We start from the raw sequence: 71668 nt of genomic DNA on the forward strand, positions 1-71668 counted from the left end.
ATTTTTTACTATTGCATAATATAATACAAATGTAAATATAATAAAATATATATAAAAATTATAAACTATTTTCAAAAAACAACTGTACATGTAAAATTTACCAAATCTAAAATTTACCTAAAACAGAGACGTATTTTAAGTTTTTTGAAATATTTGAAAACATAATTTTTCATGTTATTCATAAGTTTTTAAGGAAATCACAGTTTATTCCTATTTTATTTTTGTATTTATATATTTGAAGTTAAACATGTAATTATGACTACTTGAGGTGAGGAAGCACACATTCAGAAAATATGTACACCTTAAAAAATATGACAATTTACATGACAAGTAATCATGAAAGCCCTTAACGTGACAATTAATCATCATAATCGCAATTATTTCTTTGATAATTAATCGTCAGCCAAATTTCATAATTGTGACAGCCATATTCATTATAATAATTGAAATGATAACTTTAATTTTCCCAACCCTATTTTATTTCCATAATCTGATGTATTTAGGGTACGACTTAATTTCATCCATCTGGAATTAATTGGAACGTGAAATGTGCATTTCATAAGAGTATGCATCCAGGTTTTGGAGGGGAGGGCTTGAAAAGAGGGATTGGTGACTTCAGCACAAAAGGAAAGTTGTTTCAGAGGCGGAGCAATTTATAACAATTTGATGAAAGATTACGAAGACAAACATTTTCCTTGTTCAGAATAACATGCACTGATGAATCGTGCACAATAAGACAAGGAACATGCATTAAGAAAGTAAATAGGGTCAAGTATTATATAAATAGGGTAATTTTTGGTTTCATTTCATGTTTAGTTAGCTGTTATGGAATAAGGTGTGAGCAGGATTCCTCTACCCACAATGAGTATGAGAAAACAAATAAGTAAACATAATAAATGTAAACAGCATATATAATATGTTCAAAGCCTATCTGCAATGTTTGCTGATGCTATCAGTTTAAATATCAATGGGTCTTTTCTACATTCTTGTTTGATGGCCTGGGGCACACTACGGAAGAGAGTTTCCATGGTAACACCACAACAGCATGATTTCTCCATGGCAACCACAGAACCACAGAGATACGATTGTGAGCATGCAGAAAACATCAAATGATTGAATGAATGATTTCTCTGTTTACTGTAGACAAATAATAGTTCAATAAATCACAATTATTTATACTTTCTCAAGAAATGAAGACACTGATTATTTAATTGAATTCAATTTTAATTAAACACATTAATCTGACTAGATTATGTAATAGAATTGACTGTATACTGTATACTGGTACTGATTATGTGCAAACTGCATCGTATCTCTACAAAGTAAAATTATTTGATTCAACTCCGATTGAAATATACACTGAGTAAATGCACTGGCAGGACTTAAGAAACCACAATCTTGCATAGTACCTGTCCATGCGGTAAGCGAAGTGTTAAGTGTATTGCCGAAATAAATACTGAACAATGGCAGACAGGGGGAGTGTTCCAAACTAGTTTGCTTTCAAGCAGATTTGAGAACGTTAGGCTTAAAATCACAAGTCAGAAATGGCACCATCAGCACAAACATTGTTGCATTAATGCATTTCTGAGGCCTCACTGAATGATCACAAAATTGAAATGACCACGACAGTTCCACACTGACTGTAGAAACAGGACTGCATAGTTACTGTGTAAACATCCAGTGCCACTTATCACTTACCGTGAGACCAGGAAGCAAAAGCAAACCCAAGCAAACAGGATACAGTACAGCACAAGATACAATACCAAGATTAACCACAGCTTAACTCACAATTCCCTCTCAAAATTAACAACCACTACCCTTAAATAAAGAAAAACGTGGTTAAGTCACATAGGACACTCAGTGTCTGAAGACACATCATTCAGACAGGCTGTTTTTACCCTACTGCAATTTATAGTCTCTAGTCTTGGCCCATGTCTTTGTGGATGGTACAAAAGACATTTTTTTAGCCCCTCAAATGGTTGCATAGCAAACGTCAAGAGGATCACAGCACCGATTATTTCTCCTTCAAACATGCAGTGGGGTTTCAAAAGTCCACTTGTGAAAATGTTTCTAGATTGAGATTTTATCTCTAATTTAAGGATTTCTTGTTGTGTGTGTGTGTGTGTGTGTGTGTGTGTGTGTGTGTGTGTGTGTGTGTGTGTGTGTGTGTGTGTGTGTGTGTGTGTGTGTGTGTGTAAATTATAGTGTAGGCAACATCCCAGCGTGATTTGAGCATCCTGTGTGCTTCAGCTAAAGAAATTAATTCTGACCTTCTCTATAAAGAAATGAACATGTTCAATGTCAAAAATGTGCTTATTTATTAGGAAGCCAGGAATATTGAATATATTCATTTAAATCACAAAATGTATATATATATATATATATATATATATATATATATATATATATATATATATATATATATATATATTCATCTGGAAACTTTCAATTCATTTTCAGGTTTAAATAAGATTTGGACACCCATATTTTCAATGTGGACTCCCAGTGTACCATCGTATATTGTACTTTCCCCAGAGATGTCGCCAAACCATAATGCAATTTGTTTCAAACCAAACTAAATGGTGCACAACAACTGAATCAACTTCAAAAACTCTAGTTCTTTAAAAAAAACACAGCAAAAGTGTTGTTAGATGCTTAATCTCTGACATTAATTCCAGGTAAGCTTTAATAAATGTATGTTATTCTCAATGAAAATTCAAATTACGATGAGTCGCAAAGTGAATGTCTCATCATCAAGTCATTGCGACATCACAACATTCCACACAAAACACAAATTGCTCCATTTAAACAAACAAAACATATGTCTAATTACTGCCAAGAATTACTGAAAGTAATTACTTGCTGAAACTCCCAAGAGAATACTTGGTGTTTCGAGTGCCGAGAGCTGTAGAGATCTACAGGCAAGATTACAGTAAAAGAAAAAAAAATATTGGCAGAGGCTATATATACCAAGTGTAAAAAGAAAAGTAGAGGTTTAAATATTAACATACACTATTCACATTTATGCACGCTCCCGTGAGCCTTGCGTCAGTGCCTCTCTTCCGCTATTCAACAGCAACAACAAACTGCAACACTAGGTAATGTTATCTTAGAGATGGAATCCAGCAAACGTCCGGCTCCGACACAAATTCAGAGTAAGCCAAAAACAAACAAACAAAACATTTATCTACCGAATCCCATCTGGCTAATCGTGAATGTGATCGTGTTCCAGTGAAAACTAGAGTAAACATCTGCAGGGCATTTGATTTGTTTGATTTGGGAGATCAAAACCAACCTTGAATTGGCATTCTTCTTATTGGACAGGTAAGCTTACATAACTGCAAAGCATGTGAAATATAGTGCCATAAGGATCACATCCTCGCTCTCTGCTACATTACAGCACGACGTGGAGGAAAAAACCCCTGACGTGAAGAGGGGGATTATCCCGCATATACCAAAGTCAACTGCAGCATTGATTAGTTACAGCTGTTATTTATTTTTCCAGTGCAAACAGATTAACAATAAGAGTTAACTTTATCAAAGGGAGATGAAGCTAGGGAAGAGCTAGATTTCTAAATTAGAAACAGTTTTTCTGGAAACCAAACACTCTTTAAAATCTGTGAATTTAAATCCACAATCCAGAAATAATAATAGCCCCATAGTGTAGTTGGTACGCCTCAGAACATGTAATATTTAATTTCTACTCTTTGTCATTTTCACCGAAAGACAAAGCATTGAAGGAAAAGCCAGCGTTGTAAAATTCACACTTACTCTTCATGATGAGGAGAAAATCATCCAAAACGCTCTAATCCTGCAGACTTTGACCTCTGAGACATCAATATGGTATCCATTAAGGCTGCATGAATTACTGAATTAAGAATAAAATTGCGATGTGGCCATGCATGATTACAAAACAGCAAAAGGCTGAGTGTTAATATGAAACAGTCTCCATATATTCAGTGCTTCAATCAGTGATATGTGATATGTGATATGTGATAGTGTAGTTCTACACTATCTCTAGCAGTTGTAAGCGGCACATGTTAGGAAGGGTGGAAATTTTAGATGATGTTTATCTTATTTCAATTTAAATCGCCTTGACTCGTCTTGCATCTAAAGACGCATTTGATGGGTCCTGGTTACCTTCTGTCCCCCGCCGTGTATATCAGATAAATGTCAATCCTCAAAATTGCTTTGGGTGAGAAATAAGGGGCTGATGAACACCGTTGTCTTTTCCATGTTTCCTGTAGCGCTTCACAGTCGATTTAAAGATGGCACTGAATGACTTGATGTTGTTTTGTGATTTGACTATTAATCCGGACTATATTTGCATCCAGAGGTCATTTAAACAGAGGCAATGTGTCATTACAGAGTACAGCAGAGTAGGTGCATTAACATGGAATGGTGATTAAAACTGACTGGAAGTGAGATTAATTATATTAATAAATGATGTGTTAACCTGTTGATACGCACCCCCTTTCTGAGCACAAACCATGTAAATGACATACCTGAACTTAAATGGTTGTATTTACAGGACACTTTGGAATATGGACACAGTTGTGGGCTTTATTTACCAAGTTTCAGAATTAATAGATGTTGTTATTTTTCTGAAGTTTGATGTTATGGAAATATTTTGTGCTGAACATGTTTTTATAATCTAAACAAACAATAATAAAAGTGCAGTCAACCAGAAACCCAGAAATACAATGTTCTCAAAGCCACAAGTCTAAAGAAGTTATGTTTCAAATTGGAAGGTGATCTAACAGAAAATGAGGTTCCTGCAGCTTTTTTCTAGTTTGTTGAAGAACGATGACGAACGGTAAATCTTTCAGACGAGATCTCATGTAAACAATGGAGAATATATCAATATTTCTCAGATTGATCACTTTTATGGACAAAAAGTGCTATTGGATGTTTTTCAATGAACGCTTGTCATGGACAATTGACCCAAGTGTGTTGAACTGGATTCATCTGGCGATCGTGTTTTCATAACAAAGGTATGAAGACCGTTTTGATATTGCATGTTTTCATTTGTACTCCTGGCACAAATAACTAAATTGCTGTTTCTGGAGCATTGCTATCGTAAAACAGAGATCGGATATCAATGTTGAACCCTTAGACCTTTGAAAAGATGAATAATTTGTTAACATTAATTACATTTATAAACTGTAAATTATATATTAAATGTAAGCAGCGTGATGTCACTACAACATGCGGGAGATTGCGTATCAACAGTAAACAAAATAACGCAATAAATCATATCTCCTGAAGTGTGCATTAATTTCCTTAATAAATTAAGGATTGTACATGTGTTTTTATGAGCCCCGTCAATTGGTGAAGGAGAACCGCCCACAGAGGAAGAAGCACAACAGAATACATGAATCTTGAGACGTGATTTCCACAACATTTAACTGCACACAGTGCGCTAAAAATGCAAGTTTATGATGCTGAATACCAGTGAGAAGCTCCAAGCATGACCATCTGAGGCACGCACGTGTACAAAGAGCCACTATTATATTTAATCACTAATGTCTTTCTGAGCAAACAAAAAATCCCTTAGCTCCATAAGCCCCATAAACTTTGATGGGTTCTTCCAAAATTATATCAACTATAAGCACATTCTCAGCCTTACACTTTTTGAAAAACACTACACACACTTCTCTACTCAAAGTATGGAAATCTAACATGATCTTCATGAAGAAGGTCACTTCTTTGCCATTTCAAGGCACTAACTTTCAAAATATCACACCTATAAACAGGGTTGGGAGTTAGGGTTGCAACGGTATGAGATTTTCACGGTATCACGGTATACGGTATTACACAGTTACTATTATTATTGAAAACAGAAGGGTTATTTTATTTATTTATTTATTTATGAGCAAAGACTTTATTATAATTGAAACTTGAAACCATTTATTTTATTGAAGTATGTGTTACACTTTTAAGAATGATGCGGCGTCCACTCTTGGTACATATGTGTAAAAAAAGTCTCCCTTTTGAAAATAAATAAATAGAAAAAATAAGAAAGCTAACAGAAATATGATACAAAATATAATGTAACTATACCATGTTATATAACTAAAGCATGTTAGCGTAGCATGTTAAATTAACTACTAAATGAATACATCAGCTGTGTGAGCTTTTAATGTCCTATGATTATTAACAGTTAACATATACTGTAGGTGCACGACAGCACAGCCAGACAGATCCTGTCTGTAACTTTAACTCAGTGGTGCTCAACTGGTTTTGCTTCAGGAAAGATTTTACATTGGACATCAAGTGTCGACCTGTCATAGATTAAACATAACCTGTATTTAATGTATCCTGGGTTGCATTTCCTTTTATGTTGCTTTGTTTTGTTCATGGTTTTCCAGTACAAGGTCATGTATCAAGTGACATTATTTTTGTTGTTGATGTCAAAACCTACAGGAAGTTTTCTCTCCCCCTTTTAAAAATGTAAGAGCATATTTACTTATATGAGCCCATTATTATCCCGTTTGTTACCTAATATTAAATATTTATACACATATTACACAGAAGGAAAGGATCCTCATTATCATGGTTAGGTCAGTGTGCTAGTCTTAAATAATACTAATAATAATAATAAATTAATGTATTTATGAAAAATAAATACTAGCTGAAACACATATTGAAACTTTAACTACAACTGCCACTGTTGATATAAAATGAGGTCTAATAGATTCTACCGATTATTTCATATGAAACAATAACATTTTGTCAAAATATAACAGTTACTTTTACTCATGTAAAATCCTGAAATTAATTGGTAAAGGTGATGTGTGTAATTATTAATATTTGTAACTATTTTGGTAAATGGGCCACATCGTGCTGTAAGTAGTTCATGGAGGCCACCTTTGAAATTCAATGTTCTGCATTGATTTGGTTTTTGACTTTTAAGCCCAGAAATAGTTGTGTACGCAACATTCTGAAGTGTGTCTGTGACTAGTGAGACTATTCTGCAATTGCCTAAAATATTGTATTGCTCTACATATGTAGATACTTTTCTAACAGGCATTAAAAAACTGAATAAAGGTGGAGATTATAAATTCATTTTGCCATCTCTACTTCCCTGTTAATTTATTATTCAGTTTTAATAATAATAATAAAAAATAAATTTATAGAACTTTTAAAGTTTGTCGCAAAGCGGGCGAGTTCACTTATTTTTTTTCTAAAACTTTACCCGTTTACATGCTAAAAGAGTCATGATGCGGGTCTCCTCAATGGATTGCCTTTCAGCACACAGCTGCATGAATATGATAAATGATTACTGCAAGAGTTAGTTTAACATACAGGTTTGAAGGGCCTTCAACGTTTCTCACATGTCAATGATTACTCCTCCGTGTGTCAATGATGGTGAGATCTACTTTTATATTTACTGAGAAGGTTTACCTACAAAATTAGTAGCACCAAACATCACAAGCAGCCTCAATAATGAACACAGAGTAGCCGTATAACACTTTTCCTTGAGCAGAATATTGCACTACAGATCGCTAAATTTGATCAAAGGGGAAAGTGAGACGTGTATGGTTGCCAGATTGCACAAAATAAGTATAACATTAGGCAGAATATTTCCAATTTGCGCAAGTATAAATCTCAAACTGGGGGTGTTTCGTATCTTATCTGGCAACCGTGAGCATGGTAAATGCTTGTAGAGATGCGTTAGGTCCCAATGCAAGTTAACTGAAATATCCAATGAAAAATAAAAACGCTTTTACGATAAATGAGGCTAATCCAGTCTGCGGGCCGTATGTTGCCCATGTCTGCTTTAGCTGTTTGCGAGATTATCATTAAATCTACATTGGCAGTCCAAGTCTATCACTTGGGCGGCCGCCGAAATATCTTCAATGGGAGAACCATGGCATTGTTCTTTCCCTGCTGTCCGCCAGTCCAAATAGACCAGTTGAGAAACACTGCTTTAACTCACACAAACACTCATGGCAGACCCCCTCGCCTCGCTTCTCTCAGACATTTTCACGTGTGCGTGCATGTGTGTGTGTGTGTGTGTGTCGCAAGTTGACGAGTCTGACAAGCAGACGAGGAGGAAAGGAGATGCGCACGCGCATGTGAGATTCTCCGTCTGGTTGCATTTTTTTCTCAATACAGTAGATAAGCAAATGTACATGGTATGATAACCGTCAATTTTCAAACCGTGGTATACCGGCTGTCATCCGCCTGAGTGTGGAGGAGTGTTTGAGGACCATGCGACGGTACATCAGAGAACCGGTGAGTGAGCTTTTTCTCTCTCTCCTCTCTCTCTCCCTTTCGCACCGTGTTGGCCTTTTCCCTCGCCTATTTTGTTGTTGTTTTTCCCCTCCTGTCTCCTCCCAGGGCGAGGAAGGCGGGGATGACCACGCGGGATGCGAGATACACCCCGCCCAAGGGATGGGGGGGTGTACGTCATGCCGGTGGCACCCCGGCCTGAGATAACGCCGGGAGGAATGTGGAGCGGAGGGGGGCGGGGCCGGGTCGGAATATCGCGCACCCGGTCCCCAATCGGCCTGATGAGGCGCACAAGGGATAAAGGTGGCCAGTGACGATTGTTCGAGAGAGAGAGAATTACGGACATGTCCGTCATGTGTGTTTATGTTTGTGTGTTTTGAGTTTTCATTAAATTATTATTTATATTGACAAGCCGGTTCTCGCCTATTCCTTGCCCATCCTTTAACTGTTTTACACCACAATTTTCACTTCAATACCTCCCACCATACTCTCCCTTCCTTAACCCCATTGAGGAGGGTTTTTTGGCATGGCGGTGGAAGGTTTACGATCTCCAGCCCTATGTCAGGATACCCCTCATTCAAGCCATGGAGGAGGCCTAAGACCTAATTGATGCATAGTCTGTGCAAGGATGGATTTGCCATTCTTCCCTCGCTGTCTTGCGAGAGAGGACATTGTCATGGCTCCGGTGAGTTTGTCGGTTTGCTCTGTGTGTTTTTTTATTTTCTCTCCCTTATGTCTCGCAGGCGCTGCCGGCATGCATGATCAGTGTTTCCATGGGAACATCGATGTTTTCCAGGGGAATGCTGATCATGCCACTAATTAGCATGCTAGCAGCACCTGATTCTCCACTGATTCACTCCCTACTCAAGCACTTCGTGTTCTCAGTATCTTTGCTAGATTGTTGTTTGATGTTAAGTACTTACCTTACGCTCTCTGCCTAGTTGGTCCTGTCTCATGTATATGTTTGTTTGCTGTATGTACTATATTATGTACAAATGCAACCTTTGGAAATCCATTGATGTATTGACTGATTTTACAATGTGGAGAGAAATAAATATTTTCATCAGTGTGCAGTACTGATCTTGTGTGTTGTGTTTGGTCAATATATTCATGTCATTCACTCTAATAATATCTCTGACTAGTAATATTGTGTGTAGTGTTTTTGCAATCGTAAAAAACTGTAATAGAGAAATTGAGAGTGGAGAAAGGGGCTCGGGGAGATGAGCAACTCCCAACAACTATTATTAACCAGCAATACAATGTGCATTTCACAGGAAATTAAATAAGTGTTGTAAGAACTTGGCTTTGCCCCTAATGCCACGAATTTGATATCTCCATCATTTCGTCATGAATATCTGCTGCCATGATTAATAGAAATGGCACTTGCACAAGCATATACTGCTTGCTTTTTAGATGGTAATAGTGCAGGCAATTTTTGTGCAATCTATAACAAGCCTACAATTTACATAGAACTGAGTTGTGTTTGTGTGGAAATGAATAACAATAAGTTAATTTAAATACCGAAGATGAAGCGCTATTTCACGGCTCATTGCACCTGGTTAATCTAGCTTTTTTCGCTAAAATATCATGTGCAAAAGTGGTGCAACCTTTCAGTGAATTAACTCCTCCGCATCTTGCAGGGCTGTGTCAGTTTGAGCACACTCCCTTGAATATCTTTCTGAGTAAACAAAAAGCCCTTAGCTCCATAAGCCCCATAAACCTTTATGGGTACTTCCACAATGACCAAATTTACCTAGATTTTTGAAGACACAATAGATTACCGGAGTCCAAAAATTAACCCAAGCTTTGATACAATGCTCAGCAAGACCTCTCTGAGCACTCTGGATCATTTTCTGTATACGTGTATGTTTAGACATGGACAAATTGAATTTGAGCCTGAGGCTGCTATTGTCTCACATTTCAAAAGCATACCGTTCAGCTTCAGATGCCCTGAGAATCACCTGTTCTTTGTCCATTTAAAATGTTAACATGTCCTGTTTGTAAAACAAAGGTTTTTTTTTACATTTCAAAATGTGTTGTTATGCCTTGACATTTAATATGCCTTCTTGAATGCACTCAGTAAATTGTGCCAAGAGATTATTGGTTTACACAGACTAAGATTCCAGATACTGGAATACTACCTGGCATATTGCATCATTCCTGCAGTATGGATATAGACTATAAGTTTTTCAGGGAATAAGAGTATTTCTTCTGTACCCTTGGGAAGAAGTTTAGTTCCCTTGGGAGTAAATTTAGTTCACAGTGCATTCAAAATCCCCTAGTTCCTCTATAAAGTTTTTCACCTATTCAATATACATCTTGTCAATACTAGCACAAACTTTGACAGTATTATCACAACTTTATAATCACAGTCCTAAAAGCTGAACATTTCCAGAGTATGTTTTATTACACATTAAAATGCCTCAGTCAATAAAGTCAAGTTAATAATGAGTAATGAGTTCTGTAATAATGTAAAAACAATATCAATTTGATGAGCTATGCATTTTATGAGTTATGCTTGGAATGGAAACGATATATTTTTTCTTAACAAGTCATGTAAATCAAGTCTCCTCCTCAACAACTTAATGAATGTTCTGCAGAACATGGGTTCAATACAAGTTAAGCTCTATTTATAGCATTTGTGGCACAATGTTGATTACTACAGAAAATAACAATCGCCATCACAGGCCTCTTGCCTAAAAATGCATAGCCACAAGACTATTTTCATGATTGTGCAATACACAGATCTACACGCAACGACCGTGCACTGCTACTTATCCAACTTTCGTGACAGCGCTATTTCTAAGTGCAAATTTCTAAGTGGTGTTTTCAGTGCAAAGTCCAAACTGCCAGCAGGCGCGACTGGAATGGCAATGCCTGAGGGGTTCCCAGGCCTGAGGCAAAGGAGGGAGGAGTGTGACGAGTAGGAGGGTGGGGCCGGCCAGTGAATGCGTACGGTCACTGAATGAGCCACTGCCGTATGTGTGTTTATGTCTTTTTGTTTTAGTTTTCATTAAATATTACTTTGATGGTTTGCCCGGTTCCCACCTCCTCCTTTCCCATTTCCCTCCTTTCCAGTTACACCACACATGCTGGATTTGGATCAAGCTTGTAGGACCGATAACCGATTCATCAAAACAATGTCAGTATCTGAGCAGATACCGATGCAGGTATCAGATCGGTGCATCCCTATAATAAACAAACCCAAAAAACACAGGTGACTCTTATTTTGAAATGTCTGTGCTACCAGCTGCTCAAACAAATAGTTTAGAAAAACATAATATTCACTCTTACATTCATTACAATGTATTACAATATAAACACTATAAATTTAACAGTATTTCATCAGCGTTAGATCATCATTCATCAACAGTTGCTCATCAGCGATCATCAGCGATCGTCATGGTGAAATGTCCGATCCTCACTGATTGCGAACCAATCTGAAACCGCACGAAACACTGTATCACGAGCTCCCATATACTGGGGAATGTGCAACAGTGCTGCGTCTTCACTTTGAAGCACACAGCACATGCAGACTATGTATTTAATTCAATTGCAGCCTTTTGCTGTTTAATAATCATATTAGCCAATATAGTGATTTCTGTCTTTCTGGCCCCACATTTTAAGACCACTTTAAAAGATTATTAAGACTTTTGTTGAACCACTTGAGATTTTAAAGACTTTTTATAACCTTAAATTTAAGAAAACTGAATTGAAGACCCACAGGATTTCAGGAACCCTCAAATATCACTTTGCAAATTAATTAAGAACAGCATTAAATAATATGGTTAACAATGAAGGAATGTTAATTTGTCGGTGAACTGTTCCTTTAAACAGTCATCATCAGGAGTGTGAAAACCTTTTTTTCATAGCTTTTTACTTTACTGCTACTGAAACAAGATCTCACGACCAAATGCATGACGGAAAGGTCAGTCAGCTTCAGTCATCCTAAGAAAGAGCATGGCACATTGGGGTCGACTTTCTTTTCACCCGCATAGCTCAGGGTCACCGCTAAAAGAGGGGCTCATTCATAATCTCAGTATCGTCGCCAGCTGTGTCTGTCAACCAAACCAACAGCCCAGTGAGTCACGGGGCAGCACATATAACACTTGCATCATCAATGCATCACTGGCTCATTTGTTTATCACCAGAAGAGGCCTGGAGAACAAAAATCGTGATGGCTGTCATAACAGTGCTGCATTCAGATGTTCCACTAGAGCCCTGCTAAGGATGTAGTAACTGTATCACACAAACTTTGCTGTTGTCATGGAGGCAATGAAAGGTGAACATCTGCTAGTTGTTCAATGCATACACTTACTTAATCTTATTTAACTCCGCATTAGAGCAGTGTTTCCCATTCCTGGTCAGAAGACATTAACTGATCGACTGGAATCATGTGGATTACTTGTATGATGTCTAAATATGCCTTTTGGACTGTTAAACAGCCAGCAGCCTGATGGCACCTGTTTACTTGCATTGAACGGAAAACTGAGTTGAAATGTGCTTATAAAAATCTTCACTTCAGTTCTACTGAGGAAGGAAAGTCATACACATCTGGGATGGCTTAAAGGTCAGCAAATCACGAGAGAATTTACATTTTTTGGGTGAACTAACCGTTTAAATCAATCCCCCACCAGATTGCCGTTTTTTCTGAATTGCTAAAACACATTTCTTGAAACCTTCACTCATTTCCTCACAACTTAAAACACAAAGTTCACCCAAAAATTTAAATTCCCTCATCATTTACTCACCCTCATTATATCTCAGGTGTGTATGACTTTCGTTCTTCAGCAGAACACATTTGAAGAAAAATAGAAAAATATCTCAGCTCAGTAGGTCGTGGATGACGTTTATGCTGACTGTCTGAGATGTTTGAAGCTTCAAAAGTCTGCTCAACATCCACTTGCATTTTTTTTTCAAATGCGTCCTGGTTGAGTACATGATGACAGAATTTCCTTTTTGGGGTGGACTAACCCTTTATCCCGCAGAGACCCAAGCATTGACACTGAAGATGTATTTTCTTTTCTCCTCCTTGAAAATGTCATTGGGAACCCACTTATTATATAAATCTTGATATTTTTTTTTTAGCTTTTTGTTTTGGGGTGAAATTTACGTGACTTCGGTAAGCTCTGATGTTTAATACTTTTGTTGTTCAGAATGGCATGCTGTCATACTACCCCACCCCCAACAATTTGGAATTCCAAATGCGCTCTAAGTCCTCGTGGTGGTGTAGTGACTTGCCTCAATCCGGGTGGCGGAGGACGAATCTCAGTTGCCTCCGCGTCTGAGACTGTCAAATAATGCATCTTATCACGTGGCTTGTTGAGCGTGTTAACGCAGAGACGTAGCGTGTGGAGGCTTCACGCTATTCTCCGCGGCATCCATGCACAACTCACCACATGCCCCACCGAGAGCGAGAACAACACATTACAGCGATTACGAGGAGGTTACCCCATGTTACTCTACCCTCCCTAGCAACCGGGCCAATTTGTTTGCTTAGGAGACCTGGCTGGAGTCACTCAGATGCTGTTATACAATTAATATTTCTGCCATAGAAAGATATAGCAGAGGTAGTATAGTAGAATTGGCAGTTCACTTCAGAGTTTCAACTTAGGGTTACCAACTAAAATACAGGAAAACAGGCATTCTGCATGATCTTCATTTTAGCCAAAATATGGGACATCCCAGCTATTATGAGACAAAATAATGCTATTATGGGACATAATGTTATTTGTAGTTTAACGTTTTTAATAAAAAAGTAGGTATTATTTAAATGCTTTAAACACATGTTGCAATGCTGCTGTGTTTGGTGTCTGAGGGTAAAACACCAAAAACCAATTTGCCAATGGAGTATTGAAAATCAACTTAATTTCATTGAATAATAAGCAAATTTATATTACCCCTTTGGCAAACTATTCATAAGTTTTCAGCATAATCCTCACTAAATTAAGTTAGATTTCTCTGAAAATGACATTCTGAAAAACATAATTTTTCATCTTAAGTAAATGAATCTTCTTTTAAGGATGTTTTCATTGAAAACAGTACAACAATACTGAGTAAGACATTTTTTTTCAGTGCATGACCTGAATTGAGTGCACTGAAAACGTGGTAACCTGCAACTGCAAGGATCTATTCCTACTTTATTTAACCCATAAAAATTACTTAAATTGGTATAACCTAATTTCTCAGGGTAATTACAGATTAAGTCACTTGTTTTTAATAAACCAGTTAATTTAAATGATACCACATGGAGCACTTATTTATTTATTTATAGCATTTGAGCACCAGCACTGGAAAAACCTTGGGGTTCTGGACTTGTGACAAGCAACTCTTGACCAAGTAACAGACATCCTCTTCTCCTTTTAGGTTTACACAGTTGAGATAATCTCCATACATGGGATGGAAACAGCTGAGCTTCTGTCTCCAAGTCAATGCATGTTGCTCAGACACACAAGGAACAAGCCGTAATTTAACTAAATGGGCAGGATTTCTCTGTCCATCCAGCCACATACATCTGAATAATCTGCATTTCCTTATGTTGTTTGGATTGCACCCACTAGAATAATGAACCATTCACTTTTTACAGCCTCAATAAACTGTTTCTATGTAACTAATCAGATATGATGTCCACACAAACAACAAATCCAACACAATACACCTGTACCTAAAGTATTCAATCTGTGTTAATACATATTAAAGCAGCATGCCACCAGAAACCACAAGAGAAGGCAGACTTGGCTACTTTAAATAGAAACAAAGCCTACAGTTATGTACAGTATTTCTCCTCCTGTCTGTTAAGTAATGATTTGTTAAGCATTATATAATGTAGGTTAGCCTACTATAGAGTTAGAAATGTCATGAAACTTTACATTTATTTTCATTTACAGCAGTCAACTTGTATATGAATGTGCATCAACAACTGATCTGTTAAGCATTATTTAAAATTGATCAATTATAGTGTACAGAAAATGTTACCTTTTTAGTGTTCCAATGAAAATGAGCAAGCTCTTATTGACTATATGAAAACAAAGTGCAATCCATATGTTGTGTTAATAATGTCTATTATGCATTACTGTCTTCTACAGTTATGTGGAAAGCCTTCATAGCATGACGTCACCCTCAAACACAAAGCGGATTCAAATTTGAAAATTCGAAAATATATTCAAATTTGAAAGCACATCAAAAACAGTGAACCGAAAGTATGCAAACATCAAAGTTGCCGCGAAATGAACAATGCGCATATGCGCATACTTCTGATTATGCATTTCACATGTATTCAAATCACAAAAACTGCATGTTTATACGTATATACATTTATGAACTCATTAATAAACGTAAATATATCAAGCCTCAAAATCAACTTTACCGTGACTATCCAGTGTCATGCAGCCCATAAAGTAAATATGTGTTCGAATGGGCATTAATGTCCCAAGTGCAGTTTGAAATAAAGGGGTCAGGTGTGATGTCCTCTCACCTGTGCAGGGTCGCTTTCACCTGTGCTGACGGTGGCCATGTTGAAGTAGATCCCAAAGCAACTGTACACATAAAAATATCTGTCCCTACTGTGCACCAACTTCCTGCTCAATCCATTGGCTCTGTTCCTGAGAAAATATGTATGCTGGTATGCAAAAACTTTCAGTTACTTGTTTATTTATTTATTTTACTTGTTTCCTACAATAAGTTCTGCATACTTTGTGGAATAAAATAGTATGTGAAAATAGTATGTTGGGTATAGTTTGCAGCATAATGCTCCAAATACGTGCTTTCCACCTTTGGAGAGCTGCCAAATGTGTGTGTGTGTGTGTGTGTGTGTGTGTGTGTGTGTGTGTGTGTGTGTGTGTGTGTGTGTGTGTGTGTGTGTGTGTGTGTGTGTGTGTGTGCGCGCATGCTCGTGCGTGCGTGTGTGCGTGTGTGTGTTTTAAGAGCTACAATTAAATAAGAGCTAGAAATAAGTTTCGCCGCGTGGTCCGCGTAAAAATACACTTCAATATACAAAATAATTAACTAACGTCTACATCAATAAAACGTGTTGTGTTTGCAATGACAATTACATGTTTCCCAAATTTGATCTTGTTGTGTGCCAGAAAGCCTATGATATTGTGGTTTACGTTGAGCAATGCCTTTATGCATTATCATTGCTCACAGGGGTTCTAAATACAATTATTATTTAATTATTTAATTTATATAGACATTTTACAGTGATATTTAATGAAACGATACAACGATCACTGTAAGACATTATAGATATCAATTATTATAATTTTTTTTTGTTACAGTAATGCATGATTTGCGATAATGTAGTTCTTGAAAATAACACTAGATGTCGCCATTGTAATACATTTCCATAGAGACTTTCAAAACATTTCACCTTTAGCTGTAACGTTCGTATTTTAGAGCTTCTTGATAGTGAAGACCAGTGTCAGAAATTTCCTTTTACATAAAATGGCAATACTTGCCCCCTGGGTTTGTTTGCTGTGATTTCTAGGGGCATTTTTTTTCTAATCATATATAAAAACATATACTGTCATCCTTTTCCTGTAGTTCAAAACAATCTTTAGTTAAGAATAATTTTTGTGAATTCTATCCTCCGGACAACAATTCACATATCATAATAATTTTATAAAAGCCCTTGAGAAACAAGTGAACACAGTTTAAGTCTATTTATATTATCCAACATATCCACTTCTGCCATTACTTACATTGCTCTGTACATAATACACTATATTTGTGTTCTTATATAACAGATTGTATTAGATTTGCACTATGTGTATGTATATGGGTATGTATGAAGGTGAGTGTATGTACGTATATGTAAGCATACTTGGCAATAAAGCTGATTCTGATTCTGATTTTGATTAAAACCGCACATTAAAGCAAGAGTCAACTGTACAGTTAAGGTAGGTTTTATGTCAGGGCAGGTTGTCACATGTGTTTTATCTGCAATGTTTTAAATACAAATTCTACTTGTCATAGCAATGCTTTGCTATATTCGTATGTTACCTTTTAAAATGTGCTGATTTCATGAGTTGTTTTGTTGTTCACAATTGTTTTGGTCATAATTTTTATGAAAAGCCTATAATAGGCTATTTAATGGCAGGTTTCTATTGTGACGCCATACCCATGTAGTGTGACAACTATTGTATGTTTTTTTTATTTTATTTTTGTAGTCAAGACTGCAAGGCACATACCTATACAGAAACTGAATTTCCAAAATAAACACACCCTGAGGAATATTTACTTGTTTAAAAAGTATGACAACTAGCCCCGGTCTCCCTATTACTTAAGTTACATAGTAAATGTATGACTTTCTGTAATGGAGTGCTATTAGGCATCTGTCAGCATGGTAGTACAACTTAAACCAACAGTAAATAAAAGGAAAATGCCAGCATTGTATGGTCTGTGCTGTGTAAATGGAAGATATTCATGGAATCTATAAAGTGTCAGATGGTATCTCTACAGTATATCTGCCTAGTTCTAAACCATGCAAAAACAACACTTCCAGCTTCAGCCAGTGGGGATCATAGTTCGAATTTCAGCAAGCACAACCTGATTTCAGCAGCAGACCTTTCAACCTCCTATTGCCGAATTCACTGTGTGATCAGTCTGAATGAAAATCCTACTACTACTACACAATAAACAAAGATTTTAACTCACCAATCATGCCAATCCAAGCAACTTCCTAGAGCTAAAGATCTTCAGTACATGATCTGTCTGTTGCATGACATCCCAAAAATGTCTAAACGCTCTAAAAATGTGTGCATTGCTAATGTCAGGTAAACCTCATCATGCACTGACTTTCATATATCATTTACAAATGTGTAAAGATGCATTACATCCGTCCAATGAACTTTACTCTCCTAAGATTCACACTTAGCCTGTTTCATAATTTGTTTTGTCTTACCTAGGCTGCATTTTAAAGAGGAAGGCATTGTGCATGCCAGTAAAGACCTTGCCTTGGGACACATGGCTAGCATTGGCTACTGCCTAGACCAGGAAATTATGCGTCCAGTATCCAGATGGGATTGCATGGAAGAGGATAAATCCATGGTGGTTTGTAAACATGGTGACTTCCACATCAGTATTATGTAACGTGTCTCTGGACAGATTTTGCAGGGTCACAATCAAAGTGGCTTGGCTTTTGAAATCTGTTTACTCCTAAATGAATGATCCACAGTCGAAGCCTGTGTTTGGAAAATAGATTGTATCAGTTTAATACTAACTTGACATCTGTCACTTGATGATAGTACAGTATGACACACAAAATTGTGATACTAATGGCAATTAGACAGATAGATAGACAGACAGACAAATAGATAGATAGATAGATAGATAGATAGATAGATAGATAGATAGATAGATAGATAGATAGATAGATAGACAGATAGATAGATAGATAGATAGATAGATAGATAGATAGATAGATAGATAGATAGATAGATAGATAGATAGATAGATAGATAGATAGATAGATAGATAGATAGATAGAAAAGACAGGAATAGATAGATATATAAATAGACAGACAGACAGACATAAAAACAGACAGACAGACAGACAGACAGACAGACAGACAGATAGATATCATTACACTGAAGTTCAAGTGTTGAATAAACAGTACACATATGTGAATGAATGGACATATTTAAAACCAGATAGTCATATAAAGCAATTATTTTCTTCATCAACCTATAAACCCAGACATCTAACTGTGCCACTGGCTAAAGACTGATTAGCACACTCATCTGCCAACTCTGTCTGCATCAACAGCTTAAGTAGATTAGAAGGATTCCCACATCACTAGTCCCGGTTATCTTGATTAACCAGAGGATCAGGATCTGGAAAAAAAAAATTGTTTGTCACGTAGCACCAAATCCGAAATATAAATTGAGTTCTTGCCCTATGGTGCAGGAAGTCAGTTATCATAATTTAGATTTTTGTAATTATAACGAGAAGCTGAATTTTGAAAGAATGCAGTACACAATGCTCTCTTTGTGCTGCTTCATAAATGGAATGGAAGCCATGTGTTGAATTGTTGTTAAAATGATTTCAACCCAACTGTGACATTTCCTTAGTGGTATTTGGACACTTCAGACACACTATAAAAAGTCTGAATTTCATTGGAACTGATAAATTGGTTTTACAGAATAATCATGCCAATAGTTGCTTGTGGAACTGTCGGTATCGGCAAAAATCAACGCCGATAGTTGCCAGTAGTTTTAACCTAGTCTCACAGAACGAACATTACTATAATACAAATATTGCAAGCAGATTTGTATGTGCCGCGTTTTACGTGAATTAAACATCATATCATTGCCATTAGTATCACAATTTTGTGTGTCATACTGTACTATCATCAAGTGACAGATGTCAAGTTAGTATTAAACTGATACAATCTATTTTCCAAACACAGGCTTCGACTGTGGATCATTCATTTAGGAGTAAACAGATTTCAAAAGCCAAGCCACTTTGATTGTGACCCTGCAAAATCTGTCCAGAGACACGTTACATAATACTGATGTGCAAGTCGCCATGTTTACAAACCACCATGGATTTATCCTCTTCCATGCAATCCCATCTGGATACTGGATGAATTTTGGAAGAATCCAGTATGCATTAGAATAATACAATGCTCTCTTTGTGCTGGTCCATAAATATAATAGAAGCCATGTGACAGGTGAATGTCTGTCTAACATTCACCTTTAAAACCTTGTTTGATTACGACACCATTTCACTCAGTTTTGGCACCCCCCAATGGATGTTTTGCTGGGAAACTGTAGCAAAATGTTTTATGAACCATGCCATTTTGTTTTGCAAAATCTTTGCAACTGTAATGTAATTATCAGGCTGAGTTTGTCTATGCTTGTTTTATAAAAAAAAATAATGATTGTTTTGATCTAAAAAATTTCACTTATTATTCATGCAGATCTGATGAGTTTTCATTTCCAGGGGCTGAAGGGGTCCATTTTATTACACGAGTGCTCTGATGGTTTTGTTAAGTAACAAAAGTAAGTTTTGTTAAGTAAGTTTTTAACAGGACTTCTTAAGTTTCAGTTGTTTAATTCTTACAAGATTATGTTGTGTTATTTAGAACATTTATGGTTCATTTTATATGTAACTCTTTCATTTTATATTATTTGGAGTTTACACTGGTGGCACAAAGTTTGGAATAATGTACAGATTTTGCACTTATGGAAAGAAATTGGTAATTGTATTCACCAATGTGGCATTCAACTGATCACAATGTATAGTCAGGACCTTAATAATGTGAAAAATTACCATTATAATTTGAAAAAAAAATTAATAACTTCTTAAACTACTACAAAGAGTTCTCATTAAAAAAAATCCTCCATGTGCAGCAATGACAGCTTTGCAGATTCTTTGGCATTCTAGCTGTCAGTTTGTCCAGATACTCAGGTGACATTTCACCCCACACTTCCTGTTGCACTTGCCATAGATGTGTCTGTCTTGTCGGGCACTTCTCACACATCTTACAGTCTAACTGATCCCACAAAAGCTCAATGGGTTTATGATCCATAACACTCTTTTCCAATTATCTGTTATCCAATGTGTTTCTTTGCACACTCTAACCTTTTCTTTTTGTTTTTCTGTTTCAGAAGTGGCTTTTTCTTTGCAATTTTCCCATAAGGCCTGCACCCCTGAGTCTTCTCTTTACTATTGTACATGAAACTGGTGTTGAGCGGGTAGAATTCAATGAAGCTGTCAGCTGAGGACATGTGAGGCATCTATTTCTCAAACTAGAGACTCTGATGTACTTATCCTCTTGTTTAGTTGTACATCTGGTCTTCCACATCTCTTTCTGTTCTTGTTAGTGCCAGTTGTCCTTTGTCTTTGAAGATTGTAGTGTACAACTTTGTATGAAATCTTCAGTTTTTGGCAATTTCAAGCATTGTAAAGCCTTCATTCCTCAAAACAATGATTGACTGATGAGTTTCTAAAGAAAGCTGTTTCTTTTTTTGTCATTTTTGACCTAATATTGACCTTAAGACATGCCAGTCTATTGCATACTGTGGCAACACAAAAACAAACACAAAGACAATTTTAAACTTAATTTAACAAACCAAATAGCTTTCAGCTGTGTTTAATATAATAGCAAGTGATTTTCTAGGACCAAATTATCAATCATGATTATATTATGAACTTACGGTATGTTTCAAAATCGCAATTCATTTCTTTAGGATTCAAACTTTTTTAATAAGGAAAAAAATTACACCTTTAAAAAGTGCAACTTTAACAAATGTTCATGGGAAATGTTTTGTTTAAAAAGTTCGGGAACACACTTTAACTGCCTCTTGGTTTAATATTCTGTTGTGCAATGACATTTATGCATTTTTAAGAGTGGTTATGTTTCTGAATAATTTTTGGGGCCACTATATGTCAAACTTGGTGATTCTGCTTGGTCATACAGGGTATTTTACATGAACTATTTTCATTACATTTCAAAGAATTACAGAAAACACACTGGAACATTACTGCCTGCTGCAAGCCAAGCTTACTTATATACAGGGTTGGGAGGGTTACTTTTTAAATGTATTCCACTACGGATTACAGAATACTGTAAAATGTAATTTGTAACGTATTCCATCAGATTACTCAAGGTCAGTAATGTATTCTAAACACTTTGGATTACTTCTTCAGCACTGGTCGATTTTTTTCACTTGTTTTGACTATAAAATCTCTGCCAGTACAGTAAGACAAAATACACATGTTAAAACTACATTAGCTGAAAAACCCAAATATCTCATGCAGTGTTGTTTCTAAAACAAGATATATCTAACTGATCTTGTTTTAAGGATTTTTAGATATTTTTACCTGAAAACAATTCAAATATTATTATCAAAATATGATTTTTACCCTAATATCAAAGGTCATACTAGAAAAAAGAAACGATGATCCAACGTGAATTTCTTGATAAAAAATATGATTGTACCTGGTAACATAAGTAGAAATAACATTTCAACTTACCATATAATATAACATGTTTGACAAGAAGGCACGTTAAGACATGCTATGTCTAGAGGCTTAGTAATCTTGTTTATCCTATACAGAATGTGTCCCACTCAACTTTGCCTTCATTAGTAACAAACAAAGGGATCAGCCTCCTAGCAGTTATAAGTATATCTACATCACACAGTTTATGCATGAGTTACTGACATCCTTTGGGCTTTTGGGCATGAGACAGGGCCCTGAAGTACATCTTTTGATGTGAGTCTGGCTGCACCGCCCAGGTTTCATTCATAATTTGAGCTGTGTTTCTCCAAGCAAGTTAAAAGACACTGGAAATTCCAGTAATTATGAATTAGGACAGTCTGTTCCACTTCTGGATTCAAAAGTTCATGCTATTTTGACATACTCTGGCAATGCTGTTATAAAAAGCCTTGTCATTCAGGATTTTGAAATGAATCGAAGGAAAAACGTATTTGTATTAAATGATGCAGACCACAGGGATGTCAGTCATTAAGCTTTTACTTCATTTCATCAAGATCTTGGGAAGGAGGTTTACAGCATTATGCATTTTTATAGAAAATAGGGGACAGTTTACATTAATTTCCCGTTTGTTTAGGGTTCATTATGGAGTACATTATGACTAATTAATTTAGAAATGCATTATAAATCACAACATGAACAGGGTGACGTTCATTACATGCAAACAGTGAGATATTTTGGTAACACTTTACAATAATGTTCCATTTGTTAACATTACAGTACTTAATGCACTATGAACTAACCTGAACTAACAATGAACAACTGTATTTTTATTCACTAACATTAACAAAGATTAATAAATGCTATAAAATGATATTGTTAATGGTTTGTCCATGATAACTGATGCATTTACTGTTAATGAATGGAACCTTATTATAAAGTGTTGCCGATATTTTACCTCACGTGTTAAAAATGCTTAATAAAACTTATTCAACTTTAGTTAAGTATGAAAATTGACCTTAATGTTAAGTGTACAGAAATAAAGCATTTATTAAGGAGTTGCCAACATTAGAAAACTAAAGGTAAAGTTCAGTATGGTTTAATGATTATTTGGATGTATTACGTGATCTATGTTGGGAATGAGCATGAAGACCTGAAAAGTGTTTTGGCTGAGGAGTTTAGATAACTAAGACAAGGTAAACTGGGACAGCACTCGGAGTAGCACCATTCTTTTGACATCAGGGTCACAATGAAAGCAACAACACAAGCGAGTCAAGATGACATTACATTTGTGATATAAACACAAAGTGGAATTATAACATAGTTATAACTGCATATCAATAGCCTAGTTTCCATTCTGCTCGTTCCCATACAAATGGCCTTTTATCGATAAAAATTGTGTGCGTGATGACGTCATTCCTAAAAAAAAACACTTTGTAGCATAGGTTTTGGTGTAGCGCCAAAGAAATCTGCCAAGAAGCCGTTTCCATTCAGAAATCTCAGCCTCTCAGATGTCCCAATTGTATTTTTTTTTTCTCCAAATTTTTGGTAAAATGGGGAGAGTATTGAGACAATTCTTTAAAATTAGTCAGCTTACTATCATTTTAATGAACATATAAAAGCAATCAGAAGAGGAGGAATTGCCATCAAAAGAGAGTAGTTAGTCTTCTGATAGGACCGTAATATTGTATATTTTAGTTTCATAATTAAAATTTACATTTTCTGTAGAAGCAGTAAAGATGGTTCAAATATTTAATAGTCTTGAAAAAGTGCAGAACATTCTGAGAATGTCATTCAGCCGACTGTTTTCGTCTACAGAACAGCAGTAAGGCTAATTTAAGTTTGAGAAAAGAAAAGGCATATATAGGTCTAATAAAAAAAATAGTTTGGTTAATAATTTCTTTAATTTATAGTTTTTTTCGTTTGGTAATATTTTAATGTATTTATTTATTTCATGATTTTTTAGTTTGGTAATTTATTTAATTTAATACAGGGGATTTTGCTTGTATTTTTTCAAAAGTACACTAAACAATAATTTAATAGAATTGGGCTGTAAGTGTTAAACAAAAACACGCTGAAGCTTATCACCGGCTAGTATTGTGTATTTATTCTTAATTTAAAACATATTTGTGCACAGAAATTATATGTTTTATGTTTTGTGGGCTAATTCGACTGCCGTCTATTTTTTGAAGGGTATGGAAAATAAACTTTCATAAATAAACAGATGGATACTGCTATTCAATTAATCGCAAAAACTAAGTGGCGGTGACGTCACCACGACGCTTGTGCCAGGCTATGTGCACGTTAAGGCCACGTGAAGTGTCGAACTGGTTAAACCCAGGATGGATCTTAGGCAGGCCAGCCTAAATGTTTCTAACCGGCGAAGATGTTCCATTAGGGGGGGTCCACGTTTTGCAAGCATAGAGAAGGGAGGGAATGACCGTGGCCGAGAATACCTGAAGCTTTGTGCTGAGCGACAAACCGGGTAGCTTCCACACAGCGCTACGCAACCGATGAAAAGATAATGCCGCTCGACTGATTTTGAGTGAGACCTCTGCTGTCAAACTGGTGCTGGTCATAAGCACACTTCCCAGGTATGGAAAACACTCCACTCTATCCACAACTGCCCCATAACCAATTGGGAGCTGTGGGGGTGGAGTGTCTGATGGTACATAATACCCAGGCAGGTGCTTTGTTTTGGTTGGGCTGATGGTAAAGCCCCATCTCTTAGTGGCAAGCTCCAGGTTCATCAGCAGCGCTTCCAACTCCTCCTCTGAGAGAGCAGCAATCACCAGATCATCAGCATCTGAATGTGGTTGACCACACCCAGGCATCGATCATTTACATTTACATTTACATTTATGCATTTGGCAGACGCTTTTATCCAAAGCGACTTACAGTGCAATTATTACAGGGACAATCCCCCCGGAACAACCTGGAGTTAAGTGCCTTGCTCAAGGACACAATGGTGGTGGCCATGGGGTTAGAACCAGCGACCATCTGATTAACAGCCCTGTGCTTTAGCCACTACGCCACCACCACTCCAATTATATCTGTACCAGATGGAAATTCCTCTGGTACAGCCATCGAAGGCTTCACGAACCACGTGGTCAAAATAGATATTAAATAATGTGGGAGCCAGAGGACATCCCTGTCGCACTCCAAGGTGAACAGGGAATGGCTCCGACTCCCGACCACGTAGTTTTACCCGGGCCCGCTCGCCATCATGAAGGTCCTTAATGATCGCAAGCAGTGGGTCTGGGACTCCGAAAGCACGAAGAACAACCCAGAGCCCAGTCCTACTGATCGTATCATAGGCCTTGACCAGGTCAATAAAGCAGAGATGAAGATCTTGCTGGAATTCCCTACACCGATGCTGTAGCAGGCGGACAGAGAATATGGCATCTGTACAAGACCGCCCCTTCCTGAAACCTCACTGGGGCTCCGCAAGCCTCTCCTCTGCGTGCCAGGCAAGGCGATGTTGAATAATCCTTGCCAGGACCTTTCCCGGCACACTGAGGAGTGAGATTCCCCTATAGTTGTTACAATCTGTGCGGTCCCCCTTTTTAAAGAGAGGGACCACCAGGGCATCCTTCCAATCCTGCGGAACCTGCCCAGTGGTCCAGACTGTTGTTATGATGTCATGTAGTGCAGACAAACACCACCCTCCCTCAGCATTTCGCTTGGAAGATCATCTCTGCCCGGTGCCTTTCCTGGTCTCAGGCTCCGGATCGCCTTCAGTACTTCCTCCAAAGATGACACCGCAGCCAGCCACCCACAGGGAGTGACTTCTTCCTCCAATATTTGTGGCACCGAAGCCCCAGCAGGGTCATCCACACTTTGTCCCACAATGTTTTCCAGGCTGAGGGACTTCCCCTCCCCCAGGAACTCACAGAAATGCTCAGCAAATCTGCAAACCTGTTTCTGGGGGTCGGAGATTGGATCACCGTACTTTCCTCTAATGATGGTAATAGGTGTGGCGCTGCAAGTAACTTTTTTGATAGAATTAAAGAGCGATTTGTGATTGTGGGCCATTGAGGCAGACTCCATCTCCTCAGCAACCCGCGACCACCAACCATCCTTGCAGCGCCTCACGGCTCTCCGAACCTCCGAGCGAAGGCTGCGGTAAGCCTCCTCGTTCTCTGACGTGGGATGCTGTAGACGATGAGAGGGAGACGTCATAGACGCCTGTCCCCCAGGGCCTCCGGCACTAGCGTACTTAAAGATTTAATTCGTGGTTTAGTGGAAATCAGATGAAGGTAAAGGGGTTACCCGCCCAGAGCCCCCATTTGGCTGCTGTGGTGGCTACAAAGCGCCATGACAGAAAAAAACGGGGAGGGAACAGTCTTTATTGGCCCTTCCCCCATGGCGCTGCCCACGACGTTGCCCGTCCGGCACCACGCGGAGGTAGAGGGTTGTTTTACCTGACTAGATAGATGGATGGATGGATGGATGGATGGATGGATGGATAGATAGATAGATAGATAGATAGATAGATAGATAGATAGATAGATAGATAGATAGATAGAATAGATAGATAGATAGACAGACAGACAGACAGAGAATAGACAGGAATAGACAGACAGACAGACAGATAGATAGATAGATAGATAGATAGATAGATAGATAGATAGACAGATAGACAGATAGATAGATAGATAGATAGATAGATAGATAGATAGACAGACAGAGAGACAGACAGATATACAGACAGACAGACAGACAGATAGACATATAGACAGATCTTTTATTACTGTGAGGTGACACTTATTCTCCTGCAGTCACATGTCAAGTTAACGGAAGTATTACAATTGCACGCCTTTAAGCTAATTTAAATTTGGAAATAAACATGTTTTTCTGCATGTCTAATAAGAAGGCACTGCCAAGACGGTGGCTGATGCTCCTTTGGCTCACAGCAGATGAGGCACCTTGTTTTCCTGAATGAAATCGTACGCGCGCGCTATAAATAGCACCGGCTCGCTGACGTCACAATGGAAGCCGCATCCGACTCGCGACAGATGATGATTCTCTCAAAGAGCCTCGCGGACGGGAAGGACACACTTCCTATACCCAAATATTTACCATTCTAAACGCTTGAAGTAAAATAGGATTTTTTCTTTCGTCAACAAACGGGAACATAGTGCCGATTAGAAGATGATTGTACTGCATTTTCCCAGCTACTGACCAGCGATTGTTCTTGTATAATACCAGCAAGCTGCAGTCACTGTATTCTGACTTGATTTCTGACAACAATAAACACAAACGCATTCCAAAGACACGGTAGGTTTAATTGTTCCACTCTGTCATTGACCCTGTTGTTTTAGTTGAACAAAGAGGGTGGTGACTTCATGCAATTCATAATGCATCTTGTTGTAGGACAGTAGATCAACTTCAGTTTTTATGTTATGTTATATGTACAATTATGTTATTAATGTATTTTCATTGTATTTGTTGATGGTTGTGCAATAAATGAACACAATTTAATTTCATGCAGTATTGCCAGTAATCTGAATGCATTAAAAATGCATTACATTAAGTTAAGCATTGAGTTAAGATCTTCTGAGCACAACTACTGTCTTGTTTAGTATAATGTTTTGTCAGATAACTTTAAGTTCTTCATATGGTAATAAAACTAAATGAACTGTTTTCAAAATAATGTATAGTAATATACATTTTATATTATTAGAATTAATAATAATAATAATAATAATAATGAATCTGTTTTTAAAGTAATTTTCAGATTGAAATATTAAGGATACAGCTGTATGTATCCACCTACAGTGAGCATAAATGTAGTGTATGTTTTCATTCTAAATAGATGACTTACTTTGCACTGGCAGTGGAAAGTAGGGGTGGGTGGGGGGCATCTTTGCAATGATTGTTATAGAAATGTTCGGCTTGTGTATTCTTTTGATCTTATAATGGGAAACTGTGCTCATACATCAAAGGGTGCACAGTATTTGGGATGATTTTAGCCAAAATTCTATTATTTGATGTATATTTAATGCAGTTTTGTTTAAAGTTACATTGTGAGAAACCTTGAAATAATGCTTAAAGTGTTTTCATTAGATTTGTTTTTGCATTAAAAACTGCACAAGATAAATGGATATGAGTGGTTGTTTATGTCAAAGACCATGTGCTTGATATAGGTAACAGAGACGAGAGATGGTATGAATGGGGGTGTATGAATGGGTGACGTTCTGAGTGTGACATGTTAAATGCATATGAACACATGTGTTTTGCTGTTGTTTAATTCTGAAGTTTGCATACATGCTATAAGGTCACTGATGGACATCGACAAATTTGAAAGAAATTAAAGGTACATCACACCCCAAAATTACAAAGAAATTCAATTATTTTAGAACCTCAGTGAAGTTCCAAACTCTGTTTTCATTCTGTGTGGCTGAATAAAAAATCTTCATATGTGTTCTGAACAGCACTGAACTTTATCCTGAATTATTGATAAAAACTCTACAAAGATCAATTAACACTGTTCTGTTGTAATATAGTTTTTGTGAATTGCATATAAAAGGTTTGAGGGTGTAATTTGGTAATGTTAGAGATGATCTGAGTATGATCATCTCTAACGATGATATCTGTCTCTCTCCATCAGTCTCTCTCTCTCTCTCTCTCTCTCTCTCTCTCGCTCTCTGTCTGTTCTGTGTTGTGTACTTATTGGAGTGATTAAAGGCTGCATCAGAAATTTAGAATTATATGGTGTAATTAGATTTGTTTTTCCCTTTTAGTTAATGTATGAAAACATTTTTTATCGTTATGATATAAAACACCCTGTGAAGTGACTTTAAAAGCACAGTTTTTACCCCTGTTGTCTCGAGTTTGAATCCAGATGGTGCTGAGTGACTCCAGCCAGGTCTCCTAAGCAACCAAATTGGCCCGGTTGCTAGGGAGGGTAGAGTCACATGGTGAAACCTCCTCGTGGTCACGATTAATGGTTCTCGCTCTCAATGAGACGTGTGGTAAGTTGTGCATGGATTGCGGAGAGTAGCATGAGTCTTCACATGCTGTGAGTCTCCGTGGTGTCATGCACAACGAGCCATGTGATAAGATGCACGGATTGACTGTCTCAGAAGCGGAGGCAACTGAGGCTTGTCCTCTGCCACCCAAATTGAAGTGAGTAACCGTGCCACCACAAGGACCTACTAAGTAGTGGGAATGGGGCATTCCAAATTGAGAGATAAAATCACAGTATTTTTGTCCTGGGTTATGTATTTCATTAAATATCGAAGGGTTCGTGCATTTTTTTTAATTGCCAGCAGGATTGTTTCACTTTACAACCGTGAACTGTGATTTGTTACTTGATACTGCTAGTCAGCACAGTGTCTTTGATTACAAAGTAATTAAATAATGTAATCGCATTACTTCTTAGTCAAAAGTAGTGTAGCACATTACAATTTAAATTATTGCAATCACGTAACAGTTACTGACTTTCCATTGAGTTAATTACTTTCAAATATTTGGGTTGCACATATTTCTAAAATAATGTTATTTATTTAAAATACATTTAAAACATGAATTACAGTATGTACGTCTGTACATATGTACATCAATTGAACAAAATGAAGCAGTTTATGTTTTGACATTTTTAACAAGTTTTTACAAATGTCTCCATATTTGTCCAAGTCATACATACTGCATCCGACAAGAAAGTCATATGGGTTGTGTTCTGTGAAGATCAGCAAGAACAAGAAACAGCTATAACAATATAAGTCCTGTATCCTGTGGTCAGCGATCCATGTAGCTTCTGCATTAATAGACCTGAAATTAAACACCTGTGATCGGTGTGTACGTCCTCCTTTATTAGTTCTTATAAAATTAGCGCCTCTTGATAATATGACTCCTCTTGTGTAGGGTGCTCAAGTTTAGTATGGACTACGAAAGACCCAACGTAGAGACCATCAAGTGTGTTGTTGTTGGAGACAATGCTGTGGGAAAGACTCGTCTTATTTGTGCCCGGGCCTGCAACACCACCCTGACTCAATACCAGCTGCTGGCCACCCATGTTCCCACTGTCTGGGCTATTGACCAGTACAGAGTCTGCCAAGAGGTAAGTCTTTACCCAACAAACCTTTTCCTTTCTGGTATGTAGGGATGGATGAATGGATCTTGAAATATCGATACTTCATATACTGGTGCTGTATATCAATCCTATGTGTTTTGATTAAGTCTTTATAATTTATATATATATAAAAATTATAATAACAGCCCCAGTCACCATTTACTTTAATTGTATGGAAAATAGATGTTGACTGAGGCTAATAATCTATAGGCTAGAAAGTCATATGGTTTGAGCACAATTTTGGGCAAACTACTCAACTTTTAAATGACTGTAATTAACCATTTTATCCTCAGAAATCATAAACAAAAATGGTCATTTATTTGAGGTATCCATATTGATATTGAGCATTGATATCCTGTTGTACTTGGTATTGTATTGAACAAAAAATATGTGGTAGTGTTCATTCCTACTGTTATCACGACGTTGCGTCTTGTTCCATGAGAGCATGCTTTCCAAGATTGCTTCAGTCAAGATTCATTTCAAGTTTAGCTCAGAATAAATGCTCTGACTTTTTGCAGGTTTTAGAACGTTCCAGAGATGTTGTGGATGAGGTAAGCGTGTCCCTCCGGCTGTGGGACACTTTTGGAGACCATCACAAAGACAGACGCTTTGCCTATGGGAGGTACGAATAGAGACGTTTGTTTTTCACTTCCTGTGTTGTGGGACTACAGTATCTTAAAGGAATAATTTCATTATTTCATTTTTGACTGAAAAGAAGGAAAAAACTGTCAATATTAATTCGCCCTCCTACGTGGAACACAAAAGGTTAAATGTCTCTCTATTCAATATAATGAAAGTGAATGGGGGACTGTGCAGCAAAATGACCAAAAAGCACCATATGTACATACACTGTGGGGGTATATTGTTGGGGTGTACTTGTACATTGTATTCAACATCTTTAAAAGCCATATAAAAGATTGTCGGAGATCCAGACTCAAATTGAAATCATTATTCACTAAAATGCATATTCTATTCAACGCCATATAGGAATATTTAAAAGTGCAAATTAGATTTAAGAGCTGTGGAGGAGGGCAAGATTTTCAATTAATAACGACATTAATAATGACCATCCACTTTTATTGCATGACAAAGAGCAGCATTTACATCCCTTCTAAAAAGATAAGCATTGCTCATCACCAGTTTATGTTGTGTTTTGGGTGCTGGTCCCCCAGCATGAGATACTGGTGTTCTGGTATCTGCACCAGGCTTTTAGACTGTCTTAACCAGCTTTATCTGAAAGACCATGCTGTTCAACCAGTTTCACCAGCTAGGTTTTGCTGGTGAAAAGCAGGGTTATTATGCTGGTCCACCAGCTAGACCAGAACAGATCTAGCATAAACCAGCCTAGACTGATGGGAATTGCATGCTGGTTAAGCTGGTCTTTTTTTTTTTTTTTTAGCAAGGATTCTCCTAAACAACTCCTTTTGTGTTCCATTGAAGAAAGAAGGCTGAGGTTGAGTAAATGATGACGGAATTACATATTTTTTAGTGAACTATTCCTTGAATTCCTTTTTAAATAAAATACAGAGTATTAGAATGCATTAAGTTCACACATTTGTTACGATAATCAGTGTGATTTGAATTACATTAAATCAGTGCATACATAAGAAAATATCAGTGTTATCTACTTAGTATCTTGTAAAAATCACTGGGTACATTTTCAATCGCTTCCTCAGCACACAAGTGCCACTTTACTGAACAGAAAGACAGTAAGCATCCTGTCATCAGATGCCTTCATCATTTGCTCTGACATTAGACACTGAGCTATTTGCATCTGAATGTGTGCAGAACATGACAGCTGAGCACCGTTATGTTAACGTATGGCCATTTGTGTCAAACACTTGTTTAATGAGCACTTGCTTTCATCACATTCACTGCGTCATGCTTTCTTTTCAGGCATTTTCATTACAGAATATAAGTGTGTATAGGATGTTTTAGTGATAGAATGCACTGCATGCAGCATTCAATGTCATGTGATTGCTATATCAGTTTTTGATCATGTGGCATTCAAAGGTGATGTGAGTATTTATTCCTGTTACAATACGTTCTCCTATCCCAACTTAATACACAGAGATTATAAGTCAGACTATAATTATGCCTATAAGTAAGGGACACATCCAGCAACCAATGGTGTGAGTTTGGGGCGAGACTATTTGTTTGTCCAACCAATAACAGATGGGGGAAAAAAACAGTGACAACTTTTGCAATCCTGTTTTGTGTTGCTAGAGGTGCAAAAAAAATTCACAGTTTGCCTTTGTTAAAAAAGCAATACTGTTTTTATTTAGGCTACTTTTTATTGGCTACTGGCCAATTTTCATGGAGAGGGTTCTTAATCCACTTTGTTGTAGCTTCGTCATACATAATGTGTGTCAAACTTAATTTGTTCAGCAGTGTATTTTAAAGAAATGTAACTTTTGACGATAAAAAATATATATATTTCAGAATCTTTTGTAGAAGGGATGATATTATTTGAGTGCTGTTGTTAGGAAAGTATTTAAAGTCAACATGAAATGAAATTCGACCCTATTTACTTTCCGAACTCCCGGATACCCAATGTTCGCTTTAAGTAAAATCTCATTTTCATGAAATATGGGTGAAGACTACACATAACAATGGCTGATACTCTGAACTGCTCACAACAGCAGTTGTAAATCATTAAAAAATAAACTGCCAGAGCTGTGTAACTGGAGCCAGCTGGTACGTGATATCTGTGTGGTATGTGTAAACCTCACTCCCTGACCTCAAGAGGCGCACTAGCGACTGATGCTAGAGGCTGTAGCTTTTAGCCTCCTCATAAGCATGCCCGCCTCCCATGCCGGCTGATGCCAGTTAGAATCTCGCTTGGAGCAGTTCGAGTACCACTGGTTACAATGGTGCCGTGACCCAGATGGGAGTGAGGTTCAGGGGGTGAGTGTAGCGGGAAGCAGCTGGTACGTGATAGCTGTGCAGTGTGTGTAAACCTCACTCCCTGACTTCCAGAGGCGCACTAGCGACTGATGCTAGAGGCTGTAGCTTTTAGCCTCCTCATTAGCATGCCCGCCTCCCATGCCGGCTGATGCCAGTTAGAATCTCGCTTGGAGCAGGTCGAGTACGACTGGTTACGATGGTGCCGTGACCCAGATGGGAGTGAGATTTAGGGGGTGAGTGTAGCGGGAGCCAACTGGTAGGTGATAGCTGTGCAGTGTGTGTAAACCTCACTCCCTGACCTCAAGAGGCGTACTAGCGACTGATGCTAGAGGCTGTAGCTTTTAGCCTCCTCATTAGCATGCCCGCCTCCCATGCCGGCTGATGCCAGTTAGAATCTCGCTTGGAGCAGGTCGAGTACGACTGGTTACGATGGTGCCGTGACCCAGATGGGAGTGAGGTTTAGGGGGTGAGTGTAGCGGGAGCCAACTGGTAGGTGATATCTGTGCAGTGTAAGTAAACCTCACTCCCCTGGCCTCAAGAGGCACACTAGCAACTGATGCTAGAGGCTGTAGCTTTTAGCCTCCTCATCAGCATGCCGGCCTCCCATGCCGGCTGATGCCAGTTAGAATCTCGCTTGGAGCAGGTCGAGTACGACTGGTTACAATGGTGCCGTGACCCAGATGGAGTGAGGTTTAGGGGGTGAGTGTAGCGGGAAGCAGCTGGTACGTGATAGCTGTGCAGTGTGTGTAAACCTCGCTCCCCTGGCCTCAAGAGGCGCACTAGCGACTGATGCTAGAGACTGTAGCTTTTATCCTACTTGTTAACATGCCCACCTCCCATGCCGGCTGATGCCAGTTCGAATCTCGCTTGGAGCAGGTTGAGTACGATTGGTTACAATGGTGCTGTGTCCTGGATGGGAGTGAGGTTTAGGGGGTGAGTGTAGCGGGAGCCAGCTGGTATGTGATATCTGTGCAGTGTGTGTAAACCTCACTCCCCTGGCCTCAAGAGGTGCACTAGCAACTGATGCTATTGGTTGTAGCCCTCAGCCTCCTTGTTATCATACTGCGGGATGACGCCAGTTCAAATCCTGCTCGGAACGGGTCGAGCAGGACCGGTTACACTTGCTAAAGTTATACAAAAAGGACAAAAAGGTAGATGACAATTTTGGAACACATTTAACAAGTATTTGTCCTGTAATATATATTTTTTTAATTCCCACGTTTACTGAAAATAACTTTGCAAAAATCCAACGCAGGGCATTAGTGGTCAAACTTTTTCTGTTTTCACACAATGGAGCTTATTCATGGTATATTAAATGTATGAATTGTGTTGTGAATTCCTAACTTCCGCTTACCGTCTAAAAACAGTGCTGACATGTTTCAACCCTAAAAGCCCAGTGCAATTTTGTAAAATTTTTCCCAAAACAAAATATGCATACAAATAATAATTTTTAAAGCAAGTACCTTCCTAAAATCACTTTTAAGGAGGATATTTGTTTTCATCAATATGTTCGGTCTCTAGATATTGTGCTCAATTCATCACTGCATGATATTCCATAGGAAGAAAAACATTTTTTGTCTCGAAATTATATTATCATCACATTGTAATATAATCAAAAACATAACTTATTCTACCTCTAAAACAACAATTTCAAATTTGTCCCCTCCCATACCCTCTCCCTGGCTCAGTTGTGTTATCAAACAGCCACAATTCATGATCCATTCAATTCTCAATGGATAAAATCAAGCTCGCCCCATATTTTTTCTCGCAAAATTTATGTTTCTCCTGGAAATACATCATTGTATGGAAGTAAAATGAGTTGCGAATGTTGTTTCATGTTGGCTTTAACAGATGGTGCTCAACAGCATGGGCGACCTGATTCTTGCCTCTGGCAGTCAAAAGGGAGACTTGTCAAAATGTAAGACAGTAATCAGGATGTCTGCATATGGAATGCTAGAGAATATTTTAAGATTTACTTAACTGGTCAGCACTAAACCTAACCCTTATGCACTGTAGACTACTCCAATCAGACACACCTGAATTGTTGCCCAGAGTACATGCCATGCTCCCTGTCTTATGACTGGGCCAGACATATCAATAGAATTGTATTTTTAGTCTTCCCTGCTTTATTGCGTCCTAAAAATAAAACAATGGCACTGAGGCCTGGAGCCATAAAGCTCTGCTTGAAGTCAAATAATGACCTCTAGATGTTCGCTAGATTTCTTAGCTCTACATTACAGACCACAGTGATACATTCTGTAGGGCTTAGATGCGTGTCTGGGAACACTTGGACATGTCCTCTCTGTGTCTACCCACTAAAATTAGTGTGTCCTGCTATCTTATATCACAGTACAAGTAACTTTATATCATGGTAATGGTATATACAGTATCACAATATAGTTGTGGTAATACCTATTTTGGGATAAACTTTATTTTCGCAGACCAAAAGATAAGATTATCTATTACAAATTATTATAAATAAGTCCAGTATCAGTACAAAACTTGCTTCACATTATGGGACAATTGAGTAAAATAAAAAGACTCAAAACAGTGAAATGAATACTACAAAATGGACAGTTTTCAACTCTGTATCAATTGTACATTTCTATTGGATTTGTTACATTCAAAGTCGATTGGAACACTTTGTGTCTAATAAACTTGTTTGGGACATGTCCTGCTCTGTATTTTCACAAGTTTCTTTATCACTCTCATGTGTAAATAGTACAAAGCAGTTCTGCCCACTAGAGCACAATAGAATGATCTACGATGCACATCGGTAGACTTATTTCGACAGTTGTACCATCCAGCCCTAGCTGACAGTGTTTGCCTCGTTTAGTAATAAACAAGGAGAAACAACTCAGCGAAAAGAGATGTCATAAATCTGGGTGATTAGCTGATGTTGTTGACACTGACAGTGCTGTGTCTTTGAGAAAAATACAACCGTCCTGTACTGAGAACTTGGGAATGAGTCTGTGTAATTTCACCCAAAGGATACCAATTCGCTTATAGTATAAATGTAGGGACTTTACAAATTGCTCCTGCTAGTCTGTTGATTGCATTGTGTTTTATTGATAATTAATTAAATCTTAAGTGTTTTACTCTCGGGATTGGGCTTACGTTGTAGAGGCTAATTGTTGCTTTTATATGCTGATTTGCTCTCATTTATTCAGGGTGGGGGAATTACTGTTGAGTTATTAAGGACAAATTGTTGCTACACCACACCTAGGACATAATAAGCCCCAAACAAATACTAAATGTTTTACCAGAAGTGCATTGATTCTGGCTTAAGCTCAAACAGGCTCGTCTCTGGGGTGTAGTGCTGTGGTGATCTGCGAAGAGCCCCATTTTGACCTGAAAATTTTGGTTTCCAGTAAGCCATTATTGAGTTCCAGGAGACACTTTCGATTAACATTTGACTTCAGTCTCCCTTGGTTACTGTTGCTCATTCTGAGATACTTTACAGAACATCCAGTAAAATCAAATTGGAGATTTCCATAGACTTACAATATAAAGAAGTAAAAGCTTGTCTGATAATATGGCAAATTGCAACAGTTGCTGAGGTAGGATGGGTCAGAAAAATATTAAGGCAGGGCTTAAGGAAGTGAAGAGTAAATTATTCAGTCCTTGCTGAGTCACTTCAAAGAGTTCAGATATCATCAACATCTTTACTCACAAGATATGTAATGTCAGATTCTGGTTTAGCTTTTGATTCGTTTTTCATTGTTTGAAGAGATTGGTAATGTTGCACTCATTCAGACAGAATTACTCTGGATTCTAATTAGGGCTGTCATTTCAATACAAATGTCAATCAAATTAATGACATGATAGTGTCATATATTTATTATTAGTGTCATTCATTATAATTTAATTAACTCCCATTAAATGAATATATTAATATTTGCTGTGAAAACCTCCAATCAGAAATCAACTTCTTCTAACTTGACATGACATCTTAAAATCATGCCATTAATGGCAAAAGATGCTGAAAAAAAGGAGACCTTCAGCCAGGTCTCCTAAGCAACCAAATTGGCCCGGTTGCTAGGGAGGGTAGAGTCACATGGGGTAACCTCCTTGTGGTCACTATAATGTGTTGTTCTCCTTCTCAGTGGGGCGAGTGGTGAGTTGAGCACGGTAACGCGCTCAACAAGCAACGTGATAAGATATGCGGATTGGCGGTCTCAGATGCGGAGGCAACTGAGATTCGTCCTCTGCCACCCGGATTGAGACGAGTCACTACACCACCATGAGAACTTGGGGTGCATTGGGAACTGGGCATTCCAAATTGAGAAAAGGGGAGAAAAAAAACAGGAAAAAAAACAGCATAGATGGATACAAAAACACATCCTGTTCGAATAGCCCCTTACTCATTCTGTGGTTGTGCTGCCGGCATTTGATAAGTGTGATATGGGTAAGATGAGTTGCCGATAGTCCACTAACTGGGGACTTGTGAAAACAATGCAGGATAATGCAGAATTTACACACAGGTCAGAGGCCTATACCATGAAGCTGGTTTCGGTGTCTAGCCAGGTAATTTTTGTTTAGTTTGGGGACCAGCTCAGGAGGTCTGGGAGGTGTTCGTAGGGCCGAGACAGGGTCAGGAGGCCTGGGGGGCGGCCTTAGGACAGGGACTGGGACATACGGCCTGGGAGGTGGCCGCAGGGCCGAGGTAGGGTCAGGAGGACTGGGAGGCGTCCGTAGGACAGGGACAGGGTCAGACGACCTGGGAGGCGGCCGCAGGGCTGAGAAAGTGTCAGGAGGCCTGGGAGGTGGCCACAGGATAGGGACTGGGTCAGGAGGTCTGGGAGGTGGTCGTAGGGCCGAGACAGGGTCAGGAGGCCTGGGGGGTGGCCATAAGACAGGGACTGGTTCAGGCGGCCTGGGAGACGGCCGCAGGGCCAAGGCAGGTTCAGGAGGCCTGGGGGGCGGCCATAGAACAGGGACAGGGTCAGACGATCTGGGAGTTGGCCGCAGGGCTGAGAGAGGGTCAGGAGGCCTGGGAGGTGGCCGTAGGAAAGGGACAGGGTCAGGCGACCTGGGAGGTGGCCGTAGGGCCTAGAAAGTGTCAGGAGGCCTGGGAAGTGGCCATAGGACAGGGACTGGGTCAGGAGGTCTGGGAGGTGGTCGTATGCCCAAGGCAGGTTCAGGAGGCCTGGGAGGCGGCCGTAGGACAGGGACAGGTTCAGACAACCTGGGAGGTGGCCGCAGGGATGAGAGAGGGTCAGGATTCCTGGGAGGTGGCCGTAGGACAGGGACTGGGTCAGGCGGCCTGGGAGACGGGCACAGGTCCAAGGCAGATTCAGGAGGCCTGGGAGGCGGCCATAGGACAGGGACAGGTTCAGACAACCTGGGAGGTGGCCGCAGGGCTGAGAGAGGGTCAGGAAGCCTGGGAGGTGGCCGTAGGACAGGGTCAGGCAACCTGGGAGGTGGCCGTAGGGCCTAGAAAGTGTCAGGAGGCCTGGGAGGTGGCCGTAGGACAGGGACAGGGTCAGGCAACCTGGGAGGTGGCCGTAGGGCCTAGAAAGTGTCAGGAGGCCTGGGAGGTGGCCACAGGACAGGGACTGGGTCAGGAGGGCTGGGAGGTGGCCACAGGACAGGGACTGGGTCAGGAGGTCTGGGAGGTGGTCGTATGGCCAAGGCAGGTTCAGGAGGCCTGGGAGGTGGCCGTAGGACAGGGACAGGTTCAGACAACCTGGGAGGTGGCCTCAGGGCTGAGAGAGGGTCAGGAGGCCTGGGAGGTGGCCGTAGGACAGGGACTGGGTCAGGAGGCCTGGGAGGTCTGGGAGGCGGCCGTAGGACAGGTTCAGACAAGCTGGGAGGTGGCCGCAGGGCTGAGAGAGGGTCAGGAAGCCTGGGAGGTGGCCGTAGGACAGGGACAGGGTCAGGCAACCTGGGAGGTGGCCGTAGGGCCTAGAAAGTGTCAGGAGGCCTGGAAGGTGGCCATAGGACAGGGACTGGGTCAGGAGGCCTGGGAGGTGGCCACAGGACAGGGACTGGCTCAGGAGGCCTGGGAGGTGACCATAGGACTGGGACAGGTTTAGGAGGCCTGGGAAGTGGCCATAGGGCCAAGGCAGGGTCAGGAGGCCAGGGAGGTGGCCACAGGACAGGGACTGGGTCAGGAGGTGGCCACAGTACAGGGATTGGGTCAGGAGGTCTGGGAGGTGGCCACAGGACAGCGACTGGCTCAGGAGGCCTGGGAGCCAGACACAGGACAGGGACTGGGTCAGGAGGTGGCCACAGGACAGGGACTGGGTCAGGCAGTGGAGCCACTGTTGGAGGAGTCACTAGTAAGGCAAACAGAACTGCTGAAGGAGGAGTCTCTGGGGGAACGGGCAGAGCCGCGGGAGGAACAGTCTCTTGGGGAGTGGGTGGAGCCACAGGAGGAATAGTCTCTGGGGGCAGAGCCATGGGAGGAGCCGCGGGAGGCGGAGCCGTAGAAGACTCTGGGGTTTGAGCAGAGGAATGCAGAACTGTGGAAGACTCTGGGGGTGGAGCCGAGGAAGGCAGAGCTGTGGAAGACTCTTGCGGCGGAGCCGAGGAAGGTAGAGCCATGGAAGACTCTGGGGGCAGAGCCGAGGAAGGCAGAGCCGTGGAAGACTCTGAGGGAGGAGGGAGAACAGGCAGAGACTGGGGAACAAGCTCTGTGGTTGCGGACACAGGAAGAGAATTAGGAACAGAAGCCTTTCTTCTCGTCCTATTCCTTTGGATAGCCGAAGTTGGCTAGCCGCAGGCTATGGGAGAGACGAGGCTGGCAACACAGGCTCTGGGAGATACGAGGCTTCCAGCTTGTTGGCCGTGGCAGGCATGGGCACTGGCACATTGACCGTGGCAGGTGTGGGGGCTGGCTTGTTGGCCATGGCAGGCATGGGTGCCGTGCAAATATGGAGGCTAAAGGCTACACCCTCTAGTGTTTATCGCTAGCGCACCTCTTGAGGCCAGGGGAGTTACACACTGCACAGCAACCTGTACATGCCAATTATTGCATACAGTATTCCAAATGCTCACTTTTTAATATTTTAATAGAAGCTTATATTCATTTTTAGTTAATAAGCCTGTGTGTTCTTGTTGTGGACTTATATGAATTCACTTACACATCAATATATACAACCAACACACTCTCGCAGCGAAATTGTAAGGATTCGTTCAACTGTTCTAAATTTGGCTAATTCATATGGTATCGAACGATTGCACTCTACATCCACTCAATTGCATTCACTACAGCCAATGATGTTGCTGGACATCGTTTTCATCTAATACGTGACGGTTACTTGCTTCTGTCACACATAACAGCTTCCTGTCATGTTTACACACTCTACTGATCGGGTAGGTTTAGATAAGGGGTTTGGGTAAGGGGATACTATTAATAAGCATGTCCTTGACACCTCGTGTGCGGAACTCATGCTTTCTTCCGCATTTGAACGTGATGAAATCTTACGAATTAATTCGAACGATTTCATACGAAATAGCCAACTCATAAAATATGTCCGAGTTTTATTATGATTGGCTTGATATATCAGCTGTTTTATATTTTATTCACATTGACAATTAGTTTCCAGCAGTCCTTTTGAGCTTTCACAGCAGCCGTTGTGTTCTTCTCGCTGTGTAAATGTCTTTTAATTTCTTCATAATTTACAGTGATACTGTTTAAATGCGGTTTAAATGTGTTTTACTCTTCATGATTTCATGGCGAACTATTGTGTAAAATCCGTTTTCATTTTTCATATTTTTATAACAATCGCTTGTTGTGCTGATGTATTTCAATTCTTCATATTTTCATAACGATCGGCCTTCAGTGGGGGTGTTTGGTGTCCTTTTCTCCATATCGCGGCACCATTTTGTGGTCCGTTCTGCATAACGCGGACCGCTCGGTTCTCCCGATGGCCTTTCCACCCCTGATCGGCACACTGGGAAAATGCACGGTATGCCAGATTACCAGTCCAGCCCTGGCCTAACTCTCTGCGAGAAGTGATTCTGAATTATCCGTGCTCTCTTCTTGTTTCACGTGATTGGCTGTTCGCTGCAAAGGTCACTCATTTATGTGCACGGCATGTGATCAAATAAAAAAAATGTCTCCCCTTTTCTCCCCAAATTGGAATGCCCAATTCCGAATGCGCTCTAGGTCCTCGTGGTGGCGTAGTGACTCGCCTCAATCCAGGTGGTGGATTACGAATCTCAGTTGCCTTCGCGTGTGAGACAGTCAAATCGTGCATCTTATCACGTGGCTTGTTGAGCACGTTACCTTGGAGTCCTAGCACGTGTGGAGGCTCACGGTATTCTCTGCAGCAGCGTGTGATCAAATCTTAAACTCCCTAAATTGTGCATCCTCATTTCCTTGCTCCTTCGTCCTCGAGCCCCTGAACCGGAAACCGATCGAAGTCCACCATCATTAATGATAGACCAATTCTCTAAACGCACCACGAGGAGGTGAGGATCGAGGTCAGAGGAAGCTTATCGAGGACACTTGAGCGAGGAAACTCAGGAGCATCATATGCGGAAGAATTTTTGGTCGTTGCACCTGACGCACGTATAAATTCTCCTCCAGGGATGTGTAGGGACACATCTCACGCAACAGTTTTAATTCATGTTTCATTTTTGTGGTTTAAATAAACCATAATTATCACATACTTCAACAGAGCATCTTGAATTGTTTGTATTTATTATGAATATATTAATAAATACAATTTCAATAACATAAAGGCAACCACACCGAGATATTGCAGCTGAGCAAAAATGCACTCTGAATTGATGCGCGAGTGAGCACGGACATTTCCTTTACAAACATGTCTTGCTTCAATTCCTCTGTCCTCGTTTCCTTTCCTTCCATCCTTTCGTCATTTCCTTAGAGGGTGGAGTTAGGAAGCAAGGAAAGGAAACGAGGATGCACAATTTCAGAAATGAGAAGCACCCAGGATCAAAGCCTGAGATGACAGAGAAGTTGATGAGCAGCATCATGGTACCAATTAAGCCATATTAGATTGGTTTGGATTTGTCAACTCAAATCCAATCCTGTAACCCTGAGTTTGTTCAACGAGCTTCATGGTATTGGCTTCAGGAACATGATTATTTGTTTTATTTTCATAAATACCTTGACATGTTAAATAGACAGCCCTAATTCTGCCTTGTTGAGTTAAAAAAAAATAATTATTATGTGGCATTGTTTTGTGCCTCTTTTTGTCTGTAGGGCTCCTTTGACCTTTATGCCAGCCTCTGAAACATAAGCGAGACACTGTAAGTCTTCAAGTCTGCTGGTATCTCCATAACTCAATGTGGTGTGGTAGCTGAGACCTTTGCTTGCCCAGTCAGCAAGAAATGCACGATTCCTTCTGTGAGACTTTGGCAAAAGGGTGTACATAGGTGTTGCGTCTGTCCCTCCCCAGGATAGACTTTGTACTAATCTTGCTGTGGGATTTTATGCCAGCAATGCATCATAATGTATGCATGTCATCCTCTCTGTACTTTTGTTTGGTCTGCTTATAATTTTTTTTTGAGTCCTCAGATGCAGCCAAAAAAAAAGCATTGCCAAATGTATTGTTAAGCATTACCAGAATGTATGGTCTCTGGCATCGGACGTCTATGACTATGTGTGTGTAAACTAAAGGAAATATATTTGCGTGCTGTCAACCAGCGCTGTAACTAGACCCTGGCTGGTAGGGCTGAAGCCCTGGATCTTTTGTTAATAGCCCTGATTGTACTTTTGTGATGAGAGAATTGCATCAGGGTACAAAAACAACAAGGCAGACTTCAATTGTGGATTCAAATGTAAATTAATTCCGATCAGTGAGCCCAACTTGCATTAATTGGCAGTTCGCTCTTTGACTTTTACCTGCTGTTCGTGCTCAAGTTCATCAGACAAATAATTACGAACAGCTCGTGTGGGAGCTTTCTGTTTTCTCTCAAGGGGTGCAGCTTTTCTGTATCAGAGGTACTAAGGTTTTATTATGCAAGCCTTATTTCTAAATATATAATCTATAAGCCTCATTTCTAATCTTCTAATCTAGATTTTAATTTATGCACCAGTCAACTTGTTCGGTTATTTGGGTTTAGTCGGGAGTCGGTACGCGGAAATAAAGAATGTTTATTGCAATGGGATTACTTCAAACACAACTCAAAATAGCAGCACAGTGAGCTGTAAGCCTAAATAGCACAATACATAGGTCTTAAAATGATAAAATCTCACAATAAAGTCAAACAAAAATGACATGTATATGCGCTCTGCCCGTGCTGGTTCACATTTTCCATGTCATGTGCGTGGAGTTGAACTGCTGCGTTTAAATTGTCTCTTTGGGATGCCTTGATTTTTAAATGGTTTAAAATAAAATGACATTGAACGTTTTTAAGGCACTCTTACTGTTTATCAATCGTTGAAACTTTGCTTTGTTAATAACAACCTGGAATCATGTTTAATAGCCTAACAGACACGAAAGTTCTCATTTTAGCATATAAGAAAGGATATGCAATTTTTATTAATAACACATAATAAGGTATTTATTGCTAAAATTGTGGAGGATGTGGTTAGGGGCCAAAATATTATGACAAATGACAATTGCAAATTTAAATTGTAAAATTACTTTGATTTGATTGTTAGAGTTAATTTCTGCACAATGAACAATGAGCCGTCAAGTTGTAATTCTTGCTATGATCATCCACAATTTAAATTAAAACGTGTTTGATCTGTTTATTGGGTTCCTGATGTTTGCATATATAAAGTTCTGAACCGGTGTCAGAGTTGCGCTTAATATAATTTAATATTATTTGACAGGTAGGGTGGTCATTTTTTAAGTCATGGAAGGAAGGATTCTTCTTATTTTTATATTATAATGTGGCCTGTGGGCTAAGCCCAGATGACACTGAAGTCTAGTGATGCCCCTGCTGTCAACAGGTCAATGTCAGGCTGCATGTCCACCTGACACTGAAGAACTGTGGTCTTGCGACAGATACCACTTAGCACCTTTTTACATACAAAACTGTAGGCCTAAAAATACTGTTAGCATGTGTGTTAAGTGGCATCTTACCCTCTGTTGTTTAAAGGGTGGGTTATAATCAGACCCTTACTTGATTTGCCTGTTGTTTTTCACATCCAAAGGTCTGACGTTGTGGTCCTCTGCTTCTCCATCGCCAATCCCAACTCCCTGCATCATGTTAAATCCATGTGGTACCTTGAGATCAAGCACTTCTGTCCACGTACACCTGTCATCCTGGTCGGATGCCAGCTGGACTTGCGCTATGCTGACCTGGAGGCAGTCAATCGGGCTAGACGCCCATTATCAAGGTACTGGCTCAAGCCCTTGTCTCTCTGGTTGAGCCTGTCTGGACAATTTGGAACCCTAACTATAGGCACTCTTTTCCACCACTGGGCCGAATGGTTACTGTTGCCAAATCATGCCATTCTGTATCGATCTGGGCTAGTTGACAAGGTTACGGTTTCATTGTGGTGCTGCAAAATCAGGATTAGAATGGACCTGTTAAGCAAGTGATGTGAGGTGCCACGTAACTAAAGCTGTTCCACCAGCACATTTGAGAATGGCAAGCTTACTGTGCCAAGAGATCTGGACCTGATTTTATTGATTTGTCTTTCACAGGCCCATTAAACCTGGAGACATTTTGCCTCCAGAGAGCGGAAGAGAGGTAGCCAAAGAGCTTGGCATCCCATACTACGAGACAAGCGTTTTTGACCAGTTTGGCATCAAGGATATCTTTGATAACGCTATCAGAGCAGCCCTCATCTCCAGACGTCACCTACAGTTCTGGAAATCCCACTTGAGAAAGGTCCAGAAGCCACTTCTGCAGGCACCATTTTTGCCCCCCAAAGCCCCTCCACCACTAATTAAAATTCCAGAGTGCCCAGCCAAAAACCGGGATGGCCCATGGCAGCTTCTTGAGAGCCCACTTTGTGCTGATGTTATGTTCATCATTCAGGAAAATATCCACTTGTTTGCCCACAAGATCTACTTGTCTACCTCATCCTCCAAATTCTTTGACCTTTTCCAAATGGACTTCTCCGATGAATCCCAGTGCTTGGTGGTAACTGAGCGCCACAGACGGGATCAGCTGATGCGCACCCTAAGCCTAGACACGGAAGAGGATGACGCCATTCTCCCCAACCTTTCACCTTGCTCACTTCGGGCATCCAAGAGTGACGGTACCCTCAAGATGATGAGTTTCAGTGGGATGCACCGTCGCACCAGGCTGTCGCTGGCCTCCTGGAGCAAGGCTTTCTACAGCATTTATAAGGAAAACGTGATAAACCCTGTTACGGGTACACCGGCTCTCATGACAGTGGTGAAGATGGATCATTCCATCCAGCATGGACCATTTAGTGCTGTCCTACGCTTCCTCTACACTGGTGAGCTAGATGAGAAGGAGAAAGATCTGATGAAGATCGCTCAGATTGCTGAGATCCTGGAGGCGTTTGATCTTAGGATGATGGTGGAGAACATCATGAACAATGAAGGCTTCATGAATCAGGAGATCACAAAGGCTTTCCATGTGAGAAAAGCCAACCGAATCAAAGAGTGTCTCACCAAGAATAATTTCACAGGTATGGGGGAACCCAGATGTGTTTATTTTCCCCTAAATTTAATTGGAAATTAACACAGATGCACTTGATTATTACATCTGCTGCAACATTTGCTTGCTGCTTGCATCCTAAAATATGTTCATGCAAGCTGATGTGATAAACAGGGATGGTTTAAACCAGCCTAGGCTTAGGTGGCCACTCAGCCTGGCCAAGCTGGTTAGGCTGGTCTGTTTTGATGGTTTTAGAGAGATTTTTGTCACTTTTTGGTTTGCCAGGCTGGGAGACCAGCTTAAACTAGCTAAGACCAACAAACCACCTTTGGTTGGTTTAAGCAGTTTATTTGGGCATAGAAACTGGGATAACAAAGATGATATAAATAATTTCTTTGTAAAGAGCTGTTGCTAACAGTGTTTATTGACTGACTGTTGACTGTTTTTGCAGATGTGGTGTTCAGGTTGGATGATGGCACCATTAATGCCCACAAGCCTCTGCTGATCTCCAGCTGTGACTGGATGGCTGCCTTATTCGGAGGCTCTTTCATGGAGAGTGCAAACGATGAGGTGATTGTGAAAACGTCTCAGGTTACATGTGTAACCCTTGTTCCCTGAAAAAAGCGGAACGAGATGCTGCGCTGCTAAGCGCTACGGGGAACAACCCTAGCTGTGAACCGAGCTGAATAATGTGTGCAACACGTCAATGAACATTGACCGGAATTTATAGCCTCGGCTGATGTAATCATTAGATGCACCTGCGGCCAGGCTATAAATGGATACGTCACCAGGTGTCGTCAGATACTTCTTTTTGAAGAGCAGTCCTGGGACGTCCCAGTGCGGCAAAGCAGCGCAGCATCTCGTTCCGCTTTTTTCAGGGAACAAGGGTTACACATGTAACCCGAGACGTTCCCTTTACAAAAAGCTTCACTAAGATGCTGCGCTGCTAAGCGCTACGGGGAACGCAATACCCATGCCGCTGCACTTGGGGCTATCCAGACCCCTACGGTTGTGCAGTGTACTCACAAAAACGCAAGAGGTCTCAGACATGAGCTTGAGATGTCAACTCAAGGGCATAAGAGCCCGGAGTAGCATAAACATCTAAACCATTCAATTTTGATGAATGTGTGCAGAGAGGACCAGCCTGCCGCATCACAAACTTGTTTAGGCATGGGCTGAGATGTCGACTCAAGGACATAAGAGCCCGGAGTAGCAAAGCATCTAACCCATAAAGATCGATGAATGTGTGCAAAGAGAACCCTATCGCAACACAAACTTGTCATAAAAACTGATGAATGTGAGCGGAGAGGACCAGCCTGCCGCATCACAAACTTGTTCAGGCATGAGCTGAAATGTCGACTCAAGGGCATAAGAGCCCGGAGCAGCAAAGCATCTAACCCATAAAGTTCGATGAATGTGTGCGAAGAGAACCTTATCGCAACACAAACTTGTCATAAAAACTGATGAATGTGAGCAGAGAGGACCAGCCTGCCGCATCACAAACTTGTTTAGGCATGGGCTGAGATGTCGACTCAAGGACATAAGAGTCCGGAGTAGCAAAGCATCTAACCCATAAAGTTCGATGAATGTGTGCGAAGAGAACCCTATCGCAACACAAACTCGTCATAAAAACTGATGAATGTGAGTGGAGAGGACCAGCCTGCCGCATCACAAACTTGTTCAGGTATGAGCTGAGATGTCGACTCAAGGGCATAAGAGCCCGGAGGGCAGAACATCCAAACTAAAAAAGTCCAATGAATGTGTGCGGAGAGGACAACCTGCCGCATCACAAACTTGCTGCAGAGGGAGACCCCTAGCCAAGGTTTTAGAGGAGGAGAGCCCTCTGGTAGAGTGCGCCCTAAAACCTACTGGTGAAGCTTGACCGCGCGCCTCGTAGGCCCGGGCAATAATGAGGATGCCTCTTTGAGGGCACCCCGCCCACCAAGCCATGGCAAACCGCAGTGGCCACATAGAACCTGGCAGTGGTGAGGCAAGTGCCCGCTGACAGTTCTTTCTACAGAAAATCTAGAACTGAAGCAAACTGGCAGTAAGCTGGTTCTGTAATAAGAACTTTAGTAGAAGGAAACGCATGCAGGTGCATTTGTGCTATGCATGCGTTACTACGATCAGCCCCTCCGGGGGACTGGGCGACTCGGGGAGAAGTAGAGGAGACATTGCACTATCAACAGAGGCGAAGAGGTCCTCTTCTGCCCTGTAAAATCTACCCAGATCAGTTCCAAGTGGAGGGAGCCCTAGCACTTGAAATGGTCTCGATAATCTCAAGAGAAAACCCTGTGAACCTCATTTGGTACCCTTAGGGACCAGACATGAAAGGTTTCACAATTCGGGCCAAAGATGTTCGGAATTGCCCAAGGGGAGCCGTCGAGGAGAGGAATTAGCTCCGAGAAACATATCCTGTTCGGCCAGCGCAGCGCCATTAATAGGAGGCAAGACCCTTGCTGGTGAACCTCGCCAAGACTCCCGGGAGCAGAGAAACCGGGGAAAGAAATGCATACAGACGCATTCTGGGTCATGTATGTGTCTTAACGTCCAGACCCAAGGGGGGCTGGGTGATTTCAGGGAGAAGTAGAGGAGACATTGCGCTATTCATAGAGGCCAAGAGGTCCTCTTCTGCCCTAAGATCTCACCCAAACTTGTTCCAAGTGGAAAAAGCCCGGCATTTAAAAAGGTCTCGATAACCTCAGGAGAAAGCCCTGTGTCCCTCAGTTGGTACCCTTAGGGGCCAAACATGAAAGACTCCACAATTCGGGGCAGGGATGAAATATTGCCCTGTGCCTGAGATAGAAGATCCTTCCTGTTCAGTATCGCCCAAGGCGAACCGTCGAGGGAAGAGATTAGCTCATAGAACCAAGCCCTGTTCGGCCAGCGATGTGCTATCAGTAAGAGGCAAAAACCCTTGCTGGCGAACTCTGGGCAACTACTACCTTACGGTGGAGTTCTTAACTCCCCCGTTGGTATTTTCTGTCTGGACCGTAAATCTGCTCCCGTTTACGGGCATCCAGGGATATAACTGACCTGAGTGACAGGAGCTTACCCTGGGCCCTAAAGAGAATCCGACGTGTCAGAAATACAGCTGACAAGAACGTGGGTCTCCTTGATGATTTATGTAAGAGGCTACCGCTGTATTGTCCACCTGCACCAAGACATGGCAGCCTCAGTAGGAGATATTTCAGGGCCAGAAATACAGCCATCAACCCGAGACAGTGACTGTGACAACCGAGCTGACGACCCTCCTATCCCCTTAAGCTGGACGACCACTTAAGGCCGCTACCCCGCCCGTCAGGGAGGTGTCTGTTGTTAGCAGTCTGCGACAACAAGACGCACCTAGAGTGGGACCCAAGGCAGAAAACCGGGGTCTGAACCACATAGAAAGGGAACGAAGCCTGAGGCGCGTAACCCTTTTTAGCCTAGGGGTTTGGCCCTTGGAAGAAATCCCCTGGCTTTTGGCCACAACAAAAACGGTCTCATGAGCAGAAGGTCCAGAGGGATCACCGTGGACGCGGTCGCCCTGAGGCCTGGAAATCGTTGATACTGATAACAGTGCAACCTTGACCTAGCCTGACTTTGCTCAGGGTGATCTGAATGGACTCAATCCTAGCGGGAGACAGTTGTGCCCGCATTGTGATTGAACTCCATACGATGCCCCGATAGACAGTATTCTGAGTGGGAGAGAGGACGCTTTTCTTGGCGTTGAGCCTCAACCCCAGAGAAACAGTTGAGCTAAGACGATGTCCCTGTGCTGAACTGCCAGTTCCTGGAACTGCGCTAGGATCAGCCAGTCGTCTACATAATTCAGAATGCAGATGCCCCGGAGTCGCAAGGAGCCAGCGCTACATCATGCATTGTGAATGTGCAGGTAAAAAGGGCTAGGCTGAGTGAAAGAACCTGACCCTGGAAGACTTTGCCAAACGAGTTGTAGGGCTTGAGACACGACCATCTTGACAGGCATCATCTTGGACTTGAACACCCACGGGTAGTTCAAGCTTTAAGATCTAAGCCAGACGCCACCCCTCACCCTCCATGGGAAACGGGAAGTATTTAGTGTAATAACCTAACTCTCTCTCTGGAAGGGGAACACATACCATGGCCCCTTTAACCAGGAGATTGAGTTTTTTTGTTTTTACATAAAAAGAAATCCGGTTCACGGTAGTGAGAACACGCCGTTGAAACACGGAAAAGCGGCGAGTGAATTAAATCCTGATGCCCTTATAAGACCCACAGAAAAGAATATATCCGGCAGAAGTTTCCACGCTGCCAGGATCTCTGAGATGGGTATTATATTTTAACACTTCCTGTTGAGGGGTTGTCGAGTGTTTCGCGTCCTGAATAAAATGCAGGAACAGCAAAAACGCCCAATTTTGACGGAAGCCTCTGCAACCCGAAACACCAAGAGGTGGCGGGAATGGAGGGGCTTCGAGGGGATACCGGGAGGGGTGAAGTGAAGCACGCGCCCCGTCCCGAGGGGAGCTACCCCCTAATCTAGGCGCAAGACCATCAGGGTTTTCTCTTCCTAGAATTTATAGTCCTGAGGTCTTGCTTCGGGGGCTGGTGAGGGCGGCGAGACTGTCCCCAATACCTGGGAGGAGGAGCACGACTCGCCACGCTTTGCTTTTGAGCCTCCCTTCAGTCAGGACCGAGGCGGGCCTGAGGCTTGCTTGTCAAGCGCAGAACCCACACTCAGGTCGTCCAGGAGGTCAGCCTGGTACGCCTGTAAAACAGCATAGTGTGCAGAGCAGCACCAGCCTGACCTGCTGTTTGATAAGCCCTTCCCACTAAAGTGGAGGTTGTCCTACAAGGCTTTGAGGGGAGAGAGGGCTTCTTAAGTGACGATGCCGAGCCTGGCGAGAGATAGCCCGCAAGCGTCTCTTCGACCGGCGGCATCACTGAATACCCCCGTGCCTCAGCACCCACGATAGTCGAATATAATGACGTCGAGGGTATGTGAACACGGGAAGGAAATATATATATATATATATATATATATATATATATATATAAAATATATATATATATATTTTTAGGGGTTCTCCATGAGCGAAAAAGCACTTCATGGAGGTTATCAAAGAAGGGAAGGGACCCATGAGGCGTTCCCTTTCTTAGACTGGAAGATAAAATCTATCCCCTAATTTGGAGCGTTTGGGGGTCTCTTTTTCGCGTGGCCAGTCCAATCTGGCAACCGCACGAGTAACAACATCGAGCAATTCCTCTGTAGATTTTTTATCGCGGACGAAAAGCTCAGAGGCGGGAAGAGAATCACGATCCACATCATGATCCGAAGAAGCGTCGGAACGCACTTCGAGATCATGTGAAGGACCAGCTGGGTTTGGGGAGAGAGTGAGAGAAAGGGATCAACCCGTCTCTTGCTCCTCAGCCAAATCTATGCAAGAGCCCCACGAACGATCTTTTTTTTTCATGAGTGCTGACTCCTGGAAGCAAGCGAGGCGAGCACGATGCACTCTGCCTGTTAAAGCAAATCGCAGTGCACGCCATGCTGCAACGCGAAAGCAGCGTGCTCTTACCCCCAAACAAACAGAGCAAAAACCGATGTGTGTCGTCTTCAGCTATAGAGCGAGAAGAGGGGAACACGCACCATTTGCGGCTTTCAGTCATTCTCTGTTTTTTTTTCTTTCTTTTTTAGAAATATATATATATATATATAATATTTTCTAAACAGAAGAGAAAAGAGAACAACGTTCACTGCACACTGCCTAACTGATTCTAACTCCTAACAGAGGAAAGAAAGTTTTGACAGGGTTTGTAAAACACACAGAAACAGAATCGCTCTGAAAAAAGAGTTTCTGACGACACCTGGTGACGTATCCATTTATAGCCTGGCCGCAGGTGCATCTAATGATTACATCAGCCGAGGCTATAAATTCCGGTCATTGACGTGTTGCACACATTATTCAGCTCCGTTCACAGCTAGGGTTGTTCCCCGTAGCGCTTAGCAGCGCAGCATCGTAGTGAAGCTTTTTGTAAAGGGAACAATATTTAATAAGTGCTCTTTGAGGTACTGACAAGTTTCCAGACAATCTTTATTTTGTCCTTGAAGTCTTCAACCTGTTTTCAGCCAGATGGTACTTGGTCATATTGCTCAGACATTGGCAAGTGCTTACATACACAGTCTTGCATAGACACAGTCTTAAACAGACACATTTCACACACACACACACACACACACACACACACACACACACGCACGCATATACGCATGCACGCACTCACGCACGCATGCTCACACACACAGGTTTGTTTCACTATATACAGTAAATGAGAACATCTCATAAACTTCCATTGATTTCATAGCAGGCTAATAATATTTTCTATTCCCTAACCCTACAGAAATCTGTGCACATCAGTAGATTTAAGATAAACATGATTTTGTCATTTTATGAGCCTTTTTTTACTAGTGAGGACCACCTAAAGAAATGTGGCACTCAAAATATAGTGAAACCTGTACAAACACACACACACACACACACACATGCTGGTGCAGCTATCCTTATGAGTACTCTCCATAGACATTAAGATTTTTAGACTGTACGAACTATAGATTCTATCCCCTAACTCTACCCCTAAACCTAACCTGACACTTCTTAATTTTATTAATTTTATTATTATTTATTTTACAGGTTTAGGAGATTAAATAAATCTTTGTAATTTTGAGTTTTCTCTTCTAGTGCACATTTATAGTGCACCATTAACTGCATTTACATGCATGATTTGTAATTTAAGGGAGATGAGATGCATACTTGTATGTTCTGTGGGATGATACAAACAGTTTTTTGCTTGTTCCGTAGCTGCCACATGCCCACTTAATCCTGTTTCCATAGTCCTCATCTCAGTGTTTTTATTGGCTTAATAGATCCTTTCATCTTTGGCACTGTTCATTAAATTCCTTCTTAACAGGTGGAAAAAAGCAGACTGTGTTGCCTCCCTAAGGAGAAAGGGCAGACATCATTCTGAGACAGAGATCTGTTTTCTTTATGGTTAATCTTTGCACAGGGGTCTGAAAACCTGATGGCCAATATTTGTATGCCTTAGTGCTTTGACATTTCCTGCCAGTGCAAAAACTGGGACAGCTTTATTTTAGGAATGACAGCGTCCTACTTTCTGACTTGAGTGTATAGTGCTTATTGAAATCCAAGAGAGCAAGCCTCTTTTCTTGTGCTCTCTTTTTGAGTGCTTTGACTCTACCCCAGCAACACACATAGCACTCTACCGAGCTTTGCCCTTGAAGTCTATTATGTAATGTGTTACGTAGCCGCATCTATCTATGTGTTCTGCCCAAATGTGCTTAGTAATGCTGGACTGGTGGTGAGCGGCCCATCACTTCCATACAGATTAAGTATGGGGGAGGATCTTTCTTTCTTTCTTTCTTTCTGTTAATTTTCGGAGCTCTTGAATGTGTTTTTTCAAACTGTCAAATTTGATCACTGATGATTAGGAGTTATTGAGCTTTACTCTTTTTTTGCCTGTTATTTAAAAAAACTTGTCTTCAGAATATTTTATCAATATTTCATGTATTAAATTGCTCCAACTCTAAAAGGAGTTATTTTTCAACCCCTCTTCTCCAATCACCTGTCATGCAGATAGGTGAATATCTAGAAACTACGAACATGTCCCGTTCACATTTCACCTAAAAACACATTTAAAAAAAACTAATTTATAATAATAAAGGAAGTCTGTTGTTCTGCATTTAAAGGGATAATTCAACCAAAAATCTCATCATTTACTCACCCCCACGATATCCCATGTGTGTATGGCTTTCTTTCTTCATCAGAACGCATTTGAAGAAATACCAAAAATGTCTTAGCCCAGTAGGCCCAGTAAGTGGATGGTGATCAGACATTTTAAGATCCAAAAATCACAGACAGTCAGCATAAACGTCATTCATACTACTCCAGCGGTTAAATGAATGCCTTCTAAAATGATACGATTGTTTTTGGTGTGAAAAAGATACAAATTTAAGTAATTTTGAACTACAAACCATCACTTCCTGTAAGCTTCACGAGAAGTTGGTGTTCACGTCGGTCTCTCGTGTGACGTATATGTGTTGCCATGTTGCGGACATATTCTCATGTTCTCCCCTTGGTTGAGACATCCAGGATAAGCACACAAACACCATTATTAGTAAAGAAACAGATACAAATACAGATCTAAACCAAAATCAATGACGCTTCTGAACAGTGTTCCTCCTACTCAGTTGTAAACAGCGCTGCTCTTCCATGTGTGTCGCATATGCCTCAGATCTTGCGTCTCACGTGCCAACGATTACGTCACATGCGCATACCACTGTTGAATGGAAGCGATTGATTATAGTTAAAAAGTTCTTAATATTGATATTTTTTCACATCAAAAGTGATTTTGTCGCTTTAGAAGACATTCATTTAACAGCTGGAGTCGAATGGATGATGTTTATGCTGACTATTATTTATTTGGAGCTTCAAAAATCAGATCACATCCACAAGACCTACTGAGCTGTGACATTTCTTCAAATGTGTTCTGCTGAAGAAAGAAAGTCATAAACACCTGGGATATCAAGAGGGTAAATATTACTTTATTAATTTTTATTTTATTTTATTATTTTAAAAACAAATATTCTCCCCAGTTTGGAATACCCAATTCCCAATGCGCTCTAAGTCCTCGTGGTGGTGTAGTGACTCGCCTCAATCCGGGTGGCGGAGGACGAATCTCAAATGCTTCCGCATCTGAGACGTCAATCCGCACATCTTATCACGTGGCTTGTTGAGCGCTTGTTGTTACCATGGCAACATAGTGCGTGTGGAGGTGTGTCACGCTATTATCAGCAGCATCCATGCAAAACTCACCATGTGCCCTACCGAGAGCGAGAACCACATTATAGTGACCACGAGGAGGTTAACCCAATGTGACTCTACCCACCCTAGCAACGGGGCCAATTGGTTGCTTTGGAAACCTGACTGGAATCACTCAGCACACCCTGATTTCAAACTTGCGACTCCAGGTGTGGTAGTCAGCGTATTTACTTGCTGAGCTACCCAGGCCCCCAAAGATTAATTTATTAAATGAATGAGAAGCTAATTGTGACCTGTTCTTCCATTTTTAACCACTTTGTCCCAGAAACACATTTTGAGTTTTATGCAGTAAAGTAAAAAGGAAAGCATTTAAATTATTATATATCAGCCAACATTTTAATGATAGCACCTCATCAATGGTTTGGAGTAGAAACAAAATAATGACATTGTTAGAAAGCTAAGACCTTCCTTCTCACTTTAGTGAATAAGAAAAACATCTGAAGTCTTCTCACAATTTTGCGCTGCTCTTTTATCTTTCCCCCTTCCTTCATGTGCATATATTCAGTACATATGTGTGTATGCGTGTGTTTGTGTGTTGTTGCCAGGTCTCATTCCCCAACACCAGTAGGGTTTGTATGCAGGCCGTGCTTGAGTTTCTCTATACCAATCAGCTGTCACCCATGGCAGACCTGGACCCAATGGAGCTGATCGCCCTGGCCAATAGACTGTGCCTTCCACGCCTCATTGCCCTGACAGGTGAGCCCTCTGCCAACACATAACCACACGTTCAGACGAACTCACAAATTCCTCAAATACAGGACAGAGCCGTAAGGCCGCTACAGATCTAAAGCGAACAGGCCTTTTAGCCCTTTCGTTCTGTGTTGCTTAGCAACGAGCCATGTCAAGTTGCCAAATAAAAGAGAATGTCTCTGCAGAGCTTTGTGTGGCACACACTACAATCCGTCCAGCGGACGTCATCTAATGACATGGTGGTGACAGGCTGAAATTTATCTGTGACTCCAGATGCAGGCTGTTTACTTAAAGTTTTGCATAGCCTGCTGTGCCCCGGTTAAAAAAACACATTCTTCTTTTAGGAGTGTGAATATATAACGTCAATATAGTGCTATTAATTCTAAAAAATAAACAAAAATAACTCTTAAAAATAAAAATAAATCTTGGCCCCTGATCCATGCCTTAATTTCATAAAAAGGAATTTCTCTGCCATCAGTGCAAATCAAGCTTGAAGTTGATTAATGTTAAAGCTTCACGATTTTGAACAGAATTTAACAGAATGCAGGTGTCTCAAGAAAGTTTTAACTACTTTAGCTTGACATGCCTTTTTTAAAACACAACGCTCATGGTGTGAGACACTGAAAAACAGCTAAATGTAGCTCAGTGGCAATAATGTTTATGTGACTCATGTGTACATTGGCAGAATGCAAGAATACGTCCTGTGTGAACTGCTTCTAAATCTAACTCGGACAGATTTGCAAAGTTGCAAAATGGACTGCATGCCAGTGATGGGCTCATGTTCAATTGGATGGAAATAAAAAAAACAATCTATTGACATTTAAAGCTACTTTTTGTAATGCGAGCGATGTGGGCAGGTAGGCTTCATTACATGTATCTATAATTGGGAAGGAAAAATGAAATGTATTCCAAAATTCAACTACCTGCTACAGTCTCTCCCTATAGATGTCCCCTCTCTTATATCAATATAGCATAGAGAAGTCCTTAATTTGGAATGGTAAACATCCCAGATTATATTTCAGTAAATTGCATAGACTGACCGACAAAGGTGGGCTTGGCGTGCCCAATATTTAGTTTTTTTATTATGCATTCTGTCTCAGACATTTGGCTCATTGGTCGCTTCCACCTGAGAGAGCCCCCTCCCTGGTTTTGTATAGAACAGGAAGTTCTTGCCCTTATTTCACCATGGCAAAGCCTTTCTATCAAACTAATCGGAGAACTTAAGTTACACCCCATTATCTTGCATTTGCACTCAGTATGGACAAAAGTGTCCAGAGTGTTTAATTCTGACATTTATTTGTTGCCTCGAGCATATGGCTGAACCCAAAATGATGTATTCATAAGTCTCCTTTCTGCTTGTCAGAGTGGATTGTGAGGGAGGATAAACACAAAAAATTGGGTCCTGGCTGGTGTTATGATCGGCAGACAGATTATTTTAAGGGGATGGAAGTCGACTGGAGTGCCTTCATTTCAAGAGTGGTGCATGGAGATGGGGAGGGTGGCAGCTTTCAAGGAAGTGTCATCTAGAAGGCTTGGGAACTTGGATATGTTTGATGGGAAATGGGGCAGCTGTTTGGCGTTCTTGGAGGGCTCTCGGTGAGGGGCAGTGGAGAGACAAGTATAGTTTTAAATGTGTGTGATTTTTTTATTGTATGTATATATATATATATATATATATATATATATATATATATATATATATACTCATGTGTACTCATGTGTGACCACAGGGATATTTGTTGAGGGACAGAGTGGGGATTAAACCAGACAGGGAAGCTGGCAAACAAACACTGACCGACTGATATGGGAACAAAAACAATAAGACAAACACAAGTGGAAAGAGAGTACAGTATATACACACAGGCAGAACACATGAGGAACAGGAATGGATGAACAAAATAACATAATGAGGTCTAGACAAAGGGTGAGGCCAGAGGGAACGAGGAGATGGAGTCGGGAGAGCAGATGGCAAACAAAAACACTGACTCAGCCATGTTCCCATAAACAAGACAAGCACAAACAGATAGAACACAAACAGAGACCAGAGGAACCTATGGAAATAGAGGGTGTTGTTGGGTGCTGAAGAGATGGAAAGTGTAATGTGACGGTAGAGTAAGGGACTGGGTTGCTGAGAGAAATGGATCAGACTCGGTGGCCACAGAAAACAGGATTGAAACAGGCTTGGCGGCGGCCACTGGGAACTGGACATACTCATGTAGATGGCCTCGTTGACTGCCGCAGGGGACTGGAAAGGGTCAGACTGGGTAATAGCCAAAGGGAACTGGACAGAATTGTGAGTGGAGGCAGAGGGCTGGACCGACTGTGTGACGGTCGCAGAAAGCTGGACAGACTGAGTGGCAGCCGCAGGGGGGCTGGACAGACGGGGCGGCAGCTGCAGATGAGGGGTCAGACAGGGTGACTGCAGAGTTGGTTGATGAAATATACAGCCTCCAGGGAAGCTGCAGCTAACTCTGACCCCTTGTGTTGAGCTGCACCTGACTCGGGCACAGGAACCCGTCCCTTTCCCCTCCTTCTACTGGTGGTGGTGATGACTGCAGATGGCTCGGCCGCCTTCTGGCAGTCAGCAGCGGGCTCAGCCGCCTCCTGGCGGTCCGTTGAAGGATAATGCTAGAAATTCCAGCGCACACTCCCTCACTGACTGGTTCCCCTGGCGGAGATCAAAGACATTCTGGGGAGTGGAATCTTGACAACGTACAGGGGAATGGGGTTTAAATGAATTATAATGATATCCAGATTGGGTCCAATCTGTTTGGATTTTTCGGTCACGGTATGTAGCAAGAATGAGGACCTGAACACAGGAATGCTCAAAATAAATGGTCAAAGACAGAAAAGGAACAAACACTATCACAAACTACTAGACCAGGGAAGCTGGCAAACGAACGCTGACCAACTGACATGGGAACAAAAACGATCTGACAAACACAAGTTTCTGTATTCATGAGGAACAGGTGAATACAATCAACATAACAAGGACATGTAGGAGTAAGGCCAGAGGGAACGAGGAGGCAGAGTTGGGTGAGCACATGGCAAACACAAACAATGATTCAGCCATGTGCTCATACACAAGACAAACACACACAGACAGAAAACAGACAGAGACCAGAGGGCAGACAGTGCAGGATCATGACAAATGTCTTTTAAATTATCTTAATTTTTGGTATTTTCTCAGCAAACTTTGGTATATACAATTGCAATGAACTCAATGATTAAAATTAATCAGCAAATCAAATAATTAAGTTCAGTCATGACAACTCTCTGCATAAATTGAAGGTGTTACAATGGACAGGACTAGTTGGTAGATTTGCCCTTGGTATACTAGATCTGTTGCTGCAGAGCAAGTACAAAGATTTGCTACTTCTAGAATATATTCTTGGCTCTATTTTAAGAATGCTACATCTTTGGTGCAGTGTTATAAGATAAGCCATGTGCGCAAAGTCAGTGTGCATGTCTAAGGAGTTTTTGTATGTGCATTTCTAGGCGCAAGTGGGTTGGCAAAATCAGACATATCAGACAATTTAAATGTCAGGGCTAACAGATGACATGTCAAAGGACCTATCAGCTTGGGCCTAGAGTATGCGAGGTGATTGGCTAACAAATGACATGTCAAAGGATCTATCAGCTTGAGCCATGTAGAGTTTCTTGACTGAACTTAGAATCATTTAACCATTTTAATTGACTGACAGCTCTATTTTGCATGTTTAAATATTTACAGTCTGCAAGCTGCGAAGCGTCACATTACTTTATATTATGAAATATTACTATGTGTAAACTGTATATAATGCTGTTGGTTTGCTTTTACTAGATTCTGTTAGAATGGCAAAATAGATAGTAACTAAATGTTGTAGAAAAGTGACAGTTATATGCACATTGTTTGTTAATAGCTGTTTTCTCTCCTCAGAGCAATATGCTGTCAGTGAGTTTGTAAAAGCATCAAAAGACAGTCAGGACATTGATGGAGAGGTCCTCACCTATCTGGAGCTCGCTCAGGTACATTTATCCTTCAGTATCACTACATTGTTTACACTACAATACACACTGTACAACATTTATGAAAGATTTACAGTAAATGACTGGCATCCTTAGTTGCCAGGAAAGTACTGTAAGTTATCTGTAAATGATCTGTTTCCTATTTTCTTGTTCTGATGTCAGTTCCATAATGCTAATCAGCTTGCTGCCTGGTGCTTACACCACATCTGCACCCATTACAACAGGATATGTGCCATTTACCGCAAAGAGATCAAGTCCAAATCGCCAGGTAACAGCACTTTTTGAAGTTTGATGGATTTGATTCAGTCTATTTGGAGTGTTCCGAAAACCTGTTTGAAAACAATCATAATTTATGCAATTCTGTTTCCTGTCACTATTAGTGCAGACATTCACATTCATCTTTAAGAGTGTCCTCTTAAAGGAATATTCTGGGTTCAATACAAGTTAAGCTCAATTTCCATTGTAAGTGTCTCACTGTAAGCCTGATTTTTGCTATTTAAAGAAAAGGAGGGGAAGGTCAAAATCCATTTTTGTGGTAATCAATATTTTGCCACGAATGCTGTCGATTGAGCAAGTTAAGCAAGTTATTGAACACTTTAAGTGTTTTGCTGCACAAACCATCTTTAAATTCATTCACCCTTGATATATCTGCTTGTATTGTAATATGAGCAGAGAACCAGGAATATTTTGAGAAGCTTCGCTGGCCTCCGGTCTGGTATCTGAAAGAGGAAGATCACTATCAGCGGGTGAAAAAGGAGAGGGAGAAAGAGGATGTGGTGTTGAATAAACATAATTCACGACGCCGCTGGTGCTTCTGGAGCACGTCTCCTGCAGTGGCTTGAGTCTCTTCCAGGCCCTTCACAAAGCACTTGATGTCTCTCAATGATGTTCCTTTACAAAACTACTCCTTCTTTCTTGCTTTCTTTTTCGATAAGACCCATATGGCAAAATAAATATTTTTTTTATGTTTTTGGATGTCTTTTGAAAGTATACCAACAATGGTCAAAATATATTAGGAAAATGCACTACTAATATATATTTTAAATATGGTTATATAAATGCATTTGAAATATGTATTTAGTTATTTCTTTTTCCAAATATATTTTATTTGGCCATTTATTTTTTTGTATGTTTTAAAATCAAAATATATAAATGTTGCCCAAATAAATAATATAAATATATATATATATATATATATATATACAAAATACAGTTCAGCAAGAATAGAATGTAGTTGCTTTATACATTTTTTTTTTTAACTCTAGAAAATTTTATAATATTTTGAAATTTGAAGGTATAAATTAATATATTTCTATTTTGAAAAGAAATTGCTTTCAATCATGCTGTTTGCTACATATATTAGCACAATATGTTTAAAATATATTTTGGCCAAAAAATTTAAATAAAAAATACAGTATTTTTTGCCATGTGGGGATGAAATTGGCTACGCAAATTGAGCAATGTTCAATCAGTTAAAGCACAATGTCTATATCCAATCAAATCAAACAAATCATGTGCAGTCGTCCACTGAACATCTAGAGATGTAATGTTCATTGAAATTTTTGAGCCACTGTTTTGGGCTTGTTTGCCTCACAGCAGTGAGCAGTATGTGTTTTCAGGCATCTTGTGAAGAATCTTGTGATAGTTCACCCAAAAATGAAAATTCTCTCATTATTTACTCACCCTCATGATATCCCAGATGTGTATGAATTTCTTTCTTCACCAGAACACATTTGAAGAAAAATATCTTAGCTCAGTAGGTCCTTAAAATGCAAGTGAATGGAGATTTCTCTTTTGAAGCTCCAAAAATCACAGACAGTCAGTATAAACGTCAACGAAACTATCTTCTAAAGTGATACAATCACTTTTGGTGTGAAAAAAGATCAATAGTTAAGCACTTTTAACTATAATCCTTCGCTTCCGGTAAGCTTCAGGAGAGGGTGGAGTCCAAGCAGTCTCTCATGTGACGTATTTACGTCGCCATGATACAGACGTAATCTCAAATTCTCCACTCGGTTAAGACACCCAGGATAAGCACACAAACACACCATTGTGAGTAAAGAAACAGATAAGTACAGATCTAACCTAGAGGTCTGCATGGGCCTTAAAATGAAACCTGAACCTGACCGGTACCCGAGACCATGTGGCCCGACCATGCCCGGCACGAACGATACCGTCAGATTTGAAGCCCAACCCAACCCAAACCTGAAATCGCTTACTATCTAATTTCTTCTCCTTGCAAGGACTGTTTCAATAGACTGTATTTTATGTAAGCATATAGGCAAGATTCGTAACAGTACTGAAACAGTAAACATACACAGTTTTATCAAGGCACAGCAGCCCCTTAGTACACTAGAGCAGAATGGGGAAAAAAGCTTAGACAACCCATTTATGTGCTGAAACATTGCTTGGTGCAGAACAATTTGGAATAATGTAAACAATGTAACAGTCACCTCTACGCAGTCTGAACTTGTTTAGAATGTTGAATCTTTGTGAAAACTTCACTAACAACAATCTAGACCCAGCGCAAATAATGAAAGAGAGCGCAGGTGTCTCAACATGCGTTTTTAAATTTTGTAAGTTATTTTTATCTTTTTTTTTATTTCTTTTTTATTATTTTTTTATTTTTATTTATTTGAGTTACTTTGATATGTTGTTTAAAATATGCCGGTACTATGCGAGGTATGTATTTTGATATGTTGTTTAAAATATGCCGGTACTGTGCGAGGCCCTGAGGAAAAAGCAAGTCACGGTGCAAATGTCAAATACATTCGTCCAGCATGTGTTTAAACAATGGGAAAGCAGAACAAAAACACGTTTGGTGTGAACAGAGCCTAACTCGTCCTTTCGCGTATGTACTTCGCGTACGATGGGTTCGCGTAAACCCATCGGGTTCTCGGGTCCCATCGCTCCTGTGTCAGGTTGCAGGCTTTTAATCGAAACCAAAACCAATCAAGCTACTGTAGAGTGTTCTCCTACTCCCATGTAAACAGCGCTGTTTTTGTGTCTGTGACGCGCGTGCCTCAGTTCTCACGTGCTTCAAATGCCAAAGCGATTACATCACACGCGCATACCGCATGTTTTAGAGTTTTTTTTTTAAAAGTGCTTAAATGTTTAGTACTTAAATATCGTTTTAGAAGACATTAATTTAACAGCTGGTGTCATATGGATGAAGTTTATACTGATTGTCTGTGACTTTTGGAGTTTCAAAAGAGAATTCCACCATCCACTTGCATTTTAAGGACCTACTGAGCTGAGATATTTTTCTATTTTTCTTTAAATGTGTTTTGGTGAAGAAAGAAAGTCATACACACCTGGGATATCATGAGGGTGAGTAAATAATTATAGAACTTTCATATTTGGGTGAACTATCCCTTTAAAACAGTATAGGATTCAGCAATCTGTGGATATTTTTTTCTTGTCTATAGGAGCTATACAGTATAGATTTGCATTAATACATATTTCAAACTGTTAAATATTTATGGCACTTATTCTGTGAACATGCATTGATTTGCTAAATCCATAAAATTAGCATTTTACAATTCTGCATTCAGGCAATTTTGAGCAACGGGATGGGGCCAAATACAGAGGTTGCTTGCCGGAGTTTGTAATCTAATCAATGTAGTTTGATTGCTGTGTTTGTAAGAGCTTACAGCATTCACCACTGCAGGGGCCATGTATGAATATCAGGGACAGGAAGGAAACAGCAGGGTCATTCTTGATATGCAGTACCTTTTTAACTCTGAAATATAGTCATCCTATAAAAGGATATTTCAGAAATATGCTTTGGTCAGGCACAGGCACTTTACATTAAAATTTATAAAAGTCAATCGGCAAATACACAAAGATGTTTGTGCTGTTGTTTTCCCACCAAAATGAATGTCACTTCCTGGAGGATGAAGGACTTGGTATTTATTCAATAAAGCGATTATAAGACTAACAGGGTGGAACGTAATATTCGTGAAAAACCTACACACAGTATTTAACAATTTAAAATAAAACATTCCCAAGACAACATGTTTTGTTTGAAACAGAGAAACACACACACACACACACACACACACACACACACACACACACACACACACACACACACACACAATAATAATAATAAACACCTCAAATATTTCCTAATAAATAGCCAGTTTTTTACTTTTGACACTGGGCATGGCCCTGTGTTCACTTAATAGTCATATTGTGATAAAATAAACAAATTTGTACGATTTCCATCTTAAAATTTTTTTATCTAAAATGTTAATTCATCTATGATTCACACATCATGTGTACTGCATAATAGAAGTGACCCAGCTCTGTACATAAGGGCCAGGTTTTTACAACAGTGAAGAAGCAAAAACATTCTAATGCCACTTTTGTCCACCTCCAGCTATAGTCAACTACCAGTTTCATATTATTTTTCATTGTCTCTTTCTTCTCTGTATTGTAGTGTTAACCTTGCAGACGACACATTCACTTATTTTTAGAAGGGCTTAGCACTATAGCTTAGTCCAGGAAAAACCTTTATAACAAATAATACAAAAAAAGAAATGTAATCACTATTCATATATAGTACATATAATATATTAGCTCCACCATTGTTGTGCTAGAAGTTACATATGTGCTGTAGTGGATAGTAATTTAATTACACATGGAGGATTGTCATAGTTCTCAGCTGTGTCCTATAATGAATAAGTAATGAGTACACAGGCTGTTTCCACAAGTAAGGAATGTAATGCGGCTTTATTTGTTGGTATGTTCTGCACTCTTAAAGAAGATGCAGGTTTTTGCGTAATGAAGCACCCGGTCGGTGTCAATGCATTCTAAACTAGACCAGACGAATGGTGTAACTGCCTAAACATTCATACTTGAAGAATAATAATAGTGTTTAATCATTACTAGTGTAGAGTCTCTTTAGTTTACCAAAGCAATATATAGATGATCACACTCATAAGAAAGATATCATGATTGTTAATTTTCAGTGGCATTGAAGAAAATGTTGTTATCTATTGTGAGCTGCTAAAAACCAAATGGCTGGTTCATTTGGTTCTTACTGTCTAAATGCCTTTGATCTTGTTGATCATTATCATTAATGTTGGTTGTGTATTTATTTATGTACTTCATTAATTTATTTTTTGAAAATGGAATATTGTTAAATAAATGATTGATTTTACTTTGCATTGTGTATTTGAGTTTTTGAATGCACCTCATCTTACATTACACAATCAGCATAATTACAATGTTATTGTAATAAAAATGTGATTAATATTTAACTGCCAAAATTTTTCCTGATTTACTTCAGCATTTACATAAGACTGTCTTTTTTTTCAATACATTCAGAACGCAGATATTTAAACGTTTGACCTTACATCAAACCACATTAAAAAAATAAAAACGTAGCTACAAATTTGCTTCATGTTGTATTATCTAAATTAACAAGTAAAAATTATTAATTACCATCAATGAATCAACCCGATTAGGTTACACCAACATCTAGGTTACCAGTCTAACCTCAGTTCCCTGAATGGAGGGAACAAGATGTTGTGTCAGAAGCTGACACTATAGGACCTCCTCCTAAGGGTAGTGAAACCCTTTACCATCATGCCAAATTGATTAGCTGGTGGTTCTTGGTGCTCTACACTATGCTTGCTTCATCACGTGTAAATAAACCAGAGCCTAGCACCACACCAGCAGAATTTTCTGAGTGAAAAGAGGAGAGCACATCTCTCTGTCCCTCAACAACGAAAAATCAGCAGTGTTCAAGTCAGTCATTCTTGCCAAAAGAGTAGTAAATAGGCATTGCTATAACCACCCCTTCATATTGAAAAAATGGTAAATGGTCTGCACTTATATAGCACCTTTTTATCCTTAACAGTATTCAAAGCGCTTTACACTGTGACTCAGTCACCCATTCACACACATACACATGAATGCAAGGTGCTAGCCTGCCATTGGGAGCAACTTGGGGTTCAGAGTCTTGCCCAAGGACACTTCGGCATGTGGAGTCGTTTGGGCCAGGATTCGAACCACCAATCCTGCAATTAGTGGCCGACCCACTCTACCAACTGAGCCACAGCCACCCAGGTCAGGGTGGTCATACATAGTGGTCCGACGTCTTAACACATCTTTTCACTTAATGAGGAGGCAAACAGGACTGTCATCTGGCCAAAGGCTTTGGTACAATGACACAAACCAACAGGGTAATGATACATTGCTCACATGCTCTCATTCATGCCAGTAGCAATTTATAAACTCACAGTTTTAGACCTAAAACCCAATACAACAAAACTAACCAACTGGTGAGTGAGCAATGGATATTCAACCCTCTTTCTATATAAAACATTAAGAAGATAGGGAAGATACATTCAGGTTGTAAAGCCTGGCAAATGTATTAGAGAAAGCCAAACCTGCAGCCAGACAGATGTCCTCTAATGGCACATCCTTTACCCATGCCCAGTAGGAGGCCATTCTCCTGGTAGAATGAGCCTTAATACCTATGGGACATTGCATGCCTTGCAAACCATAGGCGAGCACACTGGCATCAACATCCCAGTGGGAAATTATCTGCTTGGAGACAGCCAAAAACATTGAACGACCTACAAAGCAAAGAGTTGTTCAGACACCCTGAATTAATTTGTTCGGTCAAAGCTCATGTACAATGCCCTCATAAGGCTTTAGTCTCCTAGCCTCCTCTGACTCAAAGGGAGGAGAGAACACTTGCAGGTCAGACATGAAGTCTCCATGGCTCTGACTGAGGACGCGAGATCATGCCTCAAGCTTGTGAGAGCAGATCCGCCCCCAAAGAAATTTCCCATGTGAGAGCATCCAAAAGCACTACCACCTCCGGGAACCAGTGGCTGTTGGGCCATTTTGGCGCAACTATTATCACTGATTACTTGTCTTCCTGTATCTTGCACAATACTTGATATAGCAAGTGGACGGAGGGAATGCATATTTGCTAAGGCGTCCAAGCCTAGTGGAGCTTGTGTCATGGAGTACTAGAGGCAACAATGCGTGGTCTCCGGGTAGCCAAATAGGTCCACCTCAGTTTCCCTGAATACCTCTCAAATCCTTTGAACTGTCTGAGGATGGAGTCTCCATTCCACTCTCCTGGCACACTGAGGATAGAATAAATCTGCTCCACTGTTCAGGTGGCCAGGGATGTGCATTGATCCAGAGGAGAATTCACTCGGCAGGTACAACATTGTGCATGACCATACTCCTTGGCGATTTATATACACCACAACTACAGTGCTATCAGTACAAATCAGATCGTAAAACTCTTGAATGTCTGACAGAGCCAAGAGGACTGAAAGCAGTTCCAGGCGATTTATGTGCCCTATAATTCTTTTTCTCAGTTTATTTGTAATTTGATCTGTTTATCTTTTTGTTTTCATTTTCGGTTTTGCACTTCCATGGGTGTTTTTGATTCCAGCCTTGTTTGGCTGAAGTCTGGGCCTTTTGTGCTCTTGTTATTTTTTGTACTTTTCCCCTTTTATTAAAGAGTTTTTTTCTTTTTAAGACTGTCCGCACTTGGGCTTCTGAGCATATCATGACAAGTACTATTCTACAAATCGATACATCTCGAACAATATTTAATTAAATTAATACAAAGAAGATCTATACAAGCAGGACCATATTAAGATACCATGGGCCCGCCTCTGGGCCTTGCCAGTCATCTCAGTCGTGGGGGGGGTGGGGTTGTCTATCTCTGTTGCACACCATCTCTGTGTTTACATTTATGACTCCCTCTGCATGTGTTTACATGCTCTTGATTGCACAAACGTTGATGGATACAGCGACTGAGCCGGGAGATACCTGTGTGTTAATGCAGAGATGCAAGATATAAATAGATACATTCAAATATATTAGAATAACTTATCAACACCAAATAAACTTAAGTATAACACAGACCTACTGACACCCAATGAACGAACAAACTCACTTTTTTATTACTGCTATTGCTACATAAGAGTCAATAAATCACTCATTAAATGATTACTCAACACATATCCACATAATAATGATACAGGTAATTTCAGTCATGCCGGGAAGACTAAGAGCTATCGGAAACAGAAAGTGACAGATTTCACACAGTAACCCACACTGATTGGCTGTTGCATTCCAACAGAACTAATTTGTTGGTTTAGTATGCAGACATGGTTACAGAAATCCACAACCATGGAACCTTTATGACTGAGCACCAACATGCTCTTTATGCAGTTGTCCCTGAGGTACAACTGCACCAAATATATAAGCAACTTATACTTTCAATTAAATTAGCAGCAACCGATCATAGAGGTAACAGCTTTGACTTTTGTAAATTTGTGAGGGATGTAGGATTATCCATGAATGAAGCTATCAAATGAAAACAACACCACATTCCACAGATCAGAGAGATCCCCAACCGAGCCATTAGAAAATCATAAAAACTAATCTATGGCGCCTAAATTGCTGAAGGAGACTGTCTCTCCCATGCTTGCTTAATCTCAAACTAGGGTTTGCAATGACCAATAAAGAAGCTCCTTCTTTGTTCCACAAACTTAAACCCTCAGTAAGACCAAATGTCCAAGTATCACCTTGTAACCTTAAATGCGTAAATCCACGGCCATATTAGGAAACGGAGGCTCGTGAAGACAGTCTCAAGGCCCGAAATCAACATGGACCTAAAACAGTGACATCAGTTTCTCCCACGGGACACCTCCTCTCCCCCTCTGCACATTCCAAAGACATCCTCTCTTGGCTCAGTAGAGACCCCATAGATCCTCCTGAATTAGAATTAACAAAACAATGCCAATTCTATGACTCTTTATTCTGGATGATAATTAGTCATGAGATCTTCATGAGATCCTAATTATTCTGCAAACAGCAGCTAAAAAGGAATCCATGAATGTTGTACTTCACTGAGTTAACCCTCTAAAATGTACAGAATGTATTTAAACCCACAATGTACATTTACATTTATTGCATTTGGCAGACACTTTTATCCAAAGCGACTTACAGTGCACTAATTACAGGGACAATCCCCCTGGAGCAACCTGGAGTTAAGTGCCTTGCTCAAGGACAAAATGGTGGTGGCTGTGGGAATCAAACCGGCAACCTTCTGCTTACCATTTCTGTGCTTTAGCCCACTACGCCACCACCACTCAACACCACATGTACACAATTTATTGTGTTATAACTGACAAAACAGTTGTTATAACTGACAAATTAATGATTAGAGCCTGATGTACCTTTTAAAATATGTGTAATGATTTGTAATCAGGGATTTTCATGTTTTGTTACTTACACATATAATATTCATGAACGAATGTCATATTTAGTATGTAAATGCTTGCTTGTTTACGTAGAGAATGTTGATGACAATGAATGTCATGTCTCTTGTACCGTTTTCAAGATATAAAAGTTAATGGTTAAACATGCACTATTTTCTAGCGGAAAGTCCCAAGAATCCTCCTAACAAAGGATTGTAAATCAACCCTGAAAAGTCACTTCTGATTGGCTCAGGACACCTTTGGGGTGTGGAGAATTCAGTTCAAAACTTCCCTACCAAGGAAAAACTTGTTCTCTTCTTTTTCTTCTGCTCTTGCAATGCTCTCTTGGAACCATTGCTTGATATCCTCTCTTTGGCTCTCATGCTTCTTCCTAATCCTCTGTGCCATGTAAATTCCAAGGAAAACTTGGGACACAAAAGTCCAGAGGAAGCCTCTCACTCTCTGCTCACACACCCAACAGGAGTCACAAGACTTCCTTGCAGGCCTCGCTTCATCCAGACAATAACTATCCACGATAATAAGAGTCCAAAACATAGATGGAACGAACTTTCGACACAGAGCCAAAGAACCAAGCAACACAAAGAACGCAACACAAGGAAAAAGATAAGCAATTACATTTACAGACTTTTGCTCAAAGTTCTGGTGTCTTAGTAAAATACATTGGGTAATCCAATAGCAAATCAATTTAGACTCAAAGAAGGATAAATTGTTCTTATGGCATTGTCAACAAACTCCATAAAGTTCATTTTCTCTGTATTGATAATTTACTTCACATTCTGTCACTGCTCACCAACCTGTTTCATGTTGTGTGTTAGATGAGTTTTATGTTTAGAATAGCAATAAAGTTTGTCTGTATTCAAAGATAATTTGACTGTGGTATATTTTTATAAATCCCTGTTCTTAAAAGATTTTGCTTCAAAGCTATACCTAAATATGTGTATTATTATTTTCAATAAACCATGAGAATAATATTACTCCAATAATATAATTAATCATAATTCCATTATTAAACTTAATTCATTACAATTGAAATTGTGAGCGGATACAATGAGACGTATTATGCATTTAATGGTGGAGAATTTTATTCAGAAAAATAATCAAATTATTTGTTATTTATCTTGCTTATAATGGTTGCCAAACATGACTAATTCCATTATACATTTCCTTACATAATGATGTTGAATAAGGACAGTTGAAATTAATTCCTAACTCACACATTCTGTTCCTACATATAATGAGGGAGAATGTACATTTATACTTCCAAATTTCCTACAGGGACCAGGGACAAACCAAAGGGTGGGATATTGAATTGAAATGCAGTCCCCTCAAAGGTGAATCTCAAGGATGGCCTGTAGCAAGGGTTTTCTGCACAGAAAAGTATGCATCTTTCAAATCGATTGAAAAAAAAGCAGACAGACCTTCAATGAAGACTTATGGGCATCCAATTCAAGCACCTCAAGTCCAATATGGGCCACAGCCCAACATCCTACTTAACAACCTGAACAATTGAGGCAGTAGAAACCGTTCTGTGCCTCACATGCCGGTTCTTCATATATCACATCTTTGGCAGGAGGTGTTGTACGTATGAATGTAAAATCAGCGCATCCCAGTGAATGCCGTGAATGCCGTTGAGGCAAGGTGGTCGACTTACAAACTGAAGCACTAAGCTGTGTTCAACAATGCTCTGATCCCAGCTGGAGACCCCCGGGATACAGTCAAATGACATTTGACAAATGACTGAATGCCACACAATGTAGGAGGAGGTCGCTCAGCATAACAGGGTCGGTTAATGCTAGATTTTTGCTCCCTTTGTGAAAATGTTTTTATCTTATGCATCCGCTATGAGGTCTGTTATTCATGTTGGAGTGTGGCAGACTTCTGGAAAACTACCAATGGCAATACAACAGTCTCAAGACTGAAATAGTGCACTGGTTTCTGGCATACAATAGTGGGGAAAGAGAGAATGCTGTCTGAGAATGTGGAAGAAACTGCTCCACAGGGTCTATCTAGGATAAATGTTTTGAGCACATGCAACAAGTTCTTTAATTTATTTTGTGAAATGGCAGGGAAAGGGCTTTCTGGCACGTCCCCAACAATAGTAAAAAACATCAAAGTGACCTGTGGCATGCCACCAACTCGTTCCCGGCTCTTGACAGCAGAGAAACCAAGAGGATTGATAGGAGACATGGAGGTGCCTTAAATCTTTGTGTTGCGACATGGCAATTCTTCTGGAATGGCTTCAACAAGAGTAAGAACACCATCCTGTGTTACAGGAGAGATGTAATGCTCTTGTTTCCTGCTAATAATGGCCGTGAAAGCGAGCAGGGAATTCCTGACCATTTTAGACTGGGGTGTTATTTCAATGACACCGGGAAGAAATATTGGTAGCCAGAGTGCAAATTCATGACATTGCACTTTTAACAAGCACCGAAAAGGTGGCTGTGCCAGAGACCTGAACTCTCACAGAACAGGTGTCGCAGATCATTATGTCCATACTGAACAGGTGAAGCCAGTTGTTATGAAGAAGAGGAAGCATACAAGGATTGAGCCAGTGAAAACCCCTCCTAAAATCTCTGCGTTCTAAATCCCACTCTCTCGCATCTCACTCATACAGAGTAGTAGGAGGAGAAAGGACCAATTTCAGCTTTCAAAACAGAAGCGAGCCGAGAACGAAGTGTGTTCAGCTTCATGTAGTCACAAGCAATGCAGTCAATTTCAGTGAGTACCATGTCAGTGATGGCTCAGCCCCGGCTATGAACAGGGCTTTTACTGAACAGGCGGACCGTTTTATATGGAGCTTCTTGCCGAAGGTGAGGGGGTCATCTTGCCACAGTAGTGGGGTATGATGGCCCCCTTTCATAAATGTACATTTTGTGCTATGACAACAAAATTTGCAAATGTTTCTGTTTATTTCCCTTGATAATACATCTTCATCTTGTACATGCTAAACGTTTATCTATATATGTTACAATTTAAAAGTAAATGAACATTGTTCTTAAGGGGGGCATCTTACCTCAATTTACATTACTACATACATCTTATATACAGTATATTGTTATATACTGTTATATATTTAGCTTTCATGATCTCATTTTAATTGATAAATGCATGGAATGTTTGTACTTTTAAACATTTTCACACTGAGGAACTATTCATACTTCCACTGAAAAGTTTG

General features: G+C 40.3%; 1 protein-coding gene across 2 annotated transcripts; it reads left to right on the forward strand.

Moving 5' to 3' along the window:
- The first annotated feature begins 27229 nt into the window (after positions 1–27229).
- LOC127633565 (rho-related BTB domain-containing protein 1-like) lies at positions 27230–60265 on the forward strand. 2 transcript variants are annotated; one of them, XM_052112754.1, is made up of 10 exons: positions 27230–27460; positions 30050–30245; positions 30776–30879; positions 44245–44430; positions 44741–45699; positions 46120–46238; positions 55072–55222; positions 59136–59224; positions 59387–59492; positions 59897–60265. In XM_052112754.1, the coding sequence occupies exons 2-10, from the start codon at positions 30066–30068 to the stop codon at positions 60064–60066; spliced, it is 2064 nt and encodes a 687-aa protein (XP_051968714.1). In that variant the 5' UTR covers positions 27230–27460; positions 30050–30065; the 3' UTR covers positions 60067–60265. The 2 variants fall into 2 exon arrangements, with proteins under 2 accessions (XP_051968714.1, XP_051968715.1); XM_052112755.1 differs by lacking the exons at positions 27230–27460; positions 30050–30245 and adding an exon at positions 42343–42389 and having other exon boundaries at positions 30826–30879.
- Positions 60266–71668: the final 11403 nt, after the last annotated feature.

The sequence above is a fragment of the Xyrauchen texanus genome, chromosome 40 (assembly GCF_025860055.1).
Source record: "Xyrauchen texanus isolate HMW12.3.18 chromosome 40, RBS_HiC_50CHRs, whole genome shotgun sequence".
Classification (NCBI taxonomy): domain Eukaryota; kingdom Metazoa; phylum Chordata; class Actinopteri; order Cypriniformes; family Catostomidae; genus Xyrauchen; species Xyrauchen texanus.

Coding starts and splice junctions, on each gene's coding strand:
- LOC127633565 (XM_052112754.1), top strand. CDS start 30,066: ATGGACTACGAAAGACCCAACGTAGAGACCATCAAGTGTGTTGTTGTT. Junction 30,246..30,775: donor AGTACAGAGTCTGCCAAGAG/GTAAGTCTTTAC, acceptor GACTTTTTGCAG/GTTTTAGAACGTTCCAGAGA. Junction 59,225..59,386: donor CCTATCTGGAGCTCGCTCAG/GTACATTTATCC, acceptor TTCTGATGTCAG/TTCCATAATGCTAATCAGCT.